We start from the raw sequence: 64,259 nt of genomic DNA on the forward strand, positions 1-64,259 counted from the left end.
AGGCTAACCACCTAGTCATGCCAGAGCTCAACAAACCAGCATTAATAATCACCAAAAAAAGGCACTTTAAAATACATTTGACAAGGAGTGACACTAATGCTATGAGGACTGGTCTAAGCCCTGCACTAAACTTTGTTACAGTTCATATGGACAGTGTGTTCTCTCTGTCTCCATGTGGATGTGTGTGCACATATAAATATATGTATGTATGCACATATACCAACATCCATATACATGTATCTATCTATCTCCATAAGTCTCTGGGGAGGGAAAAAACCATTTGTTTCCTTTAATAGTACACAAAAATTCTAGTCACTTTATTTGGAACAAAGAATGAGAGGACTGGCAAATTAATTCAAAAAAGTACCCTATAACACCTTTCTACTGACAAAAACAGCAGTAAAATAAATACTCAGAGCTTTTCTACGTCATCAACTATTAAAATAATAGAATATAAAATTTTTTAAAGTTTATTCCACTGGAGGGAAAAGGGTGGACATTTTTGGTACTGTAAGTCTCACACACATTCATATTGCTTAGGTTGAAGAGAACATAATGAACAGAGGAAATTTCTTCCACAGATTCCTTCGTTTCAGTACTCAAGTTTCACTGATGGTGTGTTATTCCACTTGGCTTAACATATAAACAAAGTTTTGTATAAATATATTTCTTTGATCTCTAAATTCTCAAGATATTTGCGCAGAGCACTAAAAGTACTTAAGAAGATTTTTGTGAAATAAACACAATTGGCCATATACCAGTCTACTGCTTACCCCAGGCTTGCATATTCTGGCTCGAGGTTTTGACAGACGGAACCAATCTGTGTCAGAGGTGGACAAAAGGCTTACTTGTCCTTCCCACGAACAGGGGTATAGACATGTTCTCATTCTTAGGATATGAAAACACAATTAGTAATGGCATTTAAAGCTTACTTACTAACTGCATAATGTCTGAGAACAAAAATCAGAGCAATTTTTGAAAGGTTGAGTCAGACTCTGGGCACTTCCGTTTTTTAGCTGCTGGCTCTTCAGTCTTGTGTAATTCTAAAGTGCTGGTGCTGGATTTGAGACTGGGGTCTGCTTTAAGGTTGTCCATGGCAACAGTGAAGCCTGAGAGAAGGTACCCCCCACCTCCACTCATCAGTAGTTTGGGATGACTTCGATCTGGCAAAACCTAATCAAGACAGAAAGACAGACATTCATGTTTTCCTAAGCAGATAAAGCCATGTTAACAATACACATGCCAGAAATGAGAATTTAAACGACACAGATTCGCCTGAAGAGCGACCAATTTAACCAGACCAATTCCTAAGGAGGTCCATCTTTCACATGACAGTGCAGATAAAAGCGCAGAAATTCGTTTAAGTGATTTTCTTTTGAAATATAAAACTGAAACCATTTCTTTTAAACCTGAAGCAAGTTTCTGGTGGTGAAAGGGCAACTGGTTTGTGTAGTGCTCTGGGCCTGGTTTTCTCCCTCTTTCTTCATGGTCAACAGTGGAGCTGGGTCCATGGAGAAGTAGCTACTGGACATATACCCAGAGCCTTCCTTCTCCAACACTCTATTAATTCTGTCAAAAATTCTTCTCTCCTGTTCCCAGAGCTAAATAAGATGACTACCATGAAGCACAGGGTTTCCCAGGTCTGCAGAGTGTCCTGGATTAAGTAAGATGTCCAGGAAGCAGGGCAGGGCCTGTGACAGCCATGGAGGTGCACCCCCAGATCTCTAAGAGGGAACTGGCTGTGAGCTGAAGCAACAGAAAGCCTCTAGCTGCTGCTTCTTTGAGATTCACACCCAGAGAGGCTATTCCAAGTTGATAACTGAGCATGGGTACCACAACTGGACCATTTCTGTCCAACACAGAACTCCTTTAATGGGCAATTTTTGCTCTGGGGTTCCTCGTCATCCTGGCTGAGACTTTCTCAGAGCAGCACTGCATGCCCTTCCTCCCCTCCCATCGTTCCTCCCACTTGTCACAGGCATCAGACCTGTATCACGGTCTGACAGCTCTCCCTGCCTAATCCCGCTCCCTCTTATCTTTCACAGGCATTTCTCTTACACTTTTAATTCTATCTTCACATATACATTCCAGAGGACCTGAACTGACACGGAGCCCACCAGGAACTCTCGAACACTTGCTGCAAAGACATCCCAGCAGAAAGGAAAGGGTCACTTTCTTGTCAGCCTAGGGATTTTGCTATTATCAGTTATTCCCTCTACAGTGATCTCAAACCACAGTCGTTTGCATTTTAAATGTCTCTGGACTCAGGTATCTGAGTAATAGACCATGACGTGAAAAAAGAAAAAAAGGGTCAGGAAAGGTCAGGGCACTTTCTCTGAGTTACAGACGTGAGACTCTTTCATCTCTATAGATAGAAACAGGGAGATCCCTATTTAGCAGCTTCTGGCACTACTGTGCAGAGCCAGCGACCCAGGAGAGCAGCTCCCAGGGACTGGCTGTGAGAACACATACCTGGTAATTTCTGAGCCAGGTTTCAGACAGCCTGAGATTGATGACCCCTCCTCTTTCCCGCAGTTTTGTGTAGCATTCCAACAGAGGCTAAAGGCATAAACAGAGTTTTGTTAATAATTATTTTGAGGGTGCAATTTGAGAAACAACATTCAGATGCAAGAATTCCTGTCCACTCTGTTTCAGTATTACCTCTTTATATTGACAGTAGACCACGAACGGCCTTGAAGGAGCCACAAAGTCCAGCAAAGACAGCAGCAGTGGAGTGGGATGGAAACGACTAGCTACAATTAAACTGCAAGGAAAATGTTAGACAAATTATTTCTCTATGTCCCCAAAGCAGAGCATAGGTTTTAAAATGCATTTAAAATATCACGTATTTATTTGCATGACTCACACAAGGAAGCACTTTAAATACAACATTCTAGAGATTCCAACAATAAAATCACGAGCTATTACTTTCTAGGAAACACAAACTGGATTATAAACTCTCGTGGTGCTTGGCAACTCTAAGTGGCCAACTTAGAGTTGGCAACTCTAATGACAGTCTTGATTTAAAAAAAAATCTGGAAGCAAATCCAACATTGTAATACTGGCTTTGCAGATACCTGAATCTGCCTTTCCTGTCAGGTTTTCCTTAGCCCATGCCCTTAGGCAGTATCACATCAACTGGAATGCCCCCCAACCTGCACCTAGCGGGACTACACAGCCCAATCTGATGTGCCATCATTGGAGAAATTTCAATTTCTTCTAAAACTCTGAAATCAGCATAATCAATTTCCCATCTCTGCCAGATGCAGCCTCCTTTCTTTAAAAACCCAAGAGAGAATCATCATGTTTGCCCTCACTACAACCAAAATAGACAAGCAGACAGAGAACACTAATCTGCTTGAAGCAGAGCCCACGAGCATCAAGATGTCGCCTGTGTTCTTTCATCAACACACCCGTCTGCGTTTCTTTCACTCAGCAGAGCAGCAGCTTCTAAATGTCTTTTCTTCTGCTCTTCTTGTCTCCTCTGCTTTTCCTGAATCTTCAAGAAGAAAAATAAGATACCAACATACTGAGGTCATTCAGTCGGGTTTATGGAAACACTGGTCTGTCAAAACATTTTAACAATATTTATCAACTTGGACTAAGGCAACAGAAGGAGATCATTTATAAGGAAGCTGAAAACACATAAGAGAGCCCTTTGGTTATAAAACCACCATGCAGCCACCTCTACAATGCCTCTGTATCCTAAAGCTCCACCCCAAAGATTAAATCACACGTGTGTACACTCACACACACTTTTTCTCTGTCTGTTTTGATATCTGTTATCTTGGGAGCTGATGCTCCAAAGCCAAATCAAATCTCAGGGCTTACATGAAGTTAAATGAAGCCCTGAGGAAGATATTGAGGGTAGTGGGAACTCTTAACATTCTTACATAATCTTTTTTGTTTCCTCTCTCTTTAGGCTCCTTAGAGTCTGGATCTTGAGATACAATTTCCATTGTTTCTTGTTCTTCTGGGTGATTGCTCTCTGGGGCCTCTGGCATGCTGTCTTCGTTCTCTTGCTCTGAAGTCTGTTTTTCCTCCAGTGTGCCATTACTTTCTTCAACCGAAGCACTGTCTTTTGGCTCTGAAGATAACATCTCAGCAGAAAGTGTTCCATTTAAGAGACTGTCCACTTGGTTGAGGGGGAATTCATAAAGACCACTGAGGAAAGATTTTGGAAATCCAAAACATGCTGTTGCTGCCCGAACAGGTCCACCTCCAGGGTACAGCTGAATAATGGAGCCAAAACCTGAACAGACAAAAGAAACAAATATCTGCTCAATGGAGGCGGCTCTAGACTATGCAACAACCCTCGGGGTACTCCACAGTAAGGAGACTGAAGGTCTCTCTGCTTTACGCTGTTCAGAGGTTGAAGGTGATGCACCTCCTCTGGGGGTCCATCTGGAGTCCATGCGTATTCCCAATGGGGGTAACATAATTCTAAACAGGTACACAGGAAGTCTTAAAGAAGTGTACCCCCCTTGACACTACAGTAAAACCCTGTGATCATACAAATTTTGTATGTCACATGATTGGTGATTGGTTCTCAGCATCCCCCAAGTCCAATCTTTAAACAGGGCAGTTAAAAGTTCTTATCGTCAATGGGGTCATAAAAAGGGCAGTTAAATCAGGCTGCGTTGTACTCTTCTAGTACAGAATACATCCCTAGTATTCTTCCCACCCTATACTCTCAATTCAGGCCAATAAAATGAGCACCAGCTATCCAAGAGTTTAACTGAAATCACGGTCCTGGAGGTCCTAGCCAGTCACAGGCTTCAGAACCATCTCCACTGACACAGAAGCTGGAAAGGACACTGCGTCGGGAGTGCCAGCACAGCTCAGGCTGGGAGATGTGGGCTACGGAGGAAGGTCCCAGAGACTGGAGCTGTGCAGGCACACCCAAGTCATTTCATTCGCTTCCAGTAACTCAACCTCACTTTCCATGAGTTTGAATATTTTAGACCCCTCGACTCAAATTATGGTAGGGTTTTAATGAACTTGAAAACCTTAAATCTTACCTCCCATTCGTTCCATCATTGCACCCAGCACCAAGCCTGCACATGTTTCCATCACAATCATTTTATTGCCAGCACGGATATTTCCCAATGTCAGCATCTGGGCTAGTGTATCGTATCTCATGTGGCTAAGGAAAAAAAATGATTCATTCATTTATAGCTAAGCAAAGTCTGCTATTTTAATCATAATTTTTCAAGTTTTGTTTGTTTCATAAAAATGTTGTTGATAAGATTATTGATTGCTTTGGAGGCAATAGTAAAAAAGGACTTACAATTTATGAAGTAGGAGGACACTTTATGCAGATGAGCAAGATTTTCATTTTACTTAAAATCATGACTTTCTTAAAGATATACTTTCCCCCAATTATACTTTTGAAAGGAAACAAAGCGTACTTAATTTTTCCAGGTTCTCTTGCATAATACATAACTGAAAGAATGCGGGTGGATGGCTTCACAACAGTAATCATGGCTTCATATCTGGGGGAAGGAAAAACAGAACATCAGTTTTAAAAAGCTAGTTTAAAAATATTTTATTTTTAATAATATATTTCATAAATCTATAAAAAGATTTAATATTTTCATTTTTTTTAAAACAAAAATTACTTACTTCTTTTTCTTCTTTTTTATATATTTATCTTGAGCAAATTCTGTCTTGTCTCGGAATGTTGTACTATTTTCAATTAATTGCTGAACTATTTCCTATAAGAAAAGGAGCAAGCAGATTTCCTGAAACTTTATTTTCACAGCACAGATAACTTCAAAGGTTTCTTACCCCAGAATGTATCCAAAGGTCTGATTCTCCAGGCCCTTTTCCACAGAAGTCCAAATGGGTGAACTCTGTATTTTTATACTCTATCTAGAATTTGTATTAAAATGTAAGTACTTTAAACTCCATTTAAATCAAAGTAAAAGAACAGATATATACAATAAAGGGAGAAAAGAGGTAAAGAAAACTGTCAGTCCTGAAGACACTGGCTGAAAACATTAATGAAAATGAACAAAGTTAAGCTCTGAGATGCACTAAATTATCAAATTCCCTTTTGCTAACACTATTAGTAATGTCATTCACTTACATTCCTGCCTATAAGAAACAAAATCTTTGATATACTGAATTGCAATATACACTTCAAGCTATTTTTAACAGAAGTGTACAGTATTTTTACATTTTACCTTAGGAGAAGTCTGCTTTAAAATGCAAGCAATTTCCTAAATACCAAATGAAAACAAAACAAAAAATCCTTTGAATTTTACCTCGCCTTTAATGCCTTTGTCCTTTAAAGCTTTTATGTCATCTTGAGTAAGTTTCTGAGATTTCCCATCATCAATTATATTTCGATTATCAGTGCCCGCTTCTTTGGTCTCTAAGGAAGAAAATTGCTCTATGACATGTATGATCTGAAACTATTTAAAAATCTTTCCTATTCTAAGTTCGTATCCACATCCAGCCCATCAGCCACTTAAATCTGGCCTTCCAGTTCCACTGCCCCCACCCCAATCCACTATCCTTTCTTGTCACGACTACTCCAAGCCACTCACTCATATTCTTGTTCCTGCTCTTGTCCCCTTACAATCTACCTGACACCAAAGTTCTCTTTTTAAAATGCAAATTGGCTCATCTATTCCAACGCACAAAACCACAGTGGTTTCCAGTAGCACTTCAAAGATGATCCGCAAGGTTGTATATGACCTGGCCCCTGGCTACCTTTCCAGGGCTCATTTCTCAACCCCTGTACTCAGCCACATTGCCCTTCTTTCTGTTCCTTAGACACAGCAGCATGGTCTCAATGCGGGGCTTTGGCTCTTGCTGCTCCCTCTGTCTGGAATGCTCTTGTGACATCTCCAAGTGGGTGGATCCTTTCCATCACTCAGGGCTGAGCTCACCATCTCAGCCAAGTTTCACATCTTTCAATCAGCCTTCAGTACACCTCCCTGCTTTATCATCTGCACCGCACACATCACCACCTGAAATTATGCTGTTTGCTTATTTTTGGTGTCCCCCACTGCTAAATAAATTTTATGGGATAGTCTATCTAAGGAACTGCTGAAATTGCACTGCTTAATCATGTCTGGAACATATCTGGTGCTTAATAAAAACATGAATGTTGATTTAAAGGTATTTAATAAACTGGTTTGAACCAGAACTTCAATAGTGTTTTAATTATTTAATTTTAATAATTAAGTATTTTAATTTTATTAATAAAATATTTAAGCACATTTATTTTGATAAAAATTTAAGTATTTAATTTTAATTAGCAATAATACTAAAATTATGGGGTCGTTACTCTAACAGGCAAAGCACTGTTAAGAACTTCCTATGTGTCATATGATTGAACACTCACTACAGCTTGGGCATTAAACATGTTTATGGCCCTATTTTACCGATGAGAATATAAAACTTAGAGAAACTAAATAACTAGGTCAAGGTTACAAAGTAAATGATGAAGCTGGAACTTAAACCTAGTCAGTTGAATTCAAAGCCAGATCTCTTATCCTTACCCTATATGCTAACTACCTCAAGAGCTGGTAACTTCTAGACACCAACAGGGCTCCACACCCACTCTTACAATGAAGCTGCAAGGATTCATGGCATCAAATACCTGGCCCAAGGTCGAAGACCTGGTTAATGATGGGCAGGAGTCAGAACCCAGGTATCTCAAAGCCAAAGGCAGACCCTAATTCATTCCACCAAGCTACAGTTCTTAGATTATGAGTTTAGATTTCTTTGGGGACAGCCTGGGCTAGCATTCTAGAATTAATTCGAGTTGACAGGTTTCTGAGTAGCCAGCTCAAGAGCATCTATTTCATACATCCTAAGTAGTACAGTGCACCTGAAGTAGGCTCTTCCTTCTTCTTCTTAGGCTGAAGACTTCCTCCACTGGTAACTTCAAATGTGGTTCCATAACTATGGCCAATGACGTTATCCAGATAGAACCACTGTTTTTCAAAAGTTACTTTTCTGGGGAAGAAATGCAATCAATTAGCTGAATCTCATTTGTATTCAGTACAGGAACGATTCGTTCAACCTAGGTTATTTCATAATCAGTCTCTCTAAAGGATGATCAGCAGCATTATCTCTGACCATGAACCGACAAATGAACTAGAGAGGATCGGGTTGGGGCCAGAAACATAAAACACTGCACAAAATTAATAAAGAAGCCACAAAAACACTGAATTTGGAATGAGAAACAAAGACAGAAGACATTCCTCTTCTGAGGCATTGGTCTGGCTCCAATTTGCACTGTTTGACAGGATGTCCGAACTCGCAGACTTTGGATTTCCTGAGTAGCAAGATTGCCATGCCACTGAGACACACACTGTGACGCCTCTTGTAACTTACACAAGAAAATCTCAAAACTGAACAATCATTGGGATGACAGGGATTTAACAAATTCCCTGGCCTAACTGGCCATTTTCTTTGAAAATCATCCAGGAAAAGCAAATGATATATACATATGAACATTATTGACAATCTACACATTTGTAAACAGTGCCTAACACTGATGAGGCTCTACTGAGGCCCAGGCAATCTTAGCTTTTCCCATTACCCAGATTTTTATCTTCTTACAATTTAAAAGGGAAATCCCACAAAAACAAAAAACTTTCCTTTCAAAAGACAAAAACTAACACCCACTGAGTGTCAATCAGGGGTTAGGTAGTATGTGCCAGGTGTTTCATACTTTTTGAGTTAATTCTCAATTATGTAATCCTGGGACACAGCTCTTTCCAGATGAGCAAACTTGAAACTGAGGGAAAAGTGTCTTGCCCAAGATTCAGTTACACAGTAGGAGCTGGGATCCAAATCCAAGTCTGCCTGACCTAAAAGACTGGTTCTTTCCACTGCACCACACGGTCTATCCAGCAAAGAACAAATGGATCTCGGGAAGCCCTGCTTAGCTTCAGGACATGGCCCATATCAACAGAACTCTGAATTCTGAAAGATGTACACTGGTTAACTTTCTTTATGCCCCATCCTACACCTTCTCTTTCTTTCTCTGTGCCCCAAGAGGCCGACCATGACAGAATGCACAGACCACATCACACAGGCTCCCTTGCTGAAGGCGTCCCACAATTCTAGACCCTTGGATGCATCACCAGTCTCTACTGGTTCTCTACACCTTGTCACATCTCTGTATGTGTATGTGTCACATCTTCATTAAGTCTCCTTACTTGAACCACCTGAGTGAATTTCTCCAAGATCCTAAGTATCCAGGCAGGGCCAATTCTTGCTCTTTGCTGGGTCCTCAGTGATTAACACATAACAGACACTCTAAATATTTGCTGACATAAATCCCCTCAGAGAAGCTGAAACTCAGCTCAGCCCAGATGTGTACCCTCCCCTGCCTCATCCTTTGAGTAGCCCAGTGCTAGCAAAACACTGTGTCTGAGCTGGGTTGGGTTTACCCTCTGGCAGCTGGTCTGATATGCAAAGAAGGGTGTGTCACTCAAACTGATTGGCCTGACAGGAGGTCACTGCCCTAGTCAGGAAAGTGGGACCCAGTCAGAAGGACATGGAGCCACACCTTCCTTGGGGAAGAGGGGGATGTGCAGAGTCTGCTCACAGAGGCAGGATTGCTTCTGCTCAACCAGATGAGTGCAGCCCCGAGAAAAGAGTGAAGGGAGAGTCTGGCCTGGGATGTAGTTGAGCTCAAAGAGTCATTTTCTAAACAAAATGGAAACTAATGCTATGGCTTCTGCCAAGAAAACTGTTGAAAAGTGTTTCAAAATAAATGTCTAAAGAATACTTTTTAGAAATAAAGATGTTACTGTCCGTCTCCTTGGGAACGAAAAGCTCTTATCTAAAAGAGCAAATTTGTAAGAAGCACACTCAAACAACCACATCTCACGATAAAGCAACTTAAAAGGACAATACGAGAAGGAAAAACCAAAGGTTCACCTGCACATGGAATCGTTCATCGAACGTATAACCTAAGGACTTTGCTGCACTGCTATACTTCAATTAAAAAGCCTAAATAATTAGTATTAGCACTTTACACATTTCTAATCAGAAATTCTGAAAAGAAAAAAGCATTGGTTTCAAGAATACAAAATAAAGTTGTGATGAGGGGGGCTCTGGGAGGCAAGAATGAGACTAGAGGGTGAAGGGTGGGTTCTGTGAGAAGACAGGAGAGAAGAACTCAAAACCTGGGGAAAGAACCCCAGGACAGGGGGTGGGGTGGGGGCCTGGAGAGAGGGGCGGAGCACCTGAGGGCCAAGAATGGGAAAAGGACCGTGGAAAGAGTAAGTGAGATGCTTAAGATAGAGGGCCAGTATGAGATCACGGAGGGGGGTTCTGTAGGAAGACAGAGGAGTGAGGGAGATCTCGAGAGCCGAGGATGGGATTCTGGGGGCAAAGGCCTCTGTGGGAAGATCCGAGAGGAGATGACGAGAGAGAGGACTGGGAATCCAGAATGGATTGGGAATCCAAGAATGGAACCCTGTTGGGAGAGGGTGTCCAGAAGATGGGGGCGGAGAACCCCTAAGGCCAGCGACCTGACTTACTTTCTCCGCTGGACTTGCACTGCTTTAAACACATCTTCCCGTTTCAGCACCACGAAGTCGCCGTCGCGGATGCGGTGGTCCCCGGGATGCGGTGGCCGTGGGCCTGCTTGCTCCTCAGAGCCCTCCATGACGCTCAGCCGGTCTCCAAGCTCCGCAGCGTCTCTCCAGTTCCCCGCGCTCTGCCCCTGGCCCTAGGCTGTAGCCGCTAGCAGCCTCACCTCCCACAAACCAAGAAGACTCAAAGCCCTCCGACCGGCACCGCCCCCACGTGCTGCGCGCCGCTTCCGCTTTCTGGTAAGAACCTCAGGACAGCTTCCGGGAGCCTCAAGGCTTCCGTCAGGCCGATCTTCTTGATTGGCTGCCTTCCGTCACGCCCCTCCGGTCTCGCCGCAGCTTCGGGCGGAAGTTGCGTCACAGAAGCGCCAAAAAAGAACTTGGAAAACTGGGCTCTGGTTAGCCGTGCTGTTGTGGCGCCCTGCTCTAGACATTTTCCGGCTCCCCTGTGCGGCCTCGGTGGAGAAGCTGAGGTCCCCAAGCCGCTCCTACAGACGAGCTTCGATCCCGCGCGGGGACGTCAGGAGAGCTGAGGGTGAAGAGTCTGCGGGGCTTGGGCAGGGTCACCTGAGGAGCTCGGACCGCGGAGTCTCCTCTCCGCCCCGTCGTGCTTCCCCCCATGAACTAAGAGAGTTTTGGGACCTCCATCTTTTGCAAGTAAGAACTTAGTCTTGAGGAGACGTAAATGAAGTGGGGTATTTAACCAAGCATAGAAGCCCGACGGGTGGCTTTTACCCATTCTCCAGTCCTACCTCTTGCATTTATGTTGGAATTTTTACTAATTTTTCTCACCATATTACCTCGTTTGAAAAAGATACGGCATTGTCGAAGGAGCACTTCAGCTTGGGAATGTGGAGACGAAGTTTGAGCTCAGTACTGTCAACAGACAATTTTGATCTTGATCAGTTCGCGTAATTTCTCTGGTCTTCAGTTTCTTAACGTATGGTGTGGTCTAGATGATTATCAAAGCCCTGTTAGTGCCCATAACATGAACTTGTTATTAACTTATTTACTAATTTAAATCGCTTTAAATAAAGATGCGGATACTCTCTCTTGTAATGAATTGCACTACAGTCTATGGATATATTCTTATTTATTTTTATCCTTAGGATATGAACTATTTTCTTTTATTGAGGTATAGTTGATTTATAATGTTATGTTAGTTTCAGGTGTACAACATAGTGATTAAATTTTTATAGATTATACTTCATTTAAATTTTTGGGGGGGGCTGTGTCGGGTCTTAGTTGCGGTGCGAGGGCTCTTCGTTGTGGTGCGCAGGCTTCTCTCTAGTTGTGGCGTGCGTGTTTTCTCTTTTTTTCAGTTGTGGCGCGCGGGTTCCAGAGCGTGTGGGCTGTGTAGTTTGCGGCATGCAGGCTCTCTAGTTGAGGTGCGCGAACTCAGTAGTTGTGGCGTGGGGGCTTAGTTGCCCCGCGCCATGTGGAATCTTTGTTCCCTGACCAGGGATTGAACCCGCGTCCCCTGCCTTGGAAGGCAGATTCTTTACCAATGGGCCACCAGGGAAGTCCCTATTTTTAATTTCTTGAGGAAGCTCCACACTGTTTTCCATACTGGCTGCACCAATTTACATTCCCACCAACAGTGTACTAGGGTTCCCTTTTCTCCACATCCTCCCCTACATTTATTATTTGTTGTGTTTTTGACGATAGCCATTATGACAGGTGTGAGGTGATATCTCATTGTGGTTTTGATTTGCATTTCTCTGATGATTAATGATGTTGAGCATCTTTTCATGTGCCTCTTGGCCATCTCTAAGTCTTCTTTGGAAAAATGTCTGTTCAAGTCCTCTGTTCATTTTTTGGATATTGAGTTGTATTAGTAAACTATTTTCTTCAGCAGACTTTTTTTTTTAGAATAGTTGTAGGTTTACAACTATTGTTGTAAAAATTGCACAGAAAGTACGGAGTTCCCATATAGGTCCTCTTCCCTTCCCCCACCCCCAGTTCCCCCATTATTAGCATCTTGCATTAGTGTGATACATTTGTTGCAATTGATGGACCAAAATTGATACATTGTTATTAAAATCCATAGTTACATTAGGATTCACTCTTTTTGTTGTATAGTTTCGTGGGATTTGACAAATGCATGATTTCATGTCCACCCTTACAGTATCATACAGTATGGTTTCACTGCCCTGTGCTGTACTTATATGAATTATTTTAAAACCCATTTAAAAAAAATTTTTTTTGGCTGCGTTGGGTCTTCGTTGCTGTGCGCAGGCTTTCTCTAGTTGCAGCGACCGTTGCATTGCGCAGGCTTCTCATTGCGGTGGCTTCTCTTGTAGAGCACAGGCTCTAGGCGCACAGGCTTCAGTACTTGTGGCGCATGGGCTCAGTAGTTGTGGCTTGCGGGCTCCAGAACGCAGGCTCAGTAGTTGTGGCACACAGGCTTAGTTGCTCCGCAGCAGGTGGGATCTTCCTGAACCAGGGCTTGAACTCGTGTCCCCTGCATCGGCAGGCGGACTCTCAACCACTGCGCCACCAGGAAAGCCCCTTAAAACCCATTTTTAAAGATCACATATTTTGATTTATTGCTTCTCAACCAGGAACTATCTTTATGGGTTTGAGTTTAATAAAAATGAGTATCTTGGGAATTCCCTGGTGGTCCAGTGGTTAGGACTCAGCGTTTTCACTGCTGTGGGCCCGGGTTCGATCCTTGGTCAGGGAACTAAGATCCTGCAAGCCACATGGCAAGGCAAAAAATAAAATAAAATATTTTTAAAAATGAGTATCTCACCATGTACAAAGTAGAAAAAAGCAGGAAGGGATAAATAGCCCCCAAAATGATATTAACAAATATGGATATGCTTTCAGAAAAACTTTACTGCATTTCAACAAATTTATCTAAAAATTGCAAATAACCCATCTATCAGTATTGGCCTAGAAATGATCTTGCTTTCATTGTCATTTTAGCACAGTCGTTCTAAATCTGGAAAATTAACTTTTTTTCCATTTTGGCCCCTACAGGAAAAGAAAGGTTGAAACATTTATGTACCCGTCCCACTCCTGTGCTTCCCCAGAAAGATCTGTCTTAGATGCCTATGTAAGAATATCCAGGGAGTTCCCTGGTGGTCTAGTGGTTAGGATTTGGTGCTTTCACTAACGTGTCCTGGGTCGGGAAACTGAAATCCCACAAGCCACGCAGTGTGGCCAAAATAAAAAAAAAAAATAAATTTAAAAAAAAAGGATATCCATGTATCTCTGATAAAAGTGGATATGGCACAGCTGGATTGTCTATATATAAGGAGCTATGATGATATATTCCTAATGTCACAGGTCAGGATAATGTGCAGCCAGTGCTGCCCTGTAATAAGTCTCACAACACTACAGAGGTATCTTAGAGTTAATTATCTCTCTTATTTTCATTTCTATTGTGGGAGTTCCATGAAAACAGGTATGGTACCTTTTCTTATACCTTTTCTTATTTTTATCCCATGATAAATCCCATGACAAAAATAAGAAAAGGCATGAGCATTCAGTATACTTGGTTAAACATCTGTGGTATGCCTTAAAAAGAGATGAGGATTAGAAGAATTACTGCAGAGTGTTTGGGGTTTGTACCATGCTGTGCAACATTGCTGGTCTCAAACTAGAATATATATTAATTTTTCTTAGTAATATGTTAATACATTTTTAGGAGCACTATTTCTTCTATAGTTTTGATGAGGACTTTCCTAATCTCTATCTTTTAAAAGACATGAATGGAGAGTACAGAGGCAGAGGATTTGGACGAGGAAGATTTCAAAGCTGGAAAAGAAGAAGAGGTGGTGGGAGCTTCTCAGGAAAATGGAGAGAACTAGAGCACAGACCTGACGTGAATAAAGCCACAGGAAAACATCCTGGTAGGGGAGGCCAACAATAGTGCAATTTTTTTTTCCTTCGTGAAGAAATCTGTTCATGCCTGTCATGAAAAGCAGTTTAACTCAAATTTGTCTGTCTTCTATTTGACATTACCCTTAAGGTAATATTTGGATGTTAATATCCAAAAATTCTTACTGAAATCTGTAACTTAGATACTCTATTAATAACATGTCAGGGTCTCATTGTTATAAGGAGAAGCAAATAGGAAAAAAAAAATGTTCTGTTTCTATTAACCTAGTATTTTGTTTTTGTGGTTTTGTTTGTTTTTTTCAGAACAAACCCCACAGTCTTTGCTACTACAATCAACGTTGGATCAATTCATACCATATAAAGGCTGGAAGCTTTATTTGTCAGAAGGTAGAGTTAAAAGTGCAAAAAGTACCATAAGTCTTATTTTCCTTAACTTTTTTTGGATGCTACATCTCATATTACTATTCATTTGGCTTACATATATATATATCTCCCCTCTTCTTTAATCTTAGTTCACCCAAACAATTGAATTATGTTTATGTTTCAAGAGCATAATTTTTCATTTTCTATTGGTCAGAAAAACAAACCACACTAGGTATTTCAGAAAGAGGATTTAATACAGGGAATTGGGTATACAGATAGAAGACTGAAAGACCAAAAAGGGAACACTGAGGTAAACTCCCAGATAGTGTTAACTTTGGAAAGCAACAACCACCCTTATGCCTGAGGGAACAAAAGATAAGTAGTGCTGAGGTTATCAGAACCTAAGAATTCAAAGGAGGAGCCACAGCATAGCTGTGGCTTTGACCTTTGAGGGGCACCCCACAAAGCTGTGCTTGGACCTCTGAAGGATATCTTTCAGAGCTGTGCTCAGACCACCGAGGCGAATTAAGCAGGTTGCTGCTGGTAGTTCTGGCACGAGAGTGGCATGGTTTGTGCTTAGAGCTGGAGGCTAGAACTGTAGCTATCCTCTGTAGCTGGAGAGATGCTGAAAAGAATTGGAAACAAGAATAAATTCCTTCCTGCCTGCCACCTGCCAGTCTCTAAAGTTGCCTCTAATTGGCAGAATCTTACAGGAGTCTGGGAAATGCCTTGTGCAGATCTTGATCAAAGAATCACAAAGCTGAAAATAGAAGAGTAGGCTTGGAACCAAGAGACAATGACCAACACAGTTTGTGTAGAAACATAGTTAAGGAATCTCCTTTTTGTAATCCAGAACATCAGTTAACATCATACATCTGTCTGTGTGGGTTTGGAGAATCATCTTTCCTGTGCTCTGATAGTATCATATGCTTGTTATGAGATATGGGTTTTGTGTTTATGTATATCTGTGTTTTTTTTTACCCACTGGACTGTACTGCTTAAGGGCAAGGATCTTGCCCCATACCGGGCACTCAGTATTCATTTTGTGAATGAATGAAGTGCTTTACAAATGTTTTCTATATTGAGAGTCTGTTTTTCTCTGGTATATAGAAATGTTATGTTTCATAGTTGATGTGTCTTTTGTTGCTTTAGGATGCATTAGCCACCAACACCCACAATACTTCCCTAGCAGTTAGCTCAGAATACTAGAAGTGATCTTTGGACTGGTCCTAAAAATGGAGTTCACAAGTTACCTTTGGCCAGTTGTACTTCCGAACTGCTTCATTGTACTGTTCCTCTGTGGGAGACCAATTGAAAAATGTTATAGAACTTCACAATGTGGAAGATAACTTTACAGTTTTGGGACCAGAGTCGAGTGGTAGTCTGCCTCTCCTGATCTCAGGAAGGGATTTGACAAATGGCTATTTGGACTAGTAGGATTTTCTTTGCAAAGAAGTAAGAGTTTAGTTAGTGTGCTAAGCTTTGGCTTTAAAAAAATTTTTTTAAACCTCAACATATTTTATTTATTTATTTTTTAACATCTTTATTGGAGTATAATTGCTTTACAACGTTGTGTTAGTTTCTGCTGTATAACAAACTGAATCAGCTATACGTATACATATATCCCCATATCCCCTCCCTCTTGCGTCTCCCTCCCACCCTCCCTATCCCACCCCTCTAGGTGGTCACAGAGCATGGAGCTGATCTCCCTGTGCTAGCGGCTTAAGTTTTCGCTTTATTATGTAAGCTGTTTGAACTAGTAGATCTTACTAGGTGTCACAGCTCAATGTAAAGATTTTCAGATATTGGTGCTTTTAGAGAGAGACACTTCCTATCTGCATTTCAGATTATGCAGACCTAAACTTGTTTTAGAATCTTATGTTTACATTCTATACCAGTTCTTATCTAAATGTAATCAGACTGTACAGCAGTTAGAAGTCATCTACCATGTATATACTATTTCTTCTGTCTCATGAAAAATATACTTGTACGTGTGTAATTTTTATTAGTGCTGATGCCATATTTGTTGGATTAGTTTACAGCGACAGCTCTCCTTTTATTGAGAAGATTCAAGCATTTGAAAACTTTTTCACAAGGCGTATTGATTTATACGATAAGGTAAAGTTCTTGCATAACAAAGCTACTAGTCCACCGTTATGTGTCATCTTATTGAACAGTGTATTTGAGGTGCTAGTGATTGTGGTTATAGACACTGGACTGCCTTGGTCCAGCTGCTAGCTTCCCACTTACCAGCAGTGTGGACTTTGGTGAATTACTTTCTTTTGTGTGTTTTCTCATCTATCATTAGAGTATGAGAGTATTATTAATACCTACCACAAAGGGTTATTAAGAGACATAAATAAGTTAATACATTTTAAATATTAGAACTGTGGTTGGCACAAAACTTATAGTACTTATTATCACATATTCTTTTTTAATTTTTGAATTTTATTTTATTTATTTTTTTATATAGCAGGTTCTTATTAGTTATCTACTTTATACATATTAGTGTATACATGTCAATCCCAATCTCCCAATTCATCCCACCACCACCACCCACCCCCGCCACTTTCCCCACCGTCCATACGTTTGTTCTCTACATCTGTGTCTCTATTTCTGCCCTGCAAACCGGTTAATCTGTACCATTTTTCTAGGTTCCACATGTATGTGTTAATGTACGATATTTGTTTTTCTCTTTCTGACTTACTTCACTCTGTATGACAGTCTCTAAATTCATCCATGTCTCTACAAATGACCCAATTTCGTTCCTTTTTATGGCTGAGTAATATTCCATTGTATATATGTACCACAACTTCTTTATCCATTCATCTGTCGATGGGCATTTAGGTTGCTTCCATGACCTGGCCATTGTAAATAGTGCTGCAGTGAACATTGGGGTGCACGTGTCTTTTTGAATTACGGTTTTCTCTGGGTATATGCCCAGTAGTGGGATTGCTGGGTCATATGGTAATTCTATTTTTAGTTTTTTAAGGAACTTCCATACTGTTCTCCATAGTGGCTGTATCAATTTACATTCCCACCAACAGTGCAAGAGGGTTCCCTTTTCTCCACACCCTCTCCAGCATTTGTTGTTTGTAGATTTTCTGATGATGCCCATTCTAACTGGTGTGAGGTGATACCTCACTGTAGTTTTGATTTGCGTTTCTCTAATAATTAGTGATGTTGAGCATCTTTTCAGGTGCTTCTTGGCCATCTGTGTGTCTTCTTTGGAGAAATGTTTATTTAGGTCTTATGCCCATTTTTTGATTGGGTTTCTTTTTTTATTATTGAGCTGCATGAGCTGATATTATCACTATATTAACATTATATGCTTCCTCAAAGTATGTGATTGAATGCTCATATATGGTAAAAAAGCAATCATTATTTTCATACCTTAATATGTTATAGGATGAAATAGAAAGAAAGGGAAGTATTTTGGTGGATTTTAAAGAACTGACAAAAGATGACGAAATAGCTAAATTGATACCAAATATAGCAAATGAATTAAGGGATACACCTGAGAAAACCCTGGCTTGCATGGGTCTGGCAATACATCAGGTAAGTGTTGATTTTGTGAGACTGTTGTCAAAATTTTAAAGGAAGATTTCACAGTAACAGTACCTTCTCTAAAAGATTCTTAGTTTCTACCAACAGACCTTTGCTAGAACTGAAAGGTTGCTATCCTGTCAGAGGAAGACTTCATAGGCATGGTGGGGTTTAGGGTGGGTCTTAAAGTGGTACTGAGGACTGGACATAGAGCAGAGGAGGTCAGGGTATCCAGGTGAGGGTTTATTACAAAGATTCGTTGCAAAGATGCATACACTGCTAGTGACCCAAGGCTGGGAACCTTGGCTGTTGTCTTCAGACTCCTCTTGCTCATTAGTTCTTTTTTTTTTTTAATTAACTAATTTATTTATTTATTTATTTTTGGTTGTGTTGGGTCTTCTATGCTGCGCACGGGCTTTCTCTAGTTGCGGTGAGCAGGGGCTACTCTTCGTTGCGGTGCATGGACTTCTCACTGCGGTGGCTTCTCTGATTGTCGAGCACAGGCTCTAGGCGCACGGGCTTCAGTAGTTGTGGTGCGCAGGCTCAGTACTTGCGGCTCACAGGCTCTAGAGCGCAGGTTCAGTAGTTGTGGCACATGGGCTTAGTTGCTCCGCGGCGTGTGGGATCTTCCCGGACCAGGGCTCGAACCTGTGTCCCCTGCATTGGCAGGTGGATTTTTAACCACTGCGCCACCAGGGAAATCCCTCTCATTAGTTCTTCATGTCTAAACTACCACATCCTTTCACTTCTATTTCTAAAATATCTCTTAAATCCACCTCTTTTCCATGCTTACAGCCTCTGTTGTAAGACTTCATTATCTTTCCTTAACTGTTGCCATACATGGTAAAAGACGATTTGTCCTTGGAAACTGTGGTGACTCTTTCCTGCCAAATGATATCCAAACCCTTTGTGTGGCATTGAAAGCCTTCCATAACCTGGTTCAACTTCCTCTCCCTGCTCTCCTAAATTCACTGCCATCCAGCTAAACTAAGCTCCCTCTAGGATTCTTACACGTGCTGTCCATTTGGCATAGAACGCCCCTTGCCTCACATGTCCAAATGTCTTGGGCCTAACTCAGTTGTCACTCTGAAACCTTTCTCATGACCCCTTTTCAAAACTCACATGGTTTTTTGTCTGTAAATCTTTATGGTAGCAATTATAGCTGCATATTTGCATCTCATTTTTTCAGACTGGCAGCATACTGCTTTGTACACAAGTAGATGTTAAATATTTATTTTACTTAATGTCAAATGCCAAGGAAGTAAATATTGGTTATCTCAAAAGTCATCTTTATTTTCTTTATCTTAATCACTGAATTTGGAGAAGTAGAAAATATTTTTTCACCAGAATCCATCCAGAATAGCTTTGGGGGGCTACTGTAAGGACTTTTAATACTAGGTTTAGTTGAGACAGAAGGTAGCAGACAGGGATGCTGGAGTTTTCCAGTCCAAGGACAGCAAAACCCCAGGTTAAACATAATCCACTATAAAATAAGTAATCATAATTAAATATCAGAATTTTAAAGGGCAGTTAGAGTTCTGTTAATATGCTGTTCTAAACTGTTTATATTCTTTTTTTTTTTTTAATCAGTCATCAATTTTATACACATCAGTGTATACATGTCAATCCCAATCGCCCAATTCAGCACACCACCATCCCCACCCCACCGCAGTTTTCCCCCCTTGGTGTCCATACATTTGTTCTCTACATCCATGTCTCTATTCCTGCCCTGCAAACTGGTTCATCTGTACCATTTTTCTAGGTTCCACATACGTGCGTTAATAAAGGATATTTGTTTTTCTCTTTCTGACTTACTTCACGCTGTATGACAGTCTCTAGATCCATACACGTCTCAACAAATGACTCAGTTTCGTTCCTTTTTATGGCTAAGTAATATTCCATTGTATATATGTACCACAACTTCTTTATCCATTCGTCTGTCAATGGGCATTTAGGTTGCTTCCATGACCTGGCAATTGTAAATAGTGCTGCAGTGAACATTGGGGTGCACGTGTCTTTTTGAATTACGGTTTTCTCTGGGTATATGCCCAGTAGTGGGATTGCTGGATCATATGGTAATTCTATTTTTAGTTTTTTAAGGAACCTCCATATTGTTCTCCATAGTGGCTGTATCAATTTACATTCCCACCAACAGTGCAAGAGGGTTCCCTTTTCTCCACACCCTCTCCAGCATTTGTTGTTTGTAGATTTTCTGATGATGCCCATTCTAACTGGTGTCAGGTGATACCTCATTGTAGTTTTCATTTGCATTTCTCTAATAATTAGTGATGTTGAGCATCTTTTCATGTGCTTCTTGGCCATCTGTATGTCTTCTTTGGAGAAATGTCTATTTAGGTCTTCTGCCCATTTTTGGATTGGGTTGTTTGTTTCTTTAATATTGAGCTGAATGAGCTGTTTATATATTTTGGAGATTAATCCTTTGTCCATTGATTCATTTGCAAATATTTTCTCCCATTCTGAGGGTTGTCTTTTCGTCTTGTTTATGGTTTCCTTTCCTGTGCAAAAGCTTTGAAGTTTCATTAGGTCCCTTTTGTTTATTTTTGTGTTTATTTCCATTACTTTAGGAGGTGGATCAAAAAAGATCTTGCTGTGATTTATGTCAAAGAGTGTTCTTCCTACGTTTTCCTCTATGAGTTTTATAGTGTCTGGTCTTACATTTAGGTCTCAAATCCATTTTGAGTTTATTTTTGTGTATGGTGTTAGGGAGTATTCTAATTTCATTCTTTTACATGTAGCTGTCCAGTTTTCCCAGCACTGCTTATTGAGGAGACTGTCTTTTCTCCATTGTATATCTTTGCCTCCTTTGTCATAGATTAGTTGACCATAGGTGCGTGGGTTTATCTCTGGGCTTTCTATCTTGTTCCATTGATCTATGTTTCTGTTTTTGTGCCAGTACCGTATTGTCTTGATTACTGTAGCTTTGTAGTATAGTCTGAAGTCAGGGAGTCTGATTTCTCCAGCTCCGTTTTTCTCCCTCAAGACTGCTTTGGCTATTCCGGGTCTTTTGTGTCTCCATACAAATTTTAAGATGATTTGTTCTAGTTCCGTAAAAAATGCCATTGGTAATTTGATAGGGATTGCACTGAATCTGTAGATTGCTTTGGGTAATATAGTCATTTTCACAATATTGATTCTTCCAATCCAAGAACATGGTATATCTCTCCATCTGTTGGTATCATCTTTAATTTCTTTCATCAGTGTCTTATAGTTTTCTGCATACAGGTCTTTTGTCTCCCTAGGTAGGTTTATTCCTAGGTATTTTATTCTTTTTGTTGCAATGGTAAATGGGAGTGTTTCCATAATTTCTCTTTCAGATTTTTCATCATTAGTGTATAGGAATGCAAGAGATTTCTGTGCATTAATTTTGTATCCTGCTACTTTACCAAATTCATTGATTAGCTCTAGTAGTTTTCTGGTAGAGTCTTTAGGATTCTCTATGTATAGTATCATGTCATCTGCAAACAGTGACAGTTTTACTTCTTCTTTTCCAATTTGTATTCCTTTTATTTCTTTTTCTTCTCTGATTGCCATGGCTAGGACTTCCAAAACTATGTTGAATAATAGTGGTGAGAGTGGACATCCTTGTCTCGTTCCTGATCTTAGAGGAAATGCTTTTAGTTTTTCACTGTTGAGAATGATGTTTGCTGTGGGTTTGTCGTATATGGCCTTTATTATGTTGAGGTAGGTTCCCTCTATGCCCACTTTCTGGAGAGTTTTTATCATAAATGGGTGTTGAATTTTGTCAAAAGCTTTTTCTGCATCTATTGAGATGATCATATGGTTTTTCTTCTTCAATTTGTTAATATAGTGTATCACATTGATTGATTTGCATATATTGAAGAATCCTTGCATCCCTGGGATAAATCCCACTTGATCGTGGTGTATGATCCTTTTAATGTGTTGTTGGATTCTGTTTGCTAGTATTTTGTTGAGGATTTTTGCCTCTATATTCATCAGTGATATTGGTCTGTAATTTTCACTTTTTGTAGTATCTTTGTCTGGTTTTGGTATCAGGGTGATGGTGGCTTCATAGAATGAGTTTGGGAGTGTTCCTTCCTCTGCAATTTTTTGGAAGAGTTTGAGAAGGATGGGTGTTAGCTCTTCTCTAAATGTTTGATAGAATTCACCTGTGAAGCCATCAGGTCCTGGACTTTTGTTTGTTGGAAGATTTTTAATCACAGTTTCAATTTCATTACTTGTGATTGGTCTGTTCATATTTGCTGTTTCTTCCTGGTTCAGTCTTGGAAGGTTATACCTTTCTAAGAATTTGTCCATTTCTTCCAGGTTGTCCATTTTATTGGCATAGAGTTGCTTGTAGTAGTCTCTTAGGATGCTTTGTATTTCTGCAGTGTCTGTTGTAACTTCTCCTTTTTCGTTTCTAATTTTATTGATTTGAGTCCTCTCCCTCTTTTCTTGATGAGTCTGGCTAATGGCTTATCAATTTTGTTTATCTTCTCAAAGAACCAGCTTTTAGTTTTATTGATCTCTGCTATTGTTTTCTTTGTTTCTACTTCATTTATTTCCGCTCTGATCTTTATGATTTCTTTCCTTCTGCTAACTTTGGGTTTTGTTTGTTCTTCTTTCTCTAATTCCTTTAGGTGTAAGGTTAGATTGTTTATTTGAGATTTTTCTTGTTTCTTGAGGTAGGCTTGTATAGCTATAAACTTGCCTCTTAGAACTGCTTTTGCTGCATCCCGTAGGTTTTGGATTGTCGGGTTTTCATTGTCATTTGTCTCTAGGTATTTTTTGATTTCCTCTTTGATTTCTTTAGTGATCTCTTGATTATTTAGTAACGTTTTGTTTAGCCTCCATGTGTTTGTGTTTTTTACGGTTTTTTCCCTGTAATTCATTTCTAATTTCATAGCGTTTTGGTCAGAAAAGATGCTTGATATGATTTCAATTTTCTTAAATTTACCAAGGCTTGATTTGTGACCCAAGATGTGATCTATCCTGGAGAATGTTCCGTGTGCACTTGAGAAGAAAGTGTAATCTGCTGTTTTTGGATGGAATGTCCTGTAAATATCAATTAAATCTATCTGGTCTGTTGTGTCATTTAAAGCTTCTGTTTCCTTATTTATTTTCATTTTGGATGATCTGTCCATTGGTGTAAGTGAGGTGTTAAAGTCCCCCACTATTATTGTGTTACTGTCGATTTCCTCTTTTATAGCTTTAGCAGTTGCCTTATGTATTGAGGTGCTCCTATGTTGGGTGCATATATATTTATAATTGTTATATCTTCTTCTTGGATTGATCCCTTGATCATTATGTAGTGTCCTTCCTTGTCTCTTGTAACATTCTTTATTTCAAGGTCTATTTTATCTGATATGAGTATAGCTACTCCAGCTTTCTTTTGATTTCCATTTGCATGGAATATCTTTTTCCATCCCCTCCCTTTCAGTCTGTATGTGTCCCTAGGTCTGAAGTGGGTCTCTTGTAGACAGCATTTAGATGGGTCTTGTTTTTGTATCCATTCAGCAAGCCTGTGTCTTTTGGTTGGAGCATTTAATCCATTAACGTTTAAGGTAATTATCGATATGTATGTTCCTATGACCATTTTCTTAATTGTTTTGGGTTTGTTTTTGTAGGTCCTTTTCTTTTCTTGTGTTTCCCACTTAGAGAAGTTCCTTTAGCATTTGTTGTAGAGCTGGTTTGGTGGTGCTGAATTCTCTTAGATTTTGCTTGTCTGTAAAGCTTTTGATTTCTCCATCGAATCTAAATGAGATCCTTGCCAGGTAGAGTAATCTTGGTTGTAGGTTCTTCCCTTTCATCACTTTAAGTATATCATGCCCCTCCCTTCTGGTTTGTAGAGTTTCTGCTGAGAAATCAGCTGTTAACCTTATGGGAGTTCCCTTGTATGTTATTTGTCGTTTTTCCCTTGCTGCTTTCAATAATTTTCCTTTGTCTTTAATTTTTGCCAATTTGATTGGTATGTGTCTTGGTGTGTTTCTCCTTTGTTTTATCCTGTATGGGACTCGCTGTGCTTCCTGGACTTGGGTGGCTATTTCCTTTCCCATGTTAGGGAAGTTTTCGACTATAATCTCTTCAAATATTTTCTCTGGTCCTTTCTCTCTGTCTTCTTCTTCTGAGACCCCTATAATGTGAATGTTGTTGCATTTAATATTGTCCCAGAGGTCTCTTAGGCTGTCTTCATTTCTTTTCATTCTTTTTTCTTTAGTCTGTTCTGCAGCCGTGAATTCCACCATTCTGTCTTCCAGGACACTTATCCGTTCTTCTGCCTCAGTTATTCTGCTATTGATTCCTTCTAGTGTAGGTTTCATTTCAGTTATTGTATTGTTCATCTCTGTTTGTTTGTTCTTTAATTCTTCTAGGTCTTTGTTAAACATTTCTTGCATCTTCTCGATCTTTGCCTCCGTTCTTATTCCGAGGTCCTGGATCATCTTCACTATCATCATTCTGAATTCTTTTTCTGGAAGGTTGCCTATCTCCTCTTCATTTAGTTGTTTTTCTGGGGTTTTATCTTGTTCCTTCATCTGGTATATAGCCCTCTGCCTTTTCATCTTGTCTGTCTTTCTGTGAATGTGGTTTTTGTTCCACAGGCTGCAGGATTGTAGTTTTTCTTGCTTCTGCTGTCTGCCCTCTGGTGGTTGAGGCTATCTAAGAGGCTTGATGGGAGGCTCTTGATGGGAGGTGGTGGGTAGCTGTTTATATTCTTAACTTCATATTCTCTATAAAAGAGTTCTGCTTCAAGAAGATATCTTGTTTTCAAACTTTTGAGTAAATGTCTGTCTTGTCTAGGTGTTAACTAAGGATCTTGAAAGGCATGCAGCTGAGTTACAAGCCCAAGAAGGATTGTCTAGAAATGGGGAAACAATGGTAAATGTGCCACACATTCATACAAGGTGAGGAATTTGCTGATATTGAATTATTATTCAGAAACGGGCATTAAAGACTATTTAAGAGTGAGAACCTCATTTTATAAAGCCAAAGAAATCAGTAAAAAGCATATGAGTTTCTTGCTAACTCATTGGTCATCACACCCAAGTGAACCTGCTGAATTTGAAGAGATCGTGATAGAAATAAGCTTTTTCTGCCTAAATAAGTTGATTTGTGAACCTGCCAATTTTTGTAAGCATTGATTTTGGATGTATGCTTATCAAGACCCTGCTATTTACCTTTAATAATCCATGTGATACACTAAGTGGTGCGATTAAATTTCGTTAAAATTATTAGATTTCTATTAAACACAGAGAACAAATGGAATTTTTTCTTGAATTCAACTTTTTATTGTATTATAAAATTTTAAATTCTCATTAGAAGAGATGAATAAAGTAATCATCAAGGTTGTTTGTTTTTTTTTCCTTAGAATTTAAGAAAGACATTTCCTAACATTTCTTGAAAAAGAAGTTGGAGACTCAGAAGTTGCTGAATCTGAGACTTTCCTTTTGGCATTATTTTTTTCCTTTTTCCCTAGAGAACAGCCAATGAGACAAGAGGAAAAGGGAAGATTTAACTTTTTTTATTTTTAAGAATGATTTAGTACTTGTAAAATTCCTGATATATATGGGGGTGATATGGTTTGAGAACTCCATAATTGCTTCTAAAAGGGACTTGTGAAAATGCAGACAACCTCAGCTTTCTGCTCATTGTAAATGTATAGATAAATATGTTCCTGTTTTTGTTTTTAGGGTATACAACTATGAGCCCTTAACACAGCTCAAGAATGTCCGAGCAAATTACTATGGAAAATACATTGCTCTGAGAGGGACAGTGGTTCGCGTCAGTAACATAAAGCCTCTTTGTACCAAGATGGCTTTTCTTTGTGCTGCCTGTGGAGAAATTCAGAGTTTTTCTCTTCCAGATGGAAAATATAATCTTCCCACAAAGGTGATACCATGTTCTTTAACTACTTCCTTCTTTATCTTGGTAAAGAAGGCAAATCAATTTACAGAAAACATTTCCCAGTGTTTCTAAATACAGAGCTTATTTTTATTGTTTATTTTCAGTGTTTTAATTATAAAATACTTCAAGGTACAGAAAATAAATAATCGAAACATCTCTACCCACCACTCAGAATTTACGTTTTTCCAGTTCCAGCTGTATCTTGAAAGAGGTAAAGCATTACTGGTACAGCTTTTGTCTTTTTTTACCCCTTGCTTGTACCATTCCCAGAGACAGTCATTATCCTGAAGCTAATTTGTATTCTTTCCATTCATATTTTTATATTTTGACTTAATAGATACACATATTGTTTTCTTTCCTTTATTCTGCTGTTGGAAAGTGATGCATTCCTTTTTTTTAACTTTTTTTTAAACTATAAATTTTAAAACTATAGAAAAGTGTAGAGAATAATGTAACTAATATCTGTATACTACCATTATGAGTTTGCAAATATTTAGCTAATTTTTTTAACAAAAAATATTAAGTGTTATAAAGGTAAAGTCTCTTTGTTTCCCTCCTCTGTTCCATTAACTTTGTTCCACCCCTAGAGCCACTATTCTGAAATGAGCATGTATTCCTCAAGTCTACATTTTCATACTTGACTATATATGTAGGATTTGTTTTGTTTATATTTACGTAAATGATATACTGAATGTAACAAATTACAACTTTTTTTCATTTGGTTATTTTGGAGTTCTACCTATCTTAATACATATCTAATTCTTTCATTTGTTGGGTGGAGTAAATGAATAGCCACTGTTTATCCATGCTTTTGGCAGACATTGTGCTGTTTCCAGTTTTTCATAATTTCAAATAATGCTGCAGAGAACATTCTTGTACATGTCTCCTTAGCAGAGGAATTTCTCGGTTATATGCTATGCTTATTTTTAACTTTTTTAGATGTTTCCAAAGTACTTTCCAGAATGTTGGTGTCAACTTACACCCCTGCTGGTGGTGTCAAGTGATCACCATTTCCCCATATTTTCATTAACACTTGGTATTGTTAGGTTTTTAAATTTTTGCCAGACTGGTGGGTGTAAAATGGTATTTCATTTTTAATATGAATTTCTGTGATTTCTGTTATGTTTGAGCATCTTTTCACATCTTTATTGGCCATTCAGTTTCTTTCTTTATTGAATTTTCTATTCATTTTTCTGTTTATACTATTGATAGGAGTTCTTTATGAATTCTAGATACTGAGCATTGATTTCTTACAGTATAGATATTTTCTCCCAGTCTTTAGTTTATCTTTTAACTTTGTGGTACATTTTTTTCTTAATTTATTTATTTATTCATTTATTTAACTTTTGGCTGCATTGGGTCTTTGCTGTTGCACGTGGGTTTTCTCTAGTTGCTGAGAGCAGGGGCTACTCTTTGTTGCAGTGTGCGGGCTTCTCATTGTGGTGGCTCCTCTTGTTGGGGAGCACGGGCTCTAGGTGCGCGGGCTTCAGTAGCTGTGGTTCACGGACTCTGGAGCACAGGCTCAGTAGTTGTGGCACACGGGCTTAATTGCTCCGTGGCATGTGGGATCTTCCCAGACCAGGGCTCGAACCCGTGTCCCATGCATTGGCAGGCAGATTCTTAACCACTGTGCCACCAGGGAAGTCCCTACATTTTTTGTTTTAGAGTTTTATCAATACATTTTGACATGGTTAAATTGATCAGTCTTTTTCCTATGACTTTTACATTTTCTGCATGGCTTAAGAAGGCCTCCCTCACTCACTCATTGTAAACATCTCTCTTACATTTTCTTCCAATACTTTTAAGTCTTGTTTTTTCTATTTAGATCTTTCGTCCATCTGAAATTTAATTTTTTGAATGGCATAAAGCTAAGGATCTAATTTTATTCTTTTAGGTGGAAAGCCAGTTGTCACCATTTATTAATTAAGCCCTCTGTTTCTACTGATGTGTAATACATCATCTATAGTACACTGTGCTCCTGTAGACATGTGAGTCTGTGTTATTTCACTGGTCCTGTACCAGGTCTACACAAGCCTATTTACATTGACCTTATTAAAACTTTTGATAAGGTAGGAAGACTTGCCATACCGATTCTTCTTTTCCAGAGTTGCCTTTATCATCCTTAGACTTTAATAAGTTTAACATTTATTACATTTTTACTCAGATTGAAATTCCTAAGTCTTCCTTCTCTTTTAGGAAGAACAGAGTATGTTAGATTCAGCTATTGGTTCTGAATAATCAATGGTGTTGGTAAATGGGTGTCACCTACTATTTCGGCTTAAGATTCAGGACTGCCTTTAGGTCAGAGAGGCCAGATTTTTTTTTTTTTTTCCTTTGGCCACACTGCTCGTTTTGTGGAATCTTAGTTCCCTGACCAGGGATTGAACCTGTGACCTCAGCAGTGAAAGCACAGTCTTAACAACTGGGCCTCCAGAGAATTCCCTGGCAAGGACAGAATTTAAATCCTGATTTAAATTGGATATTTTCTGTAAACATTATTTTGTCAAGGTATTTCCACGCCCTCTAATACAGTAGGTAGTAACGCTGACTTCATTACTCGTGTCTGAACCTCAGTGAATCAAAGTGATCAGAAAGACAGTTGTTCCAGTCACTATTGCTGCATAACTAATCACCCTATGGCATAGTAGCTCAAAATAACAACAATCATTTTATTATTTCACATGGTGTCTGTGGGTCAGGAGTTTGGAAGAACTGGTTGTCTGGGTACTTCTGGCTCTTGGTCTCTTATGGAGCTGGAACAACAAGCGACTGGACTGACTGGGCACTGGCCAGCGTCTCTCCTCCGCGTTGTCTTTCTATGTGGGCTGGTTTTGGCTTCTTGCACACAGTATGGCAGCTCAGGACGCTCATTCTGCTCACATGACTGCCAATAGCTTCAAGAGACAGAGGTCCAGCTGACAGGCAGAAATGGCTTTGCCTCTTTTGAGGCAGCCTCAGAGGTCAGGCAGCATTACTCTGTCACATTCGGTTGGTTACAAAGTGAGTCACAAGCCTGTCCACATCCCAGGAGGGGGAAATTAGACTCCAGCTCTTTATAGGGGAGTGGCAAGGTTCTAGAAAGGTTTGAAGGGAGATACTATTACAACCGTATTTGGAAAACACAGTCTGCCACAGTCTCTGTATTTATAAATGCATCTTGAGGTACAAACAGCAAACAAATGACTTACGAAAACTTGAACACAACTGACTTACATGTTGAGGACTGCCTGTGTGGTACAATAAATATTACACTATACAAACAGTGCAAAAGGAGGTTAGATAGGAGAATTGGGGATTAAAGAAGACCCAGGAAAGGCTTTTGAAAAGGGGAGGATTAGGGCTGGCTGGGTATGTGGGACAGGATACAAGGGAATGTTCAAGGCTTGGGAGACTACTTGGGCACAAAGGAAGGAATAAGTGCTTGGTGTGACAGGTGTGTAAAGAGACTTGCATACCCACAGCAGAAAGAATAAGAGCAGTCATCAAGAGGGACCAGCTGAAAAAGTGCCTCAAAAACAAAATCAGTACAGAAGGAAATAGAAAGTCATTGCAGCATTTAGTTCATCTTCCTTTAATACCATTCTGGGACCAACTTTTAAACCAATACTAAATGAAGCATTTTAACTTGAATTTTCCTGAGATATGATTGTAGTTTATCAAAATTTAAATGCAAATTAATCTTGTTGCAGTGTCCTGTGCCTGCATGTCGAGGGAAGTCATTTACTGCTCTCAGAAGCTCTCCTCTCACAGCTACGATGGACTGGCAGTCAATCAAGTAAGCAATCAGACTATTAAATAAAAGGCAGGTTTTAGAGCTCTCATACTGCCAAGTAAATCTACAGTATTCCTGTATTATACTTTGATTCTTATCTGTAGATTGTGATAAAATATATAGTAAAAGGTTTACTTGGTGCAGAGTTATGTGTTGGAGTGACAGTTGTCTTTATTTGAGATTTGTTTTCTATCAGATTCCAGAAAGGATTTAATGTGCAAGTATTATGTCCTTTTGCTATTGGGAAATCATTTTATGTATCATTTATGTGACTCATTGAATTGGATGTATATATAAGCAAAGCTGTATGTTTCATTCCATAATGTGATATCCTAGAAATAATATTGTTTTGAAGTTTTAAAATAGAGAATCCCTTAGAAATAGATATGTTTCATTTTATGTTCACAATATCCATGAGACATTTTCTATAGGTGATTAAAAAAAACTGGGTTTTTTTTAAAGTCAGATAGTTTTCTCTATGTGTGTATATTTTTAACAATTTATTCCATTTTTTTCTGGCTGTAGTCCCATAACTTATCCCTAAATATAAAATAATGGGTAGTTTTGAAGTCAGGGTGCTATCCAGGAAACTTGGCTGAAACAGATGGTCTTTGAAAACTAAGAACATAGGGGAAAAGTGAAGTAGATTGCTACCAAGCCCTGTCCTAGCTTGACCTCCTAATGCCCTATAAAAACCAAGACCAATATATACAATAATTAACTGTGCACTATGCTGAGATCTTTACAGACACTCCATTTTATAAAAGATGAAATGTTTAAAACTCTTGAGTGTGATCATGTGGGGGAGCCTGGTTTCCAGCCCATGTCTATAGCACTTTCACCACTGAAGGGGGTGGTGAGGGCCTTAAAGGTGCTATAAGGTTCACAGTAGATGCATAGAAGATTCGGAGTGACTTAATTATTTGAACAAAATTTCTTTGTTTTCAGGTAAAAACAGACTAAAAATAGGCTTAAATATTTTAACTGGATTTGAATGATCATCTCCTAATATTAGGAAATCAAACTTAGGGGTAGATGACTGAGAAAAGGAGGACATTTAAATCCTTTTCTTGAGTTTTTAAAAGTAAGGTATTGCTCAGGTTCATTTTAAATGAGTTAGTTATAGTAAAACTTTGTTAATGCAATATTAGCTTACATAATTAATTGTTTTATTCTATTACTATATAGGTATATAAAATGATTTTTTGCCCTAGAAGAAAGGCCTCCTTCCTGCCATATACAGTAAATTCAGTTTCAATTTTTTCTGAGCCTTAGCTTGGATGGCCATAAGGAATTAAGTTATTGTTTCTCAACTAGTGCATTGAAATGTTTGGATGAGTCAAGGTGACAGCTTTATTGTGTACATCAGAATCGGAAGCCTTAACAGTTGCAGCAGTCCCAGTTCTAGAAGTTCACCTGATGAAGACAGTCACAGTATGTGCAGAAATAGCTTGCTGAAAGTATGTTTTCACAGTGTTGATAACCGAAAATGGAGAATAACCTAAACGTCTGAAGAAAATATTATAAAAAGGATGATACTATGAATTATTGTATAGCCACTAATTACGATGATGTAGGAGAGTGTTTTGAAATGACATCCAAAAATGTTTACAATGAAGTTAGTGATAAAGCAGGTCACAGAATGTTCTCTACTGTACAATACTGACTTTATTTAAAAAAAAAAAAAAACACTGGTAAATACAAAAACATGTTGAGAGTATACTGTCTGGGAGGTGAGATGAAAGTAATTGTTATTTTCTTCTTTCTGTTTATCTGTGTTTTTAAATTTTTACAAAGGTGACACATAGAAATATGTGTTCTTTTAATAAGAAAAGTCAAAAAGTATACTGTTTTTCCTTTTTTTTCTTGGCTGCTTTGGGTCTTTGTTGCTGCGTGCGGGGCTTTCTCTAGTTCTGGCGAGTGGGGGCTACTCTTTGTTGCAGCGTGCCGGCTTCTTATTGCGGTGGCTTGTCTTGTTGTGGAGCACGGGCTCTAGGCATGCGGGCTTCAGTAGTTGTGGTTCGCAGGCTCTAGAGAGCAGGCTCAGTAGTTGTGGCGCACAGGCTTAGTTGCTCCACGGCATGTGGGATCTTCCCGGACCAGGGCTCGAACCCGTGTCCCCTGCATTGGCAGGTGGATTCTTAACCAGTGCACCAGCAGGGAAGTCCCTAAAAATATACTTTTTTAAAGCAAGGTGACCTTAGCATGTTGTGTCACTCTGACACTTCTCATTGCAGTTCGCCAGTGTTTAAATATGCATTGAGGGTGAAAGTAGTGGGTAACCATGGAGCAGGGTTTGTACTTACACTCATCATTTAAGTGATTAAATTAAAAAGTTTTAAAGTAATGTGTATGTTTTTAAAAAGTCAATCGGCATAGAAGGCCACAGCTCCCACAACTTCTTGTTGCCTTATACAAAATTCTAGATAACATTCTTATGTCTATTCCTTCACTTTACTCACCCACTCTGTGAGCTGAGGATGTTAGAGACATGGTACCTGCTGTCCCTTCTCCCCCTTTCACCTCTAGACTTTTTTCTGTATGACGTTACTTTTAAATTGTCAAGGTTTATTTCTGTTTTCTAATGAGAATTATCTTCCGTGTTTTATTCATAGGTCGTATCTAATGAAACCAACAAACAGCACTTACATTTTTATGATAACGTAAATATTGTTCAACAAAGAATCAAGTCAGGTGATCAGATGCCAAGAGAAAGAAATGTAATTTGTGTCACTGGGTTGTTTTGTTTTGTTGGCTTTTTGCCCCTTAAAGGAAAATGATCCAAGCATCAAAATCAAAATGGATTCTTTTCTTATACTCCACTGAATTATCCCATATTTTAATATGCTTCATATTTGGACTATAACTTTGTTGTTTAGCACTTTTCCTACTCTTCGTAATCTTTTCTTTTTTTTTTTTTTTTTCGTAATCTTTTTATCCATGGTGTTCTGAAAACGTCTGAGTCTATCTAATCGTGTCTTCATCCTGCTTGATACTGATTGGCCCTTCAACTCTAGAATATCTATTTTCTGTTTTCTCTCTTTGGGCTTCTTATCAGGTGTATCCATTCAATTGTTTGTCCTTCACCCTTTGTTTTCTTTATGCTCTTTTCTAGACTTTTTTGGCTTTTGCTTGTATGCCTTCTATAAGTGTTTGATTTTTATATACATGTCTTTAATTTTTCTGATCTCACACTTGTTTTCCAATAGTTTCTTTTTCATAGCAGCTCATTCTTGTTTTATGATGGTAACATTTTCTCAGAAACTCTTAAGCAGTTTTTTCTTTGTTTTTAATGCTCTTCTCCTTCTTTAATTATTGCCATTTCATCCTCAAATATCTGATGAGGAATGAGAAATTATTTGGAGTAGGTAGGATAGGTTTCCTTTGCTATTCTTTAGGTAGGAGTTTTTCTTCAAAAAGCCTCATCCCTGGATAGAGGGTAGGGTTTTGACTACCAGATTTTGCTTTATGAATGTGTTTTTGAATTTGACTTGGGCTCCTCAAATGCCAGAATGAGGAGGCTTATGCTGGAGCTCTGATATCCTCTCTGAACACCTTAGTTCCCCTCATACAGTAGATGGCTCTGTTTCCTTAAAACAGTGCTCTGGTTTTGGCCAGGTGGGGAAGCCTGATGGCTTTCCTGGGATGCCCTCATTCTTCTCCTACCCACCTATCCCCCCACCTTCCAAATAATTTCTGAACAGCTATTCTGCGACTTGTCTTTCAGTTGATTATCCTGTTTTGTTTCAGCCATCTGCTCCCACTCTCCATTCCTGCCACCTCCAACTTAGAAGCCTCTGTAGGGCTGAGAACATTGGCTCCCACTTCTCTTGTACCCTTGTAAATTTTTCCCGTGTGTATTCTGGAATTCATTTTATTTCGTCCATCAATACTTTCCCATTTGCTGTTTTATAAAATTTCACTAATATCTCTTATTTGTTGATGGCACCTCTGCACGCCCCAAAACTTCTCTTCACTCTTTTAGTGACTGTTATTTTGGTGGACACTTCAGAGGGAAGGTAGGCAAATGCATGTGCCCATTCTGCCATCTTTAATTGGAAATTGCTGAAGTAGTTTTAGATATACCATTGAACTTTTTCTTTTTTGTTTTTTTTTTTAAACTAACTGCCCTTTATCTAGCTCAGCACCACGTGGACCCTGAATAGTTAATATGTTGACAAAATAACCCAAAGTCAGTATATGTACTGACTGAAAATTGTTTAACTTTTTAGAATCCAGGAGTTGATGTCTGATGATCAGCGAGAAGCAGGTCGGATTCCACGAACAATAGAATGTGAGCTTGTTCACGATCTTGTGGATAGCTGTGTCCCAGGAGACACAGTGACTGTCACTGGAGTTGTCAAAGTCTCAAATGCTGAGGAAGGTGTGGTATAACTTTCCTCAATTCGATTGTCCCTCAGTAGTTTGTCAGCATTCATCTTTTCCCTTTTTAAGATACTTCTGAATTTCCATTAATTTAAAGAACTTGATTCTTAAATAGATGAAACTTTTCCTCTAAAATAAAAGTTTATTTATAGCTCACCATGCCTTTCTTCTACATTCTACTTGAATCTTTGTAGGGAAAATGAAAATACCAATTATTGTGTATCATACTTTGAAATTTACAGGTTCTCGAAATAAGAATGACAAATGCATGTTCCTTTTGTACATTGAAGCAAATTCTGTTAGCAATAGCAAAGGACAGAAAACAAAGGCTTCCGAGGATGGGTGTAAGCATGGAACATTGATGGAGTTCTCACTTAAGGACCTTTATGCCATCCAGGAGATTCAATCTGAAGAAAACCTGTTTAAACTCATTGTCAAGTATGTATGAGGTTATCTCAAGTTTTATTTTATCATGTGCGTGTTGGGAGTGCTCTTGGCTACCAGTAACTGAAAACTAGTCAAAATGTTTGCAAATTACAATTCATTAGACATCTTTAGACCTGTGCAGCCAAGTCATTGAAAGAAGGAGACTAAGGGGTGAACTGCGTACGTAATATTTAAAGAAGGGATAAAATTTCATTTTTTCAGTTCAATTCAAAGAATCAGAATAAATAAGGCCATATATGAATACATGAAGTATTATGTTGAATATAAAGAAGTATTTTACATTTGTCAATTGTATAAATAGGAACAAACAAAAAGGACAAGGTGGAAGAGATATAATCCAGCTAATCACCCATTTTTGTACAGCCTGTAAGCTGAGTGGTTTTTACATTTTTTCATAGCTGAAAAAAATTAAAAGAATATTTCATGACACACAAAACTACGTGAAGTTCAAATTTTGCTATCCATAAGTAAACTTTTATTGGAACACAGCCACACTTGTTCATTTACATAGTATCTGACTGCTTTTGAGCTACTGGGGCAGAGTTGAGTAGATGCGATAGAGAATGGCTCACAGATATTTATGTGTTTGTACCTTTACAGATAAGTTTGCTGATCTCTAGTTGAAACAATAAGGAAAATTTACTATATCACACAATCTGGTTACCCAACAGAAGAGTCATGGGACAGTGAATTACAAAGTCATTTCAACTACTTGTGTGTAGGGGGTCGTTTGTTTACTTTTAAAAAGCAAGAAATAGATTCACATCGAAGTCACTTACTATTGATAAGTATTTCAGAATATTTTTTTATTTCCGTGTTATTGCCCTGCAGTAGAGAAGAAGCAGTGTAGAGGCGTTTTTGCTTTAGTGATTACGAGCCTTTTCTAGAAGATAAACCTGAGTTAGAATCTTGCTTCAGCCACTTCCAATGTGATCTGGGGCATGTTAATTTCTCCTTCATTTTTATCTTCTTAAAGTAGAAATAAGAATACCTGCCTCAGAATGTTGTTCTGAAGATTAAATGAGATTTCATGATGTACTTAACATAATTAACACAATGTGCTGTTATTTTGAAGTATTTTGACAAATTTTTGGATGATTTTGAAGAAATAGGAGAAAATGAGAGAGACCGAATAGTAGCTGTACCAAACAGGTAAAGAACTCAGGTTTTGAAATGCATTGTATTAGAAAAATTGATCTTGTCACGCTTTCCTCTTCACCTAGGCTTTGGGCTTGAGGAGAATTTAACAGTTTTTCTTTCTGCCTTTAATATGTTAATTAGCAAGCTGGGAAAAGTATAGCGTTCCTCAGAGGTTCTTTGTCCTTAAACCCTCAGAGATGTCCTTTGAATAGATGGCCATCCAAACCCACCCTGGGAGAGAGGGTGCTCTGAGCTAGGGTGGCGATGTGATCTGGGGATAAATGATGGAGTGGTGAGTGGTCTGTAGCAAGTGGCCAAGGAACACCCTGGTTGAGGACCAAAACACCTCTTTGATTGGTACCTCTTACCGGTTATAAATAAAAATGAACATTTGTGGTGGTCCTTCTTCTGTCATACTTAAGGAAGATAAGTTAGTATGAAAAACCTGGGTTTCCTTCCTACAGTTTGCTTTTACCTTTTAGTTCTAAGTTTGTGATTCCAACATCAAAACTTGAATTTTTCATGGTCCTCCATTTGTGAATCTTGCAGGGGTTGGCAAACTAGGCAGGCTGCTTGTTTTGGTAAATAAAATTTTTATTAGAGCACAGCCCCACCCATTTATTTACAAATTATTGATTGTTGGCTTTGACAAAAGTTGGATAGTTGTGACCCAGACAGTAAAACTGAAACTATTTACTTTCTGGCCCTTTAGGAAAAATGTTGTCAACCTTGCTAGATTAACAAATTGAGGCCTATGAAAAGAGGATGGAGAAGACAATAGAAGGCTGTTTTAGTTTAGGTTTCTTCAGAAGCAATGATTTGCATAAATGTAGTTTCTTTGGGAGGTGATCCCCAGAAATACTGGGAGGGGAATGAAGAAGTGAGACAGAGAAGGGAGGGCAGTTAGTGTATGATACCTTAATGGAGGCTTAATAAAGGCTTAATCCTTCTGAGGCCTCTGGGACACTTGACTGTAGAGCTAGCCTCAATATTTTTCCATCTAAGGGCCTAGATTTGGGGCTGCTCCTGAGAATATTAGACACCTTAGCACTTCTGGCCTGCCCAGCCTGCCTGCTGATGATGCTTCTGCGGCCAGAGAAAGCCGTTTGGCAGACAGGTGCAGGTGCTTGGTAGGAGGCCAGCAGTGATCATGCAGGAGCACGCTGAACAATGACTGCCAAGGGGAAGTGGCAGGACACCAACTTCTGTGTTGACATGTATTAACAGGGATAATGATTCACAGTTAACTCTGATTATATCTCTTCCTCCCTGTCCTTTTTGTTCCTGTTTATACAATTGATAAATGGGAACTACTTCTTTATGTTCAACATAATACTTTATATATTCATATATGGGCTTATTTATTCTGATTCTTTGAACTGAAAAAATGAAATTTTATCCCTTTATTATGTACTCGGTTCACCCTTTAGTCTCCTTCTTTCAGTGACTTGGCTGCACAGGTCTAAAGATGTCTATTCATGTAAAATATAATATAATTCTGTATCCTAAAGCCTAAAGTAGAAGACCATGATAATGATCTTTTTTTTTTTTTTTTTTTTTTGTGGCGCTCCATGTGGCATGAGGGATCTTAGTTACCTGACCAGGGATTGAACCCGCGCCCCCTGCATTGGAAGCGTGGAGTCTTAACCACTGGACCGCTAGGGAAGTCCCTATGATGCATTTTAAAGGCTAGTAATATAAATGCTTTACAAGTGTCCTGTCTCCCTTACACAGGCACACTTTTTAAAACATTCTTCCCTTTGTAGATTCACCAAGAATTTTGATAAATTTACTGTTAGAATAAAATTTCTTGAGTTGTTTGAGGAGATGTAAATTTTTTATTTTTTACTATTTTGATGCTAAAGAAAGCAAGTTAAGCAAATTGTAAAGTAGATCTTCTAGTGTATCACTGAAATGTAAGTTAGAATTTATAAGTCGTATTCTGTTTTTCAGCTCGCTTTGCCCTGTCATTTTTGGTCATGAAGTAAGTATTTTACTTCATCTTTGCTCAAAAATACATAAATTTGACAAAAATAGTACATAGAGATTTCACAAAAAATAGTCATTTCTGTTGGCCAGTTATTCATATTTTATTTTTATTTATTTATTTAAAGCAATAAAGTTTAGTATTTTTTTAAATTAGTTTATTTATTTTTGGCTCCGTTGGGTCTTCATTGATGTGCACGGGCTTTTCTCTAGTTGCGGCGAGCAGAAGCTACTCTTTGTTGCGGTGCACGGGCTTCTCATTGCAGTGGCTTCTCCTGTTGCAGAGCACGAGCTCTAGGTGCGCGGACTTCAGTAGTTGTGGCACGTGGGCTCAGTAGTTGTGGCTTGCGGCCTCTGGAATGCAGGCTCAGTAGTTGTGGCGCACACGCTTAGTTGCTCCGCGGCATGTGGGATCTTCCTGGACCAGGGCTCAAACCTGTGTCCCCTGCGTTGGCAGGCGGATTCTTAACCACTGCGCCACCAAGGAAGTCCCTCATATTTTACTATGAATCATTATTCTCCATAAATGGATGATATGAGAGATAAACTACAGTCCCTTGTAGGAATGGTCTTTTTTTAAAGTGACTCTGGACACTGTAAATGTTAATGCAGAACTAACAAAGGTTTCTCAGTTTTGTGGAATGGATTCAATGCCTGGCAAGGTAGGTCTTCACTCAGTGACTTTTAAGATACCTGATTTTATATGCTTTCTAATTTTCACTTTTTAATCATTTACATTAAAGAAGTTTATATTTTTAGACTTACTTTTCTTAGGAAAAGAAAAAAAACAAAGTTCAGTCATGCTTTTAAAAAAAAGAATCCACACACAAATGTTGTAAACATAGGAGGAGCACCCCTTTTGCTAGTCATCTTTACGTTTTTCTCACTTGTTTTTGTTTTTTCTCTCCTTTCACATCTGAGCTTGTTAAAGCAGGTTTGGCATTAGCACTCTTTGGAGGAAGCCAGAAATATGCAGATGACAAAAACAGAATTCCAGTTCGAGGAGACCCACATGTCCTTGTTGTTGGAGACCCAGGCTTGGGAAAGAGTCAGATGCTACAGGTAGGAAATCAGACATTTAGTATTTGACCTTTTGCTTGTAAAATGCATGAAAAATTCACAAGTGAATTTTCTTTAAACATGCAGTGTTTGTGTTCCAGAGGGTATTATTTGTCAGGTAGTGTGAGTTGGGGTTTGTATGAGTAATATATAATTTGTATCTGGCCATCCTTTCAAATCGAGCCAGTCTCCTGTCACTCAGGCTGCACAAGCATGCTGCTCTGTTAAGATGTCAACTATTGTGAAATATTAACCATTTCCCTAACCCCCTTTTTTGTATCCAGCATTGCTTTGCTAGTCTTTGTTGTTGTGACCTCACCTATGAAAAGAATAGTTAAAGTAAAGCAGGGTCACCCATTATCTCTTCATACAACTACATAAACACTGTATTGGGCTTTAAGAATAGTCTGATAAAGGTAAGAGATCTGTCCTATCCATCTCCACTGCTTCTTTCTGAGTCTAAAACAAGGAAACTTCTATGACCAGTCTGTTGTTGGTCCCCAAGATGATTTTGGCTGTGCCAATCAGAGCCTAGTAGTTCTCCCCTCCAGGGCTTATGCTGGCCCTAGAAGATGCAGCTGGTTGGAGTGCTTGTGGTTTCCTTGGAGTGACACCTGGTAAGCCAGCAATGCATATCACTGTCACCTTTGGAGCTTTTCGAAAATACCGTGGCCTTCCCCAGTATTAAGAATTAAGAATCTCTGGGTTAGGGTCCTAGCATCTACCTGTTTATAAACACAGGTTATTCTGAAGTGCAGCCAGGATTGAAAACTCTCGATCTCATTGTATTATAAACCTACTGTCCTTCATGTCAGAGGACATGCTTATTTATTCGCTATGGCTGAGTGTTAAATCAGTTATCATTTTAATTCCTAATCTGATATTTATTTAATCCTGTGTTTCCCAGTTTTGTTCATTTTGGCCAATTGGGTCAACTTTTTTTTAAATTTCTGTTCTGAACCCATGCTATAAGCCTGACAACTGAGGCACAGAGTACCCAGTTATAGGTGAAACAGAGTTGATAGTAAAAATGAAAACAGTATACTTGGGTAGAATATGCATGTAAAAGTGCATGTGGGGATCTGAATTGCATGTAAGTCTGCTAGCCCCACTAAGCCAAGGTTTTTAAAAATTAGGCTAACACTAACAGTTATGAGTTGTTTATATTTTTAAATTATGTTTTCCTTTGACCATTTAGCAAGCCATCATACTCTCAAACTAACAACTAAGGAATTACAAGTAACAAAAATAATGATAGCTAACATTTATTTAGCTAGGCACCGAAGCATCACTTGGGTTGTGTGCTACGCAAGTCCAGAGCGCACTATTGACATAGATAGCAGTGTATAGAGTGCTGTCTCCTAAGGTGGTGGGGTGCACAGCTGTGTACAGCGGCCTTGCACGGGGCATGTATTGTATGCCAGGTACCAGGTTAAGTGTCTTGCATATACGATCTCATTTATTCCTCAAGGCAGTATGTGATAAAATATAAGGAAGCTGAGGCCCAGAGAGGTTCAAGAGCAGCACCACCAGTAGATGCGTGGTAGAGCCAGGACTTAAACAGGTCTGCCTGACTCCAGAGATCCATGCTTATAGCTGTTGTGTCCTTTATTCTGTCGTGCCGTATCTTGTTTACTCAGAAGGTGAGCACTAGTGAGCCATTTTATTACCTGATGTTTAAAGAAGCATTGGAGTCTCTGAAACTAAACTTAGTACTTACATTTTTTCTATTTGAACTTGAAAATGAAGCATAAAATGGAATTATGTAGAGTATTCACATGACCACAGACTTCAAAATCAGGCTGCCTGGGTTTGATTGAATCCTGACGTCACACCTTCATAGCTGTGTAAGTTACTCTCTTCAGACCTTAGTTTCTACATCAGTAACAGAAGTGCTACCTTCGTCTTACTGTGGTGGTGAAGATTGTACAGTAAAGCTCTTAGAAGAATACCTGGCATATAGCTAATATTTGTGAGCAACTACTATAGCTATTATTTCCCTTTTACTTTGGTTGATTCTCTTAAACTCTTTGTTTCATTAGGCAGTGTGCAGCGTTGCTCCACGTGGCGTGTATGTTTGTGGTAATACCACAACCACCTCTGGTTTGACTGTAACTCTTTCAAAAGATAGTTCCTCTGGAGATTTTGCTTTGGAAGCTGGTGCCCTGGTACTTGGTGATCAAGGTAAGAGGCCAAAGCAAATAATAATTTTAGGACTTTTTTTTTTTTTTAAGCCTTTTCCTTTTCAATTAATTTCTTTACAGTCTGTTCCAAGAGTCATTTGGACAGCACCGTCCCAACCAGTGAGTTGAGAATGAGTGCCAGAAAAACTAGAAATACACATCTCATCATTTTGTTTGTTTGTTTTTTCAGGATATGATGGATAGTTTATAAGAAATCTAGTTGGAAGGCTCAGCAGGAAGAGATCGCCAGTTGGGCTTTGCTACCTAAATTTCTCTTTGTGATGCTTTAACCCTATTGGGAAAACATATTCCTGTGCATGTATCAGGCAGTGCCTAGGTTCCAGTCCAGCTGAGGTCATTCATTCCTTCCAGTTTGCCAGTGACATCACATTTCTAAATCCAGTACCTGTCAGCCATGTTTGACACAGCTGATCACTGCTGCCTCAATGAATACTGTATCTCCTTGGTTTCAAGGACACTGCACTCTTCTGGTTTTCCTCTTACTTTTATTCACTGTTCAGTCTCAGTCTTTACTTGTTCTTCGTCTCCCCAACGTCTTAACTGGTTGGCTCCTCAGGATACTTAGTTTTTGTACTATTTTCTTCTCAGTCTGTACTTACCTTCTTGATGATCTTATCTAGCTTCATGGCTCTTTACCTACGTATATCCTGAAAATTTCCAAATTTATGTTTCCTCTCCCTTGAACTCCAGGCACATATTTCCCCTTGCCTATGCAGTATCTCTACAGCTTTCTCAAACTTAGCACGTCCAAAACCAAAGTCTTGATCTTCCCCTTTAACCTATTCTTCTTACAGTTTTTTCCCATCTTAGTAAATGACACTTCCATCCTTTTATTTGCTCATATCAGAAAACGTGAAGACATTCTTAACTTTTTCACATACCTCACATCCAGTCTGTCGGCAAATCTTGTTGGCTCTACCTTCCAGATATAACCAGCATCCAACCACTTCTCCACTGCTGCTACCCCAATCCAAGACACCATCATCTCTCACATGTATCATTACCGTGATCTCCTAGTTGGCATGCCTGTGACCACCGTTGCCCTTCCTATTGTTTTTAACAAGGCAGAGCAATCCCATTAAAACTTAGATCACATTATTCTTCTGTTCAAAACCCTCCAGTGCCTTCCCATCTCACAGAGTGGAAGCCCAAGTTTCATAGTGGCCCAGGCACCTTTTAATCACCTCTTTTGCCTCGTTACCTGCTACTTTCCTCTTACTTCCTCTTCCCCAGCTACACTGGCCTCCTTGCTATACCTTGAATACCACCAGCACTCCAGGCACATCACATTCCTGCATTGCAGCCTTTGTACTTTGGAACCTTCTTACCCCAGATAGTCTGCAAGGCTTATTTCCTTTCCTCCTTCAAATTTTTGTTCAAAAGTCCTGACCCCAGTGAGGCCTTCCCTTAGCACCACATTTTACACTGTAACCACCACCCCCCACCACCAGCAGACCCTGTTCTCCTACCCTACTCTACCTTTCTTTCCAGAGCATTTCTTACCTTCTAATATACCATATGGTCTACTTTTTTTATTGTCTGCCGCCCAACACTGAATAGAATGTAACCTTCACAAGGACAGAGAATATTGTCTTTGCAGTGCTATATCCCGCATGCCTAGAACATAGTATTGATATATAAAAAGCATTCAGTAAATATTTGATGAATGCATAAATTCAACAAACATATATCTGGTTATTATATAGCTCATTAGAAGTGACAGTATTTTTGCTAGGTTACTAGGTGAAGAAAATAATAAATAGGAAGAGGTTACTCATTGTTAAGGTGTCACACTTTCCATTAAATAGAAGTTGAAGGTGATACAGGGTTTAGCTGTGCAGATAGCTAATGTGATTTAATAAGATGCACAGTGTTAAAAGTCCATGGCCGTGGCTTCCCTGGTGGCGCAGTGGTTAAGAATCCGCCTACCAGTGCAGGGGACACGGCTTCGAGCCCTGGTGCAGGAAGATCCCACATGCCGCGGAGCAACTAAGCCCGTACACCACAACTACTGAGCCTGCGCTCTAGAGCCTGTGAGCCACAACTACTGAAGCCTGTGCTCCTAGAGCCCGTGCTCCGCAACAAGAGAAGCCACTGCAATGAGAAGCCTGTGCACTGCAACGAAGAGTAGCCCCCGCTTGCTGCAACCAGAGAAAAGCCTGCATGCAGCAATGAAGACCCAACGCAGCCAAAAAATAATAAAATAAATAAAGTAAAAAAAAAAAAAAAAGGTCCATGCCCTTCTCTTTCAAATCTATGTAGATAAGCCAAGCACTATGATGGTAAAAATATCACTGTTAAAATACAAAAGAATATTAGTCAGCAGAGACCAGATTCTAGAAACAAATAGAATCCTACTAAATAATAAATAGGATCCTACTAAAATCTTTACTGAAGACTTTCAGGGGAAAAAAATGAGAAATAGAGCTGTTTTATAATATTTCCCTTCTTCGATATCTAATGAAATGACCAAAAAATTGTTTGGAAAAAAAAGCAACAAGATGTACCAATTGTAGCCAAACAAGAAAAAGAGTACAATTTTCACAACTTAAACTTTATGCTTTAAAACCAGGGGTTGGCAAAGTTTAGTCCAGAGGTCAACCCACCTTCAGCCTATTTTAGTGTAGTCCACAAGCTATTTTAAAGTATTGTAAAGGACAAACAAAAACCCAAGAATATGTGACAGACTATATGTGGCCCACAAAACATAAAAAATTTCATCTGCCTGTTTATAGGAAAAGTTTGCTAGCCCCTGCTTTAAACTTTGAAAAGTGGCAAAGAGGTAGCCTGACTTTGTTCCTACCCTGTCCACACCTCTGAGGAACTGTACTAGTAATCTTGAGAATTTCCAATAATACCATCAATTCCAGAGAGTCCTGGACTGATTGATCATAGAGTAGATATAGAAGCATTTAACCATAGCAAAGCCCTCAGGACATGACCACCAAATTGCTCATGGTATGGGGAGAAGGGGAGGAAAAATATTACAAGGTAATGTTAGAGGGCCTCCAGTAACCTGCGGTTTAGACGTAATACAACTGGCACATAAAATGTTTTATCTAGGATGGACCTAGATACGATCATACTAAGTGACATAAGTCAGACAGAGAAAGAGACTTCTCGTATGATATCACTTAGAGGTGGAATCTAAAAACTGATACTCCTTACCACCCCTCCTCCCCGTTCAGTGGTGGGTCTTCATATGATGTTTAAAGAGGTTAAGTGTACAGTTAACTCTACAGTTGTACAGTCAACACCTGGCATTGCTGAGAACTGCACTCTAGACTTCTGACTTTAGAGGCTTTGTGTTCCTTCCCAAATCATGCTGTCCACTGTTCCCAAAGGACCCAGCTCAAATAGCACCTTTTTCTTGAAACCTTTCCAGATTCCCCTTCCTCTTTTAACTCCACCCCACCCCCAGAAAATTCATATGATTATGCATATCTATTATAGTTGTTAAAATATACTATCTTAAATGTGTATATATTTTATCTCATCTGTTCAAATTTAAGTCTTTAAGCTTTTTGAGGGTCACTCATATCTTCATTTTTGTAACCCTCACAACATAGTGCCTTGCCTAAGGAAAATGCTAAATGAGTAAATATTATATAACAGTTAAATAAGATAAATATTTTATTTGCTGTAAAACAAGCACAAATTTTGTACTGTATGACATTTTATAATTTTAACTGTTGGAAACTAATGGAAATATGCTTTATTGTGGAATAATTTCTATCTTGTCAGGTTTGAAACTTGACGAAAGGAATATTTTTTGTCTGAATTATTTTACTGTGGTTGTAGGTATCTGTGGAATAGATGAATTTGATAAGATGGGGAATCAACATCAAGCCTTGTTAGAAGCCATGGAACAGCAATGTATTAGTCTCGCTAAGGCTGGCGTGGTTTGCAGCCTTCCTGCAAGAACTTCCATTATTGCTGCTGCCAATCCAGTAGGAGGACACTACAATAAAGCCAAAACAGTTTCTGAGAATTTAAAGTAAGTCTCTTCAAATATTTATACTTTAATATTGAATCCCTATAGATATGAAGACGACAACTGAGGACATAAATGGAGAGTTCACAGAAGTTGCAAGTTTCCAATAAATGGACAAAAATGTGTTAGAACACTACACGTTAAAACAGTGAAGTGCTGGGACCTCCCTGGCAGTCCAGTGGTTAAGACTCCGTGCTCCCAATGCAGGGGGCATGGGTTCGATCCCTGGTCAGGGAACTAAGATCCTGCATGCCACACAGTGAGCCCAAAATAAAATAAAATAATAAAACAATGAAGTGCTATTGACATCTACCAGATTGGCAAATGTTTTAAATATTAATCATTATTGGCAATGGGGTGGGGAAATGGGTTCTCACGTACATAGTTTAGCATTTTGAAGGACAGCTTGACACGTCTATCACTATTTTAAATGTATATTCTGTTTGTTCCAGCCAATTCTTTTAGGAATTATACTCACAGAAATAGGCACAAGAGTGCACAAAGATATGTTGACAGGGTGGGTCTTACGGCATTGTTTATCACTGCCAAAGATTGGAAATAACTTGAAGTGCCCCCATCGATAGGGAAGTGCTTGAACTATATAATAAGACTGTACTGTGGAAAGTAGCAATTAGGAGAATGAAGGTAGCTTTGTATGTACTGTGATAGGGGAACATGTCTGTGCTTTATGTTTAAGTGACAAGAGTACATTACACACTTATCTGTATATGTGTATCCCACTTTTTTTCCAAAACCAGTGTTTCTATCTGTATGCGTGTATGCTTTCTCTTCTAATTTGTTCTGTACGGGTTGGACAAAATGTATGGGGAGGGGAAAATAGACTCAAATGATGCGTAAGTGAGAAAAAGACAAAAAGATGCCTCATGTGAAAAATTGGAACTTTAAATTCTAGTGGGAAACAAAAAGCTAATTTTCTAATATTTAATAATAAATACTTTTATTGTAGGAATGGTACATAGTAAAAAACACAATTGTACTTTGAGATTCTGGGTATTTCTGTACTACCACCACCAAAAAAGCCATCTGTTAGTGTTTCTTAGTAAAATGACAAAGTCCTGTATTGGAAAGATCAGAAAGATCTTATTGAACAAGGATCCAGGGAACTTGGATTCTGGTTTTTAGTGGTACCACTAGGATGTTGGTCAAATTCTTTAACCATTCTGGATTTCAGTTTGTTGGTCTCAAAGGAGTTATCTGGTTGGTAAATTTAGAAATGACTAAGTAAAACACAGCACTTTTACTATAATGACTAATAGACATATAAATGCCCCTTTAAGAAAAAGTGGTATTTTTGCTTCTAAATGGGCATAGGTACTTTGAGAGACTCAGTGTTTTGGTGAGACAGAAAATATAAAAGATTAAGAACTACTCATCCAGATAACCTTCGATGTATCATGTAGCATTCTAGCTTACAAGTTCAATGGTCCTAAGTCATAGGGAGTGATATAGAACATAGAGAAGAATTTAGTGGTTTTGATGGTGTGAGAAAAGACTGCATCCTCAACATACCGATATAGGTACATATAAGGCTGTGTACATGTGACCTGGTGTGTCTCTGGAGTTGGTGGGTATATTGAATCCAGAAGCTATTGCTTGTTTCTTTAACCTGAAGCTTCATTTTCTTTTTTTAAGTTCTACCTGGAACTTGATTGGTAAGCAAGTGAGTAAACAGTTTTCTAGGTTTTCTGTTTGTTTTAATTCCAATCACTGTTTCTTCTTTCTTTCACACCTTTAGAATGGGGAGTGCCCTACTATCCAGATTTGATTTAGTCTTTATCCTGTTAGACACCCCAAATGAGGATCATGATCATTTACTCTCTGAACATGTGATTGCAATAAGGGCTGGAAAGCAGAGAGCTGTTAGCAGTGCCACAGTAGCTCGTATGAATAGTCAAGATTCAAATACTTCTATACTTGAAGTGGTTTCTGATAAACCACTATCAGAAAGACTAAAGGTATGTTTCTTCTCCTTAATCGTTCAGTTCAGTTTTGTTTGAATGTCAGAGTTCAGTGTGTTGCTTGTTGTAGAGCAGTAGTATGTAAACTTTCATAGCAAATAACCTTTTATATTACAATACTAGAGTTTATATAAAGTTCAGTTGAAATAATCTAAGTCAACTAGACCAAGAGCTAGAACTATAGTGTTTGGCTTATTTGGTCTATTTATCTAAACAAGTTATTTTAGCAGAAAGATTTTATTTGCTACTTATCCTTGTAATCTTGGGCCTTTTTATCATGCTTTAGGTGGTTCCTGGAGAAACAATAGATCCAATTCCCCACCAGCTATTGAGAAAGTACATTGGTTATGCTCGGCAGTATGTCTCTCCAAGGCTATCCACAGAAGCTGCTCAAATTCTTCAGGATTTTTACCTTGAGCTCCGGAAACAGAGCCAGCGGTTAAATAGCTCACCAATCACTACTAGGCAGCTGGAATCTTTGATTCGTCTAACAGAGGTTCGTTGATTTTAAGTTCACATTCTTTTGGCTTAGAAAGGGAGTAGAGGGTAATAACATTTCTCTCAATTTTCTGTGTAATGATTTGCTTTTCTTCCTACTGAGAGACATTAGAAATGGGTGGATACATTTTTTTTAAAGGGTTGTCATATACGTAACATATCAAAGTTTAACCATTTTTTTCAAAGCAGGACCAGTTACTTATGCAATGGTTTTTTTTTCCTTTAATGACACTTAGGAGACTCTTGAAGTTTGAAGATTGCTTAGGTTAACTAAGGTTTTGGGGATTCAGAAGTGAGCATATGGGAACATGGAATGTGTCAAATATCTTAGGAGTATTTGATTTTATACATGACAGGTCTGTAAGTGCCTGTTTTTCTAACAGCAGTAACATCTATTCACAATTATGGAATGCTAAGAGAACTCTGGCAGTTAAAATTAGCTGGATCAGAGTTTGAGCTTTTTTGCTCCTAGAATCTGATTAACTCATCTTTGTTGTTTTAACAAATTAGTTAGGCATGATTTCCTGAAAGTACAAGGCAAGTCTATTTCAGAATCAAATCTTCTAGAATGAACATTCAGAAAGATGTTCAAAAAAATTTTATCTACTAAAATCTATTTTAGTAGATAAAAATAGATTTTAAAATGAGTGATAATTTTCATACTCAAGTTTTCAGATAATTTTTTTAAATTGTGACTTTTCATACTACAGCCCCTCCTCCCAAAAAAGTTCAGTGTAAAATGAATAAATGAAATAAACTTAGACATACTATACCTGCTCAATCAATGTTAAATATATTTATCTTTTGTTATCTGAAGATGGTTGTTTTCTTTCACAGGCACGAGCAAGGTTGGAATTGAGAGAGGAAGCAACCAAAGAAGATGCTGAGGATATAGTTGAAATTATGAAATATAGGTAAGATTACATTTTAAATGCTGTTTTAAGTGAAATACCGGTCATCTTTTCGTCTCAAATTATATATTTAACTGGGACAAGCAAAATTATTTTTATTTAGCCCATTTGATCACTTATTTTCCTCGGAACAAATTGTACTTTCCTGGTTTAAAATATTCCTGTGTAAATAATCTTTACATTAAAAAAAAGGTTTCTTTGAATGGGTAATACGTTCACATAGTTCTAAAATCAATTCAAAAACATACTTTGAGAAGGCTTGCCTCCATCCCGTTTACCATCCACCCTTCCTCTCTACCAGGACACCCATTACTTTTCTTGTAAATAGCATATGACTTACTCTGTTCTGTACCTTTTTTTTTCAATTGAGATATAATTGACATATACCATTATTAGTTTCAGGTGTACAACATAATGATTTTATATATATATGTGATATACATATATCAAAATGATCACCATAGTAAGTCTAGATAACATTCATCACTGCACAGTTACAATTTATTTTCTTGTGATGACAACTTTAAAGATCTCCTCTCTGGGGACTTCCCTGGTAGTCCAGTGGTTAAGACTGAGCTGCCAATGCAGGGGGCGCAGGTTCTATCCCTGGTCAGGGAACTAAGATCTCACATGTTGCGTGGTGCGGCCAAAAAAAAAAAAAAAGAATTGACAGCTTTTAATTTTTTATTGCTGTCCCCAGAGTAACTAACTGCCTCATAATGAATAAAATTATTAACAATTAATGACTACCAACCCTTTCGACCAATTCCTAACCTATTACCCTCTATGTCTTAATATCTTACTGGTTTAGCATCACACAGCACTTGAACCATCAATTTTCTCTTTTACGTGACTCAGTACTAGGGTTCGAGGGGTCTTGTAGGTGAAAATTTTACCAGGCTGGCTTCATTGTGCTGGAGACCCTCCAGTTGATCATTTATAAGCAAACAGATAGGAATTACTAGACTTTCTCATACAACATGCTCCCAGGGCTCAGTGTACCAGCATATGAAGTAAAGGTATGGCCACAAAAACCAGTTGCCTGCCTGACTTCTAGTAGGTCTAACTTCCTGGGAGACGAGACCAATAAGAAACTGAGAGTCCTAATAGAGATCCTTTTTTCATAGGAAAGTAAGTCACTGAACCCAACTAAAATTCTAGAAATCGTGGATTCTAAAATTTTTTCCTAATTGAAAACAAGCACCAACAACAGGGACTTCTCGTTTAATGACAAGAAGCTGCCTCTTTGCTCACAATCTTGAGTATGTGTATCTTTCTCTTTCTGTGCATTCTACCCTTAAGTGCTTCACCTTTGGGAGTGGAGCCAAGATTGCCACTCCTGGTTTTCTTTTCTTTTTAATGCTCTCTCGCCCTTTCTTTGGGTTTTCTGGTGCCTGGCTCTACTGAAGAGTGTCATGTGCTTCTACCTCATAGACTGTTGGCAGTCAAGCAAATCAAGGGTCAGATTATCCCAGCCACTCTCCTTCACCTGTAGCATTTGGTTTTTGAGGCTTTACCCTTTGTCACTTTCCCAAGGCCTCAGACCCCAAACTTTGCCTCAAGCAGCCAATCTGATGTTTCTCTACAATAAATCCACAGGTCTGTGGACACCATGGATTAGTTCTCATATCTGAGCATTATACTTAAGCAAGGTATATTATGCTCTAATTGCCTTTTCAATAAAAATACTACAGTGCTCATTTATGAATAGTTCTGCATGTCTGAATACTCATGTCAGACAGTGTTTACATGTGCTTTTCCTTGTGGAACTTGTATTTGTTTCTGCTTCTCAAAGTTGCCTTGCTGGTAAAACTGAATTAGCTTCAGGCTGTCCATTTTCTTCAGGGCTCCTGAAAAAAGAGTTCTCATTATTAAGTGTAAATAGCACCCACATGAGGTTTCCAGTTTGTTTCCCTGAATTGCTTGAGTGTTTATTAACTTTTATAAAAATTTTCTGGAAAAAAAGAGACTAGTTTGATTCCAGATGATTGGAGTTACCTGGCATTATTTCCATGGTAATAGATCATGAATTATGTGCTTTGTGATACTTAACATGCTTTCTATTCTCAGTCTAAACTCTGAGAGAAGGGACCTTATCTGTTGCATTTACCACTGTACTCCCAGGGCCCAGACTGATGCCTAGCACACAGTAGGCCCTCAGTAAATGTACTGCATTAATGGTAAGGTTGATCTCAGTAATCATTTTTCATTCATTAAACCTTCCATTTGAGAGTTTCTTTTGTTTTTGTTTTGTTTTTTGGCTGCACCGTGTGGCATGCGGGATCTTAGTTCCCTGACCAGGGATGGAACATGTGCCCCCTGCAGTGGAAGCACAGTGTCTTAACCCCTAGACCACCAGGGAAGTCCCCATTTCAGAGTTTCTGTCTCTTCAACTTTTGAATGTTTGCCCTTAACATGGTTTGGAACCTGTAAAATTACATTTTGACTGGGAAGCAGAAGCCTAAATAAGAAAAATCTAAACTGTGACAGTACATCACAATTATCAGAGCACATAGCTATCAAAACCACGTGTTTATGGGCAACGGTTCACATAAGCTTTCTCTTAAAATTGGAAATAAACTAGGAAGCAGAAGAGAACAGAGCCACCTTCAAAGGTTAGGAGACCATTGTGAGAGTTTTTTCTATTTAAGGAAAGTAACTCATATTTTACATACTTTTCTTCAGATCACATATATGCCACTCATTAGCTGTGTAACTTTGGCAAGTCACTTAACCTTCCAAGACTTTGTTTCTTCATCTATAAAATGGGAATAAGAATAGTCTCTAAGTCATAGGGTTGCTGGAAGGGCTAAATAAGATAGCACATGGTAAATAAATATAATTAAGGTAAATATTAGCTATTATAATTAACATAGTAGCCTAAAGCATTTGTGACAACTGTTTTATGAGAAATGAAGTATATGGTAAATTATATGGTAAAGTAGTTAATCATAAATAAGATTATACTATATTTCTAGGGGAAACACACATTCATCAAATTGTTTTATCAATTATTACAATCTTGGATGACTCATATTCCTATTTGTACAGTTCATTCTCTTTCATGTGGGCTCCTATCTATTCAGGGAACAAAATGAAGCTGTGTTTTTAGTAACCCTTTAAACTCATTCCTGTGAGCTTCTTAAAGGCAGGGATTGCACCTACTTTGTTCACCACGATAAGCCTACTGCCTCGGAAGTGACCAATTTATATTTGATTAATTAATTCCTGATTAAATAACATCTTTGCCTAAGAGCCTGGCTGTGAGACTACATATGTCTCATTTACAGGCAGAGAATTCAGGCAGGGAATCAGCAACAGGGCTGGCTAATTGTACGTCTAACTAGTACTTTCAGACTTCTGGCTAAAATTTACTGTCAAGTACATATTTCTTTCCTTGATGATACTGTGAAAATAGGAGGAAAGCAGCAGAGAGCTGGAGTAATAGGCATATTTTTTAATATCTAACCATCATTACTGCAACTCAGCAGAACCTTTCTAGTTCATTTTCCAGAGTATTTTTCAACACCTTTTATTTGCCAGATGCTGCACTAGGAGCTGGAACACATCTTTACCAAGTGAAGCCTAAATTTAGTATGTTTAGAATTTCTTTTTTCATGAATCAAAAAGAATGTTCCAAGTATTTATATTGTAGCCTATCAACTTTGTATTTTTATGCATTTCTCTTTGCAAATATAGGGAGTTTCTTAAAAGTGGTAACTGTGTCCAAAGTATTTTTATCCCCAAACTGTTCATACACAGTGAATTACACAGTGGCCACTCAATAAATACATGTTTAAATCCTTGTTACGTAAGCCTCAGGACTACTTCCACATTTTTCTTCTTATAACCTGGAGACCTGGGACAAAAATTTCTCTAGCTGTGCCACATTGGGTAACTTTGTTTTTCTTCCCTCCCATAAGCATGTTAGGAACTTACTCTGATGAATTTGGGAACCTAGATTTTGAACGATCCCAGCATGGTTCTGGAATGAGCAATAGGTCAACAGCAAAAAGATTTATTTCCACTCTCAACAACATTGCTGAAAGAACTTACAATAATTTATTTCAATTTCATCAACTTCGGCAGATTGCCAAAGAGCTAAACATTCAGGTATGATAAACCAAATAATTAGTAAATCTTTTGATAATAATTTCAGGAGGCCTTTATTAATATAGTAGAACATTTAAATATCAAAAGATTTGGATTAAAAGAACAGAATAGGTGTTTTTGGAGTATTTAAAAATACAGGCTTGTTTTCTTTAAGATATAAAATTAGTTGCTCAGAGCTTTAAAAAAACGGTTTTTATCTAAAATTCATACCTACTAAAGAGTTTTCAACATCTTGATAGGGGAAAACATCATAGCAAGACTCAGTTTCCATGTCATTCTGACAATCCCTGTGGGCAAGTCATCCTTATAAATCGTTGAACCTCAGTTTTCTCATTTGTTAAATGGACATGATTCCACCTGCTCTACCTACTTAGAAGTTTTAGTGAAAATGGGTGTAATAGCACTTTAAACACGTAAAACAGTTTATACGGAAAATTGCTCACTCAATTTCAAAAGTTAGTCTAATTTTTGTTTTGAAGCTAAGCTAAAAGAAATATAAAAGATACTCTGCAAACTGGAGTTATTTTTGACTAGCTAGGCATTATAGAATCCAAGGTTTATATGTAGGCATTTTTTTCTGTAAGAAGTACAAATAATTTTATTTGCATAAGAAACTTGACAGTTGTATATTACTGTTTGAGAGATTGATTTTAAAAATCATATTTTTGTATATTACTTAATGAGCTAACTCTTTTGATATTTTTTTCCAGGTAGCTGATTTCGAAAATTTTATTGGATCACTAAATGACCAAGGTTACCTCTTGAAAAAAGGCCCAAAGATTTACCAGCTTCAAACTATGTAAAAGAGCTACCAAGCCAGGCCCTCCTGGGTTTATTATGAAGAATATGCACCAAAAAAAAAAAAAAAAAAAAATGTTATCTGAAAAATGACATCCCAAAAGTAATGTAATAGGAAGAGTGTTGAACTAATTTAAGAAGTGATAAAGTCATGTGTTAATTTTTTACTTCTCCAAAAGGCTAAAAATAAATTGTTTATATTTTATCTAAATGATGTAATTAGAAATTATTTATAGTTTTATTTTTGACCTGTCTTTCATTCTTATAAATATTTCATAGTTTTGCATATAACATGTGCATCTGGGTAAGCATTCACAAAGTTACATTTAAATGTTTAAATAGTTCTGACACACAAAATTGAATATCTTTTAGAAAAAAATTGAAACCAACTTTCAATTCCCAAAAAATTTGGAAATTTTTATATTGACTTTTTTTTGACTTTGGTTTATAACGTTATGTAAGTTTCATGTGTACAACATTATAATTAGACTTCTGTATATACTACTGCAAGCTCACCAGAAGTCTAGTTTCCATCCATATATTGACATACTAAGCTTAACATCTTAGCTACTGAAAAAAATTTTAAATAGCTGTGCAAGACTAATATTTTTTTCAAAGTATGTTTTATTTATTTATATTAAAAAAATTTTTTTTGTTTTGGCCATGCTGTGCATCATGCGGGATCTTAGTTCCCCTACCAGGGATCAAACTCGTACCGCCTGCAGTGGAAGCGTGGAGTCTTAACCACTGACCACTGGACCGCCAGGGATGTCCGTTGTGCAAGACTAATATTAAAACCTAGCAGCGTCTGTTCCACTCTTCCACATGCCCTATTTTTCTGTTCAGTCTCAACTATTCTCCCATTTACCTCCATTTTTCTAAAGGACACGCTAGTAATGCTAATTCTTTTTTTTTTTTAATTGAAGTATAGTTTTACAATATTGTGTTAATTTCAGGTGTACAGCAAAGTGATTCGGTTATACATATATATGTATATATTATATCCTTTTTTTCTATTCTTTTCCATTATAGTATATTGTAAGATATGAATATAGTTCCCTGTGCTATATAGTAAATTCTTGTTATCTATTTATCGTAATGCTCATTCTTGAGTTTTCAGTTTCAAAAATTATATTGACTTTTTACCTTAGAAGATAAGAATGTGGTTCTCTTAAATCCTTCTACATACATACATAAATACATACATACATACACACTTCCCCATTTCTTTCCAATTTAGTTATATAGCATAATTGTTAGTTAAATCTGTATTTGGCTTTAATCTTATTATGACTGTTGAATATATTCATCTCCTTTCTTGTACAACTTTGTGTTTTCCTTAGAATTAATAATTTGTTTTTCAACTACTTAGCTTTGACCCCAAGGCTCCACTGTAAGTCTGAATCTCCTCTTAGAATACGCAGACAAATCAAATAGTCTATTTTAACTTCTTGGAGACACCTCTTCTGGAGTTCTCCAGCCTTTTCCATTCTGAACTACACATCTGTCATCATGAGATGTCTCATTTTCTCTCCCATTTCCTGGCTCCTATGTCTTTCTTGTTTTACTCCTTTATTTTGGTGGAAGCCATTTTCTAGTAGCTTCCTGAGGAAGATTTTATAAGGCACATTCTATCCTTAGTCATGGATTGATAGTTTGGGCATAGAATTTTAGTTTGGAAATCATTTTCACTCAGAATTTTAGATATTACTCTATTGCTTTTAGTTTTCAGTTTTGCTGTTTGGAAATCCAAAGCCATTCTGATTTTGATTCTTGGTATGTGACCTTTACTTTCTCTTGACAGGCTATTTGTACCTTCCCTTTTCCATGGTGTTCTGAAATTTTATAGTGTTTAAAAACTCTATCCTGCTGGTTTCTTATGCCAAAAATGTTGGAGTTATCTTAACTCTCTCTCTTATCCGCTAATCAGTCCATCAACAAATCCTCTCAGCACTATCTTCAAAATGTCTGAAATCTGATTACTTTTCATTACTTCCAGTTCCACTATTCTGGCTCAAGCCATCATCTGTTGTTCAGCTTCATAAGGACAAGGACTTTGCTTTATTCACCACTACTGCCCTAGCATGTAAAACAGATTTTGACCACATACCCCTATGAGGTAAACACACATGAAGTGGGTGATTATACCACTTATAAATGAGGACACAGAGTGGTACAGAACTTAATCAGAGTGGTTAAGCAACTTGATTTAAGAATATAGAAAAAGAACAAGAGAATAAAAGAGAAAGGAGTTTCTAGTTACAAGAAGGAGGCATTCTCCCCTGTTTCCCCCGGGAAGTTGCTCAAAAGCAATGAGGAAACTGAAGAACAAAAATATATAGTCCATCTTCTGTGAACTAGGAAACAACTTGAGACCCCAAACCCCAACACTAGGAAGAACTGTCAAGAGCTGTCAGGATGACCCAGGCAGCCTTGCGTGAGGGAGGAGGCAGAGATGATGCCTATGGCTGAAGATTTCCAAAGGAAGCAACGAAGTGTTTCTCAAAGTGTACTTTGCACACCTCTTGGAGCAAAAGGTAAAACCCCACTGTTGCAATAGTGTGAATATGGCATACAGATTGGTGGCAGCAGCTTCTAAGGAGAGGTTAAATGAGAAGTTACACAGATGCCACTTTGAAGGAGAAAAAAAATCTGGCTGTCCTCAAATTTCTCCAAAACAACACTCATCACTGAAACATGTAGAGCAATGCCTACAAAAAAAAATTTTTTTTTTTTTTTTTTATTTTGGCTGCATTGGGTCTTCGTTGCTGCGCGCGGGCTTTCTCTGGTTGCGGCAAGAGGGGGCTACTCTTTGTCGAGGTGCGTGGGCTTCTCGTTGCGGTGGCTTCTCTTGTTGTGGAGCACGGGCTCTAGGCACATGGGCTTCAGTAGCTGCAGCGCGTGGGCTCAGTAGTTGTGGCTTGCGGGCTCTAGAGCGCAGGCTCATTAGTTGTGGTGCATGGGCTTAGTTGCTCCGCAGCACGTGGGATCTTCCCGGACCATGGCTCGAACCCGTGTCCCCTGCATTGACTGGTGGATTCTTAACTACTGCGCCACCAGGGAAGCCCACAGAAATTTTTTAAAAAGAATTTTATACCCAGATGTTTAGGTCAGGTTTCTTAGTTGCAAACCAGGAGTTAACAAACTTTTTCTGTAAGGGACCAGATAGGAAAAACTTTAGGCTTTCTGGGTCATATGACCTCTGTCACAACTATTCAACTCTGCCATTGTTACACTACACAAACAAATGAGTGTGGCTGTGTGCCAATAAAACAGACACTGAAATTTTAATTTCATAAAATTTTCATGTGTCTAGAATGATAATTAATTTTTTTAATCCATTGAATAATGACAGATAGTGGGTCCAATTTGGCCCATGAACTGTGGTTTGCAGACTCTTGGTTGCAAACAGTAGAAACTGACTCACTTGATTAAGCAGAAAAAGGAGGTTTTTGAAAGAATTTTAGTTAGCTCACAGGATTGTTGGAAGGCTGGTGAGTTAAGAGGATACGCTTCAAGGAGCAATTTCTAAAATTGGCCTTAAGAGGAAGCTGCTACAACCCTACTGCCTCACAAGGCACTAGAGGAAAGTGCCGTTGCCTCCATGTCCCATGAATGTCACTTCTGTACCAGGGACATGGGGAAACCAAAATACAACTTACAGCAAACTAGATGAATGGAAAATTAAAACCAAAAAAAAAAAAAAAAAGGCAATGTACACCGAACGTTTAACTGTAGGACCAATAAATGTGATTATTGCCGTAGAACAGAATGTAAATATTAAGTCCTGATTTTAAAAAAGGAAGGAAGGAAAAGGTAGATAGTAGTGTAAATATGATGTCTTTGTGGGATAGAGGGTTAAAAGGTATTTAAAGATGATCTATTAATAGTATAAAAAATACATTTCACAAAAGTCAGCACAGATAACATCAAACAAAGTAAGGTGATAGACGAGAGAGAGAAGGAAGAGGAAATATACTACATAAATAGTATACACATATACTATATGTTTATATAATATATACTTATGTAGTATAAATATACTATGTTCACATACATTGTTCAAAGAGGAAAATAATAGATACTGTTTAAAAGTTCAGATGTTAAAACTATTAGATGAAATTATAAAAAAAAGATGACATAAACCTAAATTATCAGAAGAAACTCTTCTGTGTTTCTTAGATCCTCTGTTGTCTACTTGGCATCCATTAATCGCAAGGCCAAACTAATGTCCAAAGTTGTTTACATCTCTGCTGGGATCCAGCTTTCTCTGATTACAAACCTTCCAACAACAAACGCCAGTATCTATGTTTCACTTCGTGCCCAATAGGGGACATCCTCACCTCACCAGTTCCCGCAACCACAGCAATAAACACTTAGGCTTCCCCCTTGCTCCCGCCTTCTGACTAGCCTTCATGCTTCCCCCTGTGGCCCTTTGTGGTGTGGCATTGCCCCCTTCTCTTGGGAAGTGTAAGTAATAAATTCTTTCAAAGGCAGTTGTCTCATGTCTGTCAGCTTACCATTCCTGATTAAAATAAATCCCAGGTACAAATTTTAGAACAGAAACATACAAAGCAAAACAAGAAAACATATCGTGGAAAGTTTTAGAAGTAAGAAAAGAGCCTAACATATTCATGACAGAAGTAAACCTAAACCTAAATACGTCAAATCAATAAATGCAAATGGGCTAAACTCACATATTGAAACAAAAGTCTTTCAGATGGGATCACAAACTCTTGTATGCAAGATATACCTGAAACAGTCAATTAGAAAGTTGAAAATAAAAGTATGGACAAAGGTGCACCAGGAAAATACAAACAGAAAGCAAGGGTGTCATCTTAATATAAAAGAAGACTGAAGTCAAGGCAAAGCTTTATTAAACAAAGAATATTTTCTATAATTCTAGGCAGAGAAGTTCATAAAATTATATAATAATTATGGCTATGTTGCAAATATCATTAGGGAGCAGAAACTATAAGAGAGACCAGGAAATGCAGAAGTCAAGTAGTAAGAGACTCTGGTTTACTTCTCTCCATTCATGGTAGTCAAGTGGACAAAAATTAAGAATAAAGAAGACATTCTCTAGTAACACCGTATACAAAAACTCAAAATGGATTAAAGACCTAAATGTAAGACCGGAAACCATAAAACTCCTAGAAGAAAACATAGGCAGTACACTCTGACATAAATCATAGTGGCATTTTTTTTTTGGATCTGTTTCCTAAAGCAAAGGAAATAAAAGCACAAATAAATAAATGGGACCTAGGGACCTCCCTGGTGGTCCAGTGGTTAAGACTCCACACTCCTAATGCAGGGATAACAGGTTCGATCCTTGGTCAGGAAACTAAGATCCCGCATGCTGTGCAGTGTGGCCAAAAATATATATATAAATAACTAAATAAAAACAGGGACTTCCCTGGCAGCCCAGTCGTTGGGACTCCACGCTCCCAGCGCGGGGAGCGGGGATGCGGGTTCAATCCCTGATCAGGGAAATGGGATCCTGCGTGCGCCATGGGGAGGCCAAAAATATATATGTATATATAATGGAATACTACCTAGCCATAAAAAAGAATGAAAATTTGCCATTTGCAACAAAATGGATGAACTTCGAGGATATTAAGCAGAATATCACTGTAGATTACAGTTGAGTGGAGGGTGGGGTGTAGCTATTGGAGTCAGGTAATAAATAGAGTTTGGGCCCAAGTCCATCTTACAGTGGACCAGTGGGTCCCTGAACCTACCCTATAGTTACCTCAGTTCCTGAATGCCTAATTGGAGCAGACATACTTAAATTAAAAAATCTCCACTTGGCTCCCTAATTTTTGGATCAAGGCTATTCTGATAGGAAGGCCATATATTATTATCATAGTATCGTAAGGCCAAAATAGTAAACCAAAGGCAATGCTGCGTTGCTGGAGGAATCACAGAGATTACTGCCACCATTTCTTTTGGAAGATAAAGTGCACTATTTAATTCACTTTATTGTAGAAGATGTCTTAGAAAGACAGCAGTAGAATGTTTTAAATTACTCTAATTGCAGCTGCAATTCCAATTGTAGCCTCTTTACTAGAGCAAATCAGCATAGCCCCTAGAACTTGGCAGGAAGCTATACATTTGGCAAATGCTATGTTCTCTAACTCATTAATAAGAGAACACTGGCAGCAGTTTGCTTTCACCTGTCAAGAGCAGTATTTCTTCATTGTCTTATCTCAGGTCCGTGACAACTCTGACTCTCTGTCATAATTTAGTGTACAGAGACTTTGACGATCTCCCCATCCCATGGGATGCCAATTCTTGTCCATACACTGAGGACGTCATGCTGATAGAATGATAAGTGAGCGGACTATACTGGCTACCCTAGATACCTTGGCAGGTCATCCATACCATAACCTTGTGGGAGGTAAATCCCACAAAAATTCAGGGGTCTGTCTCCTCAGTGAAGCTTCTGGATTCCAGTAGTTAGGACCATATCAGAATATACCCTGCAAAGTGAAAGACAAGTTGCTGTACTTTGCACCCCATTACACTCTGAAAGAGTCACGATACTTGTCCTGCTTCTTTGGATTTTGGAAGCCAGATACAACACACTAGGTGTGCTACTTATACAATAGGTATAATCCATGATACTTTTAGTTTTGAGTGTGGCTCAGGGATACTGTGATTTATGAATTATATATTCATCCCTGTTTCTGGCACAGAGCTTCCCAAACCTTTGGAATTTCCTGAGCAATAAGCAAAAAAATGGGAACTTTTTTTTTGCCATAATACTTGGTCTCTTGTCCTCAGTTCCTGAAATCACTTCAGAGCCATACAAGTGAAATGGGTGTCTTATCACCTTTCCATCACTATGGTGTTTATGTTACTGAAGTGACTTTTGGAAAGCACCTAAGGGTTACTAGGGAAGCAACTACACAATCGGGGGTTGGAACTTTCAGTCCTACCCCCTGATTTCCAAAGAGGGGAGGGAGTCTGGGGGTTGAATCAATGGCCAATGGCTAATGATTTAATCAATCACGACTGTGTAATGAAGCCTCCATAAAAGTCCAAAAGGAGAGGGTTAGGGGCGCTTCTGGATTGGTGAACATGTGGAGATTTGGGGTGAGGACATGGAAGCTCCACATCCTTTCACCATACCTTGCCCTATGCATCTCGTCCATCTGGCTGTCCCTGAGTTATATCTTTTTACAATAAACCAGTTATCTAGTGAGTAAATGGGTTTCTGGAGTTCTGTGAGTGGCTTTAGCTAATTATTCACACCCAAGGAGGGGATTTGTGGGAACCTCTGATTTGTAGCCAACTAGAAGCACAGGTAACAACCTGGGCTTGGGATTTGGATCTGAGGTAGAGGGCAGTCTTATGGGACTTCACCTGTGGAATCTGATACTATCTCCAGGTTGATAGTGTCAGAATTGAGTCAAACTGTAGGATACCCAGCTGATGTCCAGAGACTTGCTTGGTGGTGTGGGAAAATTCCACCCCCCACACTGGAATTTGGTCCAGGACCCAAATAGGCTCAAAGCAAGAGAAGGCTCGCCAGTTGGTTCAGGCTGCAGTGCAAACATCTTAGTGATGTTGGTGCTGTAAGTTTCTATGTCAGATTACTCGATGGAACCTGGTCCCGGCGGGTCCTCATAGGCCAATCACGACATAGGCCTCCAGGACTGGCAGAAGTCCTGGTTCTCTTCAGACAATAACTACTCCTCCTCTTCAGAAACAGCTCCAGGCCTTCTACTGAGCCCTCATCTACTGGCCACAGGACACTAAGAGGTATTCTCCGATCCACCAAGCCATAATGTTGAGTGGGTGTAGCGGCATTCATCATAAAGTGAAAGGGGTGTATGGAAGAACAGGCTTGAATTGGTCGCAAAGGCCCAGTATGTTTTCAGGAATGTGACTCACACTCCCAGTGAGTCTGGTCCTGTCATACTGCTCTCTCCCTTCCATATCTGAGGCCTCATGGGGTAGTTCAGCTGAGAAAGAAACATTTTGAACCTGGCTTACAGGTGGTTCTGCATGACATCTGGCACTAGCCAAAAGTGGCGTGCTGCTATATTACAGAATCTCTAAGGAGAACACAGTGTTCTGAAGAACACAATGTTCTGAATAACACTGGGAAAAGGATTTTTTCCCCAGTGTGCATAACTTCAAGCTTACATCATGTGGCTTAGCCAGTCAAGAAACAACAGTCAAGAAACAAGATGGTCAAGCCTGTGCTTAACTTAGAGCAAAAGCAAAAATACGTGAAATGGCTTACAATGCCTTTCATATCTTGCCCCATGTTCACACTCTAACCTCAACTCCTACTGCTCTCATTCCTCTCACTCACTCTGTTTCAGCCACACTGGTCTCCTTGCTGGCCCTTGTACAGACCAGGCACATTCTACCAGAGGGCCTATGCACATGCTGTTTCTCCTCTCTGATCTGCTTTTCAATCAAAGGGCCACATGGGTCATCCCCTCAACTCCTTTGGGTCATTACTCAAATATCACCTTCTTAGTGGCATCTTCCCCGGACATTGTTTAAAATTGCACTTCCCTAACCCTATCTTCCGTCTCTGTTTCTCTGTTGACAATCTAATATACTATATAGTTTATTCATCTTGTTTATGTCTGTTTCCTCATCCCACTAGAATGTAAGTTCCATGGGGATAGGAATTTTTAACTATTATCTTCACTGTTAAGTCCCCTGTTCCTATAATAGTACCTGGCACTGACAGTCACTCAATAAGTATTTGATGAATGAATGAACATCAGTCTGGGGAAGAGGCTTGTGAATAAGTTTCTAAGAATGTACTCTGAGTCTGAGAACACCTGGGTCCACATGAATGCGCACCAAAGGAGCTTTGCAACTAAACAGATATCACCTATTCCGTGGATGCCAGCTAGTCTCTTTCTCCAGCCACCCCAGCCCTTGGCCAATGAGTTCATGAACAAAGTGACCATGGGGCCGGGGGTTGCAGTTAGGCATGTGCTCAACAACATGAACTTCACTTCACCAAGACTGACCTAGACTATCACCATTGCTGAGGGTCTAAGTTGACAGCAGAGCAGCTTATCTGAGACAACACAGTGCCAAACTTCAGCGGGATGAGCTTGCCACTTGGTGGCAGATCAATTACTTTGGGCCACAAGAGGGCAGCAATTTGTTTTCTCTGGAAGAAGTGAGCTTATTTTGGATAGGTCTGCTCTTGCTGCCTTACTTCTTTCAGCAATGCCATATGTGAATTTATTAAACTTAGTTACCGTCATGATATCCCACATATTACTTCTCACTAAGGAAGTCATTTTACAACTGAAGAAGTAAGACAATGGGTTGAAGTTCATGGGTACTGTCTTTACCATGTACCCCATCACCTAAGAGCATCTGGCCTGAGGGAACACTGGAATGGACAATGAAAAATCAGTTACAGCGCCAGCTAGTTGATAATACCTAGCAAGTCTGGGGTACTGTCCTACAGGATGAATTATTTTCTCCAAGCCAGTGACCACTTTATGGTGCTGTTTCTTACACAGCCAGAACACATGGGTCTAGGAACCAAGGTGTAAGAGAAACACCTTGTCACTGTTACTTCTAATGATCCATTCATAAAGTTTTTGCTTTGCATGCCCATAAAATTGGGCTTTACTAGCTAGAGGTCTTAATATCCAAAGGAGGAATACTTCTACCAGAAGACAGGACAATGACTCCATTGAACTGGATGTTGAAACTACCACCTAAACATTTGGGCTCTTGTGCCTATGATGTAGAAAACATAAAGAGAATTAGTGGGCTTCCACTTGATAATTAGGAGAAAACTGGGTCACTGATATAAATTGGGGCATGGAAGACATTTCCAGAACTTAGAGGGTCTTCTAGGGCAGTTCCTAATATGTTCACATCCACTAATAGAAGGTGGTGGAAACTATAGGCAGGATCGTTATGGGCTCAGATGCCTCAGGATGAAGCTTTGAGTCATCCTACCAGGTAGAGAATCCAGACCAGCTGAGATGCTGACCGAGTAAAAAGGGAATACAGAACGGGAATGGAGGAAGATATTTCTAAATATTAACTAGAACCTCAAGACCAGTTGCAGAAAGAAGGCCTGTATTTGTACATTAAGCAATTTGCCTCCCCCCTTACTTCCCCTATTATTTGAAATAAAATGTATTGGTAGTAGTCAACTTGATAATTTAGTCCTTTGGATAGAGGTTATCAAGCAGAGTGTAGGAATAAACACCACACAGTGAGTGATAGATCTTCATAGCTTCCGTTTACAGAGAAGGGAAATATAGTTTTTGCGTTGGAATGTTAAGTTGCCATTGTTATACAGATGTTTATGAATGGGTAGAATGAACATGTATGCATATTGACTAGCCAAAGAGGTGGATGGTAGTAAATAAAGTGATTTTGATACCTGACACCCAATCCATCCTCCTAGTGTGCTTTCCTATAATGCAGAGGTTGGAAAGCAAAGAAACGTTTCCCAAAGTTTTTTTTTTTTTTTTTTGGCTGTGCCGTGTGGCTTGTGGGATCTTAGTTCTCCGACCAGGGATGGAACCCCGGGCCCATGGCAGTGAAAGCACGGAGTCCTAACCACTGGACTGCCAGGGAATTCCCTCCCAAAGTCCTTTTGCCGCTTGAATTCTGAGTGTGAATTGGAGTCCACTGATTAGATTTGGAAGGTAGAATTGGAGAGCCATCTTCCTCCTGCTTGCTGTTTTCTGCTGGCACATGTAGTTGAGGAGACATTTAATTTAATTTCTCTGCAGCAGCGTTCTAGCAG

At 38.8% G+C, this 64,259-nt stretch overlaps 2 protein-coding genes across 3 annotated transcripts; one reads left to right on the plus strand and one right to left on the minus strand.

Annotated features, from left to right (window-relative positions):
- Positions 1-457: 457 nt before the first annotated feature.
- On the minus strand, positions 458-10,821 carry TRMT6 (tRNA methyltransferase 6 non-catalytic subunit). 2 transcript variants are annotated; one of them, XM_068524509.1, is made up of 11 exons: positions 10,518-10,821; positions 7,847-7,974; positions 6,270-6,379; positions 5,626-5,717; positions 5,412-5,495; positions 5,022-5,146; positions 3,894-4,252; positions 3,414-3,499; positions 2,662-2,764; positions 2,473-2,559; positions 458-1,173 (listed from the first exon to the last, which is right to left on the minus strand). In XM_068524509.1, the coding sequence occupies exons 1-11, from the start codon at positions 10,643-10,645 to the stop codon at positions 964-966; spliced, it is 1,512 nt and encodes a 503-aa protein (XP_068380610.1). In that variant the 5' UTR covers positions 10,646-10,821; the 3' UTR covers positions 458-963. The 2 variants fall into 2 exon arrangements, with proteins under 2 accessions (XP_068380610.1, XP_068380611.1); XM_068524510.1 differs by lacking the exons at positions 6,270-6,379; positions 7,847-7,974 and having other exon boundaries at positions 10,518-10,601.
- A 129-nt stretch (positions 10,822-10,950) lies between these two features.
- On the plus strand, positions 10,951-53,635 carry MCM8 (minichromosome maintenance 8 homologous recombination repair factor). Its single transcript, XM_068565801.1, has 19 exons — positions 10,951-11,228; positions 14,285-14,431; positions 14,724-14,807; positions 16,819-16,901; positions 18,192-18,341; positions 25,107-25,210; positions 25,997-26,195; positions 29,900-29,985; positions 34,215-34,366; positions 34,611-34,806; positions 37,909-37,939; positions 38,863-39,003; positions 41,043-41,184; positions 45,006-45,201; positions 46,955-47,174; positions 47,464-47,673; positions 48,513-48,589; positions 52,510-52,699; positions 53,410-53,635. Exons 2-19 carry the CDS (start codon positions 14,287-14,289, stop codon positions 53,500-53,502), a joined length of 2,499 nt encoding a protein of 832 aa, XP_068421902.1. The 5' UTR covers positions 10,951-11,228; positions 14,285-14,286; the 3' UTR covers positions 53,503-53,635.
- The last annotated feature ends 10,624 nt before the right edge of the window (positions 53,636-64,259 follow it).

Source organism: Eschrichtius robustus, chromosome 16, assembly GCF_028021215.1.
Source record: "Eschrichtius robustus isolate mEscRob2 chromosome 16, mEscRob2.pri, whole genome shotgun sequence".
Lineage (NCBI taxonomy): Eukaryota > Metazoa > Chordata > Mammalia > Artiodactyla > Eschrichtiidae > Eschrichtius > Eschrichtius robustus.

What these genes read in the sequence shown, in the direction of transcription:
- TRMT6 (XM_068524509.1), bottom strand. Translation starts at nt 10,645, where the DNA reads ATGGAGGGCTCTGAGGAGCAAGCAGGCCCACGGCCACCGCATCCCGGG. An exon ending in GTGCAAGTCCAGCGGAGAAA is followed by an intron (nt 7,975 to 10,517) that starts GTAAGTCAGGTC and finishes TTTCTTCCCCAG; the next exon opens with AAAAGTAACTTTTGAAAAAC. An exon ending in AGTGAAAGAAACGCAGACGG is followed by an intron (nt 2,765 to 3,413) that starts GTGTGTTGATGA and finishes TTTTCCTTGCAG; the next exon opens with TTTAATTGTAGCTAGTCGTT.
- MCM8 (XM_068565801.1), top strand. Translation starts at nt 14,287, where the DNA reads ATGAATGGAGAGTACAGAGGCAGAGGATTTGGACGAGGAAGATTTCAA. An exon ending in AATATAATCTTCCCACAAAG is followed by an intron (nt 26,196 to 29,899) that starts GTGATACCATGT and finishes ATCTTGTTGCAG; the next exon opens with TGTCCTGTGCCTGCATGTCG. An exon ending in CTGTCATTTTTGGTCATGAA is followed by an intron (nt 37,940 to 38,862) that starts GTAAGTATTTTA and finishes TTCACATCTGAG; the next exon opens with CTTGTTAAAGCAGGTTTGGC.